The 72,089-nt window shown below is 40.1% G+C and overlaps 2 protein-coding genes across 4 annotated transcripts; one reads left to right on the forward strand and one right to left on the reverse strand.

The window, feature by feature from the left end:
* Nucleotides 1–10,165: 10,165 nt before the first annotated feature.
* NCEH1 (neutral cholesterol ester hydrolase 1) lies at nt 10,166–18,941 on the reverse strand. Its single transcript, XM_089485361.1, has 5 exons — nt 18,804–18,941; nt 14,573–14,801; nt 13,868–13,937; nt 12,076–12,247; nt 10,166–10,783 (listed from the first exon to the last, which is right to left on the reverse strand). The coding sequence occupies exons 1-5, from the start codon at nt 18,939–18,941 to the stop codon at nt 10,166–10,168; spliced, it is 1,227 nt and encodes a 408-aa protein (XP_089341487.1).
* A 3,278-nt stretch (nt 18,942–22,219) lies between these two features.
* On the forward strand, nt 22,220–40,716 carry LOC149300411 (protein ECT2-like). Of its 3 annotated transcripts, XM_089485357.1 has the most exons (24): nt 22,220–22,346; nt 22,822–22,901; nt 22,989–23,081; nt 23,556–23,738; nt 24,790–24,879; nt 25,301–25,408; nt 25,868–25,941; nt 26,409–26,539; nt 26,694–26,809; nt 26,892–26,954; nt 27,037–27,259; nt 28,645–28,778; nt 29,260–29,379; nt 29,862–29,930; nt 30,414–30,524; nt 31,738–31,834; nt 31,919–32,000; nt 32,343–32,421; nt 32,557–32,676; nt 32,947–33,085; nt 35,359–35,513; nt 36,156–36,263; nt 36,459–36,605; nt 40,627–40,716. In XM_089485357.1, exons 1-24 carry the CDS (start codon nt 22,220–22,222, stop codon nt 40,714–40,716), a joined length of 2,739 nt encoding a protein of 912 aa, XP_089341483.1. The 3 variants fall into 3 exon arrangements, with proteins under 3 accessions (XP_089341483.1, XP_089341485.1, XP_089341486.1); XM_089485359.1 differs by lacking the exon at nt 22,989–23,081; XM_089485360.1 differs by lacking the exon at nt 22,989–23,081 and having other exon boundaries at nt 27,037–27,178.
* The last annotated feature ends 31,373 nt before the right edge of the window (nt 40,717–72,089 follow it).

Consider the following 72,089-nt stretch of genomic DNA (forward strand, 5'->3'; position numbering starts at 1 on the left):
TAGTTGTCTGCCAGTAGTTGGTTTGGGTTTGTCGGAGTCCTGTTTTCCAGGTCAGTTTGATAGGGTCTCTGGCGACCGCTTGTGAGTTGTCCCCAGTAGGTATGCATGTCTCTGATGAAGTATGTGAGCACATATGGAAAGGTGATTATGTTGATGTTCTGTCTTTGGTACAAGCGGACAGAATCAGTGGAGAGGACACGTAGGGTGGAGGTGCAGGAGGGCGACAAGGCTCGCCAGTTGCCGCATACTTTTGGAAATTGGCTGCAGGGTTTTGCTGCTTTTGCGGGAATTATGTGCGAGAAATTCCCCGAAAAGAGTACGTCTTTATTTGCATATTTGGTTTTAATATGGGGTGCATATAAGGTTTATGGCGGGGAATGCTGGTTTTTGACATGCAAGGCGGTAATCTCTGGCTTTTATTGATGACACCATCGCACCCCTTTTATGGGGGAGCCGCCGCTGCTACAGCTGGGGCGGTGGTTGGTAGTTGAAGAGGTGTCTGCTGGCTCTTTAATGAGAGCAACTGCAGATGGTGTTCTTCATGCAGCATGAATGTTTCCACTGTGGCGGGGCTCACCACGTAGTGTAATGTTTAAAAAAATGTAGAGCGGCAGAAGTTAAATTGGCTCACAGGGACGACTCAGGTAGGAGTGAGGACCCTAGTGAGAGCGTCCATAAGATGCTACCATGGCTCACACAGTATAATTTGTTAGGTTTTCAATTTAAAGGTGAATTTTGCTATGATATGTGTTTGCCTATGGGTTGTTCGATTTCTTCTTATTATTTTGAGGTGTTTGCCACTTTTCTGGAATGGGTTGCGGTTCACAGGTCATCTTTAAGTTTGGATTTGCATTACTTAGACAATTTTCTCTTGTGGGAGTCTGTGGGACCAGTCTGTGGGAGCTCCTGAGACTGGTAATTGTCGGTGTTTGATGGATAATTTTCAGCTGTTATCTTTAGAATTCGGTATACCTTTAGCACGGGACAAAACAGAAGGTCCGGAATGATAATATCCTTTCTAGAAATTGAAATAGATACGAATGATATGGTCATTTGTCTACCGAAAGAGAGAACATTTGGGAGCTTAAGCTTTTGCTGGATAGGATATATAGTTCTTGTAAGGGTACCTTAAAAATGTTGCAAGATCTCTTGGGTCACTTGACATTTGCCTGCAGGGTTATGTCATTGGTCATACTTGTTGGCAGAAGGGAGAATGTTCCAATTCCGAGTTAGAACTATTCACTGATGCCTCAGGCATAGTTGGGATGGGGGCATATTTTAAGGGGGAGTGGTGCGCTGAGAGGTGGCCACAAGAATGGCTTGATTTGATTTGTTGGAATATGGCATCCTGTATTGGCCCTGTTGTATCATCTGGTGCTTCGATGTCTGCAGCATAACATTTGGGTTTGAGCACATCATGTCCCAGGTGTTCAGAATGGAACTGTGGATGCATTATCTCGCTTTCAGTTTGAGAGATTCAGGGATGCTGCTCCGGATGCGGCAGAGGCCAGTCTGCCTTGTCCTTAGTATTTATGGAACATCGCTTTTCCAGCCTCTTAGAGTTGCTTCAGCGTGCATTGTCGAAACAGTCAGCATGAGCATATGGTAAGATATGGAGGTACTGGCTTCAAATAGCCGAGTCCGAAGCGGATATTCGTGAATCTAAGGATAGGTGGCAGGAGTGTCTGGGGCCACAGCAGAACGCAATCTGGTGGTGCTCTCATACTGGTTTCGCCTAGTGGGCTGGGAAGATGTTACTAGTGATTTTGTCGTTCACAAAAATAATAAGAGGTTGGAAAAAAGGCCGCAGGCCTGATAACCCCCCCCCCCCAATGTCATCTAGTTTGTTACAGCATATTTGCTATCAGGTTGCTTTGGTAGGACAGTTACAATTTGAGGTTGTCTTGTTTGAAGTTGTGTTTTCTTTAGCGTTCTTTGGGGCCCTTTGGATTGGGGAATTAGTTTCTCCAAGTAACTTTAAGGTAGGAGGTTTGAAGGAGCCTGATGTTGTCTGGAAGCATAATGAGGTGGTTCTTATTATTAGGAGATCCAAGACTGATCAAAAGAGTTTTGGGTCTAAGGTTCCAATTAAGAAGGTCGGAGCTTTTTTTCTCCTTACTCATTCAGGATCGGTACAGCTCCTGAGGCTTTCAGATCTGGCCTTTCAGTGAGCGTATCAGGCAATTGGGCTTCTAATCATTTTAAAATGTTTGTTTTAGCTGGTCCTTCCAGGTTGGCGTGGATTCTGGGCCACTCTCACATTTTTTGGAAAGCACGGCGAACAGAAGGCAGGGTTTATGAAACAATTTTTTTTCCGCCGGATCCTCCCTGGACAGGTTACTGATATATTGTATAATTTGTTGTTGTTGCTTTTTTTTCTCGATTATAAGACGACCCTGATTATAAGACGACCCCCCAAAATCTGAATATTAACTTATGAAAAAAAGAAAAAGCCTGAATATAAGACGACCTTATAGGAAAAAAGTTTTACCAGTAAATGTTAATTCATGTAAACTATGTGAACAATTGTTTGTTAATAAAAGCTATGATTGAGAAAAATATTTTGTTTTTATTTCCTTTTTATTCAACCTGCCCCCCCAGTTATGCACCTCTGCCCCCAGGCTTGCCACTCTGCACCAGAAATGCCACTGTGCCCCATGATACACCTTTTAACCCTCTATATGCCACTGTGCCCCATGATATGCCTTTTGACCCCCTATGTGTCACTCTGCCTCCAGAATTGTCTTATACCCCTATATGCCACTCTGGCATTTATGGGGTTAAAAGGCATATTATGGGGCAGAGTGGCATATAGGGAGGTATAAGGTATTTCAGGAGGCAGAGTGGCATATAAAGGGTTAAAAGGCATTTCTGGAGGTAGAGTGGCAATAAGGGGGTTAAAAGGCATTTCACAGAGCAGTCTGCCTCCAGAAATGCCTTATGCCCCCCCATTTAACACTCCCTCCCTCCTCCAAACTTACTGGTGCTTCTAAATCCCCGGTGCTTAGTCCGGGCAGAGTGTAGAGCTCTACGCGATTCTCGTAGACAACTTCCGCTTGACCATAACACAGGAGGATCCAGGTCCCCTGCATTGCTGCGGAGGATCTGGATCTTAGTCTCATAGTCAGACCTAGTTGAGGTCTGATTATAAGACGACCCCGATTATAAGACGAGGAGTATTTTACAGAGCATTTGCTCTGGAAACAGGAAGTTCTACTTACCGAGAGCTTCTTTTCCCTGTCAATCCCTGGTGACACTAAGGATAGACTCCTCCTCAGTACCTGATAGGGCAGGACTCAAACTTTAAAAGGGCCCTCCCCTCCTACTAACACCAGTAAATACCAAAGACCACACAGGCAAAGCAATGTGATGCAACAAAATTTATTGAAAGGAAGGGAGGGAACAAAAAACGTGTCACCAGGGATTGACAGGGAAAAGAAGCTCTCGGTAAGTAGAACTTCCTGTTTCCCTGCCATCCCAGGTGACACTAAGGATAGATTTACCAAAGCAGAAGGGTGGGCAAACTAAGGAGACAAAACAGCCTCAAGGACCTTCCGACCGAAAAGAGAGTCCTCCTGAGCCATCTGGTCGAGACGGTAATGCTGCACAAAAGCGTGGAGAGTCCGCCAAGTAGCCGCCTTGCAGATCTGGTCGGGCGAAAGACAACATCTTTCGGCCCAGGAAGTGGAGACTGCCCTAGTAGAGTGGGCACAGATCCCCACAGGAGCAGGTTGGCCGGCTGCAGAATATGCCAAGTTGATGGCCGCAACAATCCACTTAGCGATGGAAGACTTGGAGATGCTGACACCCCTGTTGGGGCCTGAAGAGGCCACGAACAAACTAGAGGACTTACGCAGGGGTAGAGTCCGTTCCAAATAGATGGTGAGGCATCTATTCAGATCCAGAGTGTGAAGAACTTCTTCTTCAGCTGAGCCAGGAACAGGAAAAAAGGTAGGCAACACGATCTCCTGGTTCTTCTGGAAAGCCGACTGAACCTTGGGTGCGAACTCTGGCGGTAGAGAGAGAACCACCTTATCCGGGAAAAAATAGAGAAACGGTTCCTTCATAGACAAAGCCTGGAGTTCACAAATCCGGCGAGCGGAAGTAATGGCTACTAAGAAGGCCGTCTTCAGCGATAATAAATACAGAGAAACCTACTGAAGAGGCTCAAAAGGAGGTAATGTGAGTCTACGAAGGACGAGATTCAGGTCCCACGGAACCATCCTGGTGACAGAACGAGGACGCATCCTGACGATGGCCTTGGCAAAACGCCTAATCACAGGCAGAGATTTAAGCTCGAACCCGAGGAGAGCACTGATGGCAGAAATATGCACCCGGATCGTAGAAGGCTGAAGTCCACAGTCGAATCCTTCCTGGAAGAAGTCCAGAATAGAGGCAGAGGAACAGGAAGTCGGCAAAATCCCCCTGGAACAACACCAACTGTGAAATCTCTTCCAGATCTTAATGTATCGTAGAGAGGTAACCTTCTTTCTACTCTGAAGAAGAGTCTCAGCCACAGGGAAAGAAAAACCTTGCACTCTCAGCAGTTCGCGTTCAATCTCCATGCCGTCAGGTGGAACACGGCAGGGTTTGGGTGTAGGAACGGACCCTGATGCAGAAAGTCTTTCCAAGCTGGGAGCCTCAGAGGGGGAGAGAGACCTAGAGGGATCAAGTCGGAATACCAGACTCGCTTAGGCCAGACTGGTGCTATCAGGATCAGGGAGGCGTGGCCCTTCTTGATCTTCTGTAGGACCCTGGAGATTAGAGCAAACGGAGGGAAAACGTATGCGAGACGGAAATTCCATTCCTGTGAGAAGGCATCTATTGCCAAGGGATGATCCTGAGGCCTGAGGGAAACGAAGACAGGAATCTGAGCATTGTCTCTGGATGCCATCAGGTCGATCTCGGGCAAGCCCCACCGTTGGACGATTAGATTGAAGGCTACCGGATGCAGAGCCCATTCGCCGCTCAGCACAGGAGTTCTGCTCAGGAAATCTGCTTGAGAATTCCAAGTTCCTCTGAGGTGGACGGCAGACAGAGTCATGTGATGGGACTCTGCCCAAAAGGAAATCCTGAGCGATATACGGAGAAGTCGAGGACTTCTTGGGCCCCCTGTCTGTTGACATAGGCTACCACTGCCTGATTGTCGGAACGAAGCAAAATGTCCTTGCCGGTGAGCAGATGGTCCCAGTGATGCAGAGCTTTTTCTACTGCAAGTAACTCCAGACAGTTCGAGGGAAGAAGTTTTGTAGCTGGGGACCAGAGACCTTGCACAAACAGGTCTTGATACGTAGCTCCCCATCCCTTGATGCTGGCGTCAGTGGTGAGAAGTACCTTGGAGACAAGAGACCATCTTCTCCCTGCGGCAAGGACGTTCTATTGGAGCCACCAGGAGAGGGAAGCTCTGACCTGCGGAGGAAGACAGACACGCCTGTCCAGAGCCAATGGGTTGTCTTCCAGATGGTTGAGGACAAATTCTTGAAGTACTCTCATGTGGGCCAGAGCCCAGGGCACTGCATACTTTGCGGAGACCATCTTGCCCAGCAGGGACATACATAACCGTAAGGAGCGGCGGTGCGCAGAGCGAATCCTGCGTATTAGGAATCGAATCCCCTCGATCCTGGCAGTCGGAAGGAAAGTTTTCCCGGAACAGGAATCCAGGCGAAGACCCAGGAACAGTAGTTGTTGAGAGGGAACGGTGCAGGATTTGTCCCAGTTCAGAATCCAGCCAAGATCTTGTAATGTGTCGACCACCGTGGAAAGGTGAACCCGAAGAATCTGCGCCGACTGGGCATGGAGAAGCCAATCGTCCAAATAAGGAATCACTGAGATTCCCTGAACTCGGAGATGGGCTGCCACGACTGCCAAAAGTTTCGTGAAGACTCTTGGGGCCGCCGACAATCCGAATGGAAGGGCTTGAAACTGAAAATGCTGGACAGTTGAACCCCGAGGAATCGCCACTCTCAGGAAACGATGAGATGGATGGATGGGAACGTGGAAATAAGCATCCTTTAGATCTAATGACGCCACGAAGTCGTTGAGGCATAAGGTGTCGAGGGTGGAGCTTACGGTTTCCATCTTGAACCTGATGAACTGGAGGTGACTGTTCAAAAAACGCAAGTCTATGATTAGGCGAAGACCACCCGGTCTCTTGCGACCAGAAAAACCGGAGAATAAACCCCTTGGCCCAGTTCTGGCCAAGGGACAGGAACCAGGACTCTGAGGTCTGACAAGTGTTGAATGGTCTGGAGGAAGGTGGGAGATGAAAAAACGGCCTGAAGGTCTGGTCCGGAATTGAAGTCGATAGCTGTGCGATACAACGGCTCTCACCCAAGGGTCTCGGGTGAGTGAGAACCAACTGTCGGTGAAAAAACGGAGCCTTCCTTCCACCGGAATGGAGGAGGCATCATGCAGCGTTCTTGGGGTCTTGAAACGCTTTGGGGAAGGCGATCCTGTCAAATCTCCCCCTTCCACGAGGTAATCTGCCTCGGAAGTTTTGTTCTCTGGACGAGGGGTTGAATCTAGAACTATGGCCTCTAGATTGTCCCGGGAAGAAAGGCTGAAAGGACTGCCGTCTTTTCGAAGGAGGCTTTCGCTGAGGCATCCAATGCTTGTCCCCTGTGGTTTTCTCCAAAAGGGACTCCAGCTCTTCCCCAAATAAAGTCTTACCCTTAAAAGGGATATTAAGAAGCCTGTTCTTAGATTTATTATCCGCCTGAGAACAAAGGCTGACACCCCAGGAGAGCGGGGTCTTGTACCGCTGGAAGGTGATGATAGGCAGGAACAGGAACAGGAACAGCCTGACGGAAGGCAGAGAAGGTAGACTGCATCTCCTCTTTAAGCCAGGTCAAAAACTCCCTACTCCCAGACGGCTCAGAATCCGCTACAGATCTCAGGCAAGCGGAGCAGAGCTTCTTCCTTGAATCCTGCAAAGCCTTGTGACACCCGGAGCATTGGGCATGATTTGACTTCATAACAGCTTTCTTAGGCTTGTCCTCAACAGAGGGCGGCTCAGAATTATCAGGGGCCGACATAATGAAAGATGCAACAGCACCTGACCCAAAGAAAACAGCAGGAACACACACAGCAGCCAAACCACTTACCTTCTATATATACAGTGAAAAGGAGCCGCTGAATTCTCAGACCGGCAGGCGTCCCCGGCCATAGGAGGTGCCGGCATACAAGCTGGCAACTCCATAAACACGGCCGGCAGAAATGCTGCGCTAACTGCCAGGACGAGGGCGGTGCACGGGACGACGGCAGTGCAGCCGCGATCACCGCTGGGACGACGGCGCCACCACGGCCGCGATCACCGGCAGGACGACGGCGCCACCGCGGCCGCGATCACCGCCAGGACGACGGCACCGCAGCAGCGTCCAGGACCGGGACAAGCGCTGGGCAACGCAGCACCAGCCATCCGGCTAAGGTGCAAGGTATCCCCCAGGAATGGGGGCTTAGCCTGGGGAAAACAGCTCAACCTAGAGCCGAAGAAAATAATAAAAGGTAGACGAGTCCCCCTACCTGGTAGGGCAGGAAAAAAACTGGTGTTAGTAGGAGGGGAGGGCCCTTTTAAAGTTTGAGTCCTTCACTATCCTTAGTGTCACCTGGGATGGCAAATATGGTATTATTTTGTGCAGCTCTTAAAATACAGTGCAACAAATTATAAGAGTTAGCTTATTTTCCTTTCTTATTTTAAGCCAGTAATGCAAAAGTCAAAACCTTGTGTGTGTGTGTGAGGAACTGCCCATCCTGTGCCATGATTGTAAGCTTCAGTCTAATTTCCCTTTATTTATGTCTTTTGGTGTATTGTTGGGCTGCTTGGTCACAGGTGTGGCTTCTACAGAGTGAACATTTAACACTTTTAATGTTAAAAATACTGGCTAGCGGGGAGTGATGTTTAAGCATATGCCAACTAATGCCACATTTGTTTTCCTCCACCGTGATGGCAGACAATATTTCTAGGAAATACATGGTGAAGTATAAGGTTGCTGGCAAGTCTCTCAGTTAGTAAAATCCCAACATACAGTACCTCACAAAAGTGAGTACACCCCTCACATTTTTATAAATATTTTATTATCTATTTTCATGGGACAACACCGCTACAATGTAATCTTCCAGGGCTTCAGAGTATGAATAGAGCACTGGGATATAAAAATCCATATATTGCACACATATGTATGTATAATGCTTCGTTAGTGTATGTTTACTTGTATTTTATTCTGTAATGAATGCATATAAGGAAGGCCAGACTCTAATGCTTAACATCGGTGTGAGCCATTGGGTTTGGCACATGCTACATCTACCCAGGTAAAGGGCACCACATACTAAGTGGTGGCGTCATATTAAAGCGCCTTCTAAAGCTTTGAGGTGTTAGGAGAAACATTTATGTTTACTATTATAAGTTCGGCATGACTGGTAAAAGAGCGATCATTGGGATGACAGCAATAATATAATATGCGACGGCAATATAATCCCCCAAGGCCCCCTCCACAGCCCAGTAATATCTGCCACAGCGCTGCGTTGGTTTGTTTGGCAGCAGACACGGTCCGATCCACAATTTACTGACTGTGCATCACCTGATGGCAGGACGTGAAAGCGATTTCCAGCAGAGAGGACCATGCCAGCTGTCGTATATACATTCCCCCTGTATAACAACCACAGCACTGTCCTAGTGCATGTTGAGGAAACCCAAGGGACAGCTCCTGTGGTAAGCCTAGGCCTAAGAAAGCTTCAACTTCTGCCACACATTAGAGACGGCCATAGCTATAAGTACCGGTCCATGCACAGCTTGGAGTGGTTTAAGCCACAAAGAAGATTTGGGATGGCTCCAGACACTAACTAAATTGCTTAAAGCTTGTAATTCTCTTTATTCTTATAATGGTTTGTTTTTTTTTAAACATTCATATCTCCACTAAAAGAAAACAAAAAAGTACAACCCAGTTCCAACTTACAATATTTAACAGACATACAACGTCGCCCATGCACACACACTGTTTGCTATATAGGCTTTCAAGTAAAGCATGACCATAGGTTTCTCCTGGAAGCAGCAAATGGTAACAACCATTGCTTGAAAAGCATCATGTGAACTTCCAAACATCTGTTCCCAAGTAAAAAAAAAGATCAACCTGCATACAGGATTTTTTTTCTAAAGCAGCCAAAACCAAGCATTAGGGGATAGTGAAAACTGCGTAGTGGATTAAAGCAAACGTCTGCTATCTTTCTGCTGGAGGTATGTTTTTGGTTTTTTTTTAAACAAAAAACCCCAAAATAATCTGATAACGTCCCCATCGTCTTGTTAGAAAAAGCTACTGTACCTAGGGACTTAGGGCTGCAGTCCGGAAAATGGATGAGCAATGTTTTTTTTCCAAATATATACACCTGTGTATAGCATCGCATACTCAGCAGTACAAACCCTTCCCATACATCAGCATCTCTGAACTCAGAAGTGGGGTTGGTGATAAACTCAGCATGGCATTTCTACACTCAAAACACAGTTTTACTTTAGCTTATATTTCTTTTCTTACGAAACATTATTTGAAGGACAGTCAAAACATTTCCCAGAACATTTTCTAGTATGGAGTGGGATATTTTCTTTGTTCTCTTTACTTCTGTTTGTGAGTTTGAAGAACACGGAGTTGATATTCTGCTAGATTCTGGAGTGTTGTTATTGCTGGACCCTACCCAATAATCCTGAAGCTTTGCTTCCTTCCCCTTCTAAAACTATAAGGGTCAATGTATGAAAGTGCAAAGATATTTCAGTGTTAAACAACATAAAAAGACCTTTACCCCAACTATACCCAGTACTAATATTAAAAATAACATGTTTTTAGGTGCCATTCTGCATGTTTCAGGTTCTAAGCATTTGACACCCCATACTTTTAAAGAAAAAAGATTTGCCTTTTTCTATGTCACACATATATTCCAGTTACTTTAGCATTAGGAAGCGTTATGTGTTTTCTAATACTACTGTGTCTAGGGCCTACTTAAATAAAATCTTGGTTTTCTCACAATGTGGTTGACAAGAGGGCATTGTGTTTCTAGTCCTGCTTTAAAGGACACCCATGTATGTATATACAACATTATTGTAAAGTGGCAATCATGCAGTGATGCTTCTTCCCATTTAGCTCTGATAGACTAGCTGACAACGGTCCTGCTTTGTTGTTCTCTACAGATTCTCATTAAGCCATTTGATATAAGCATCTCTTGTCCGTGCACCAACTGAGAAGTAGGTTGGCCAAGTGGCAAAGATCATGCAGCCATGGAACCCGTCTTCGTAGTGATCATGAGTAACATCAATCCCTGCCTCTTGCAATCGCCTGGCGTACATACTTCCATCGTCCCTCAACACGTCATGCTCGCAGGTCAGGATATAAGTCTTTGGAAGAAGCTGAAGGGTCTCCTTCTGTGCTATTAAAGGAGAGGCCCGTATATCAAGTAATGCAGGTATCGCTTGGATTATATTAGGGGTCCCAGTGCTTTGAAACACAGGCTTGTAGTCCTTCTTGAAAGCCAAGGGAAGTAGTGAATTCCAGTTTAAACGTTCCCGTAGGGAACCAGCCTCCCTTACGTCAAGAGATGTATGATTGTTAACCAGCAATGAATGGGCGTATGCATGGCTCCCATTTAGGTAGTCCAACCAGAACTTAATCATAACAAATCGAGAGAGGATGGGCATGTCTGTGTTTTGCTGATAAGAAGGTGTATTGAAGTCTAATATTTGAAGTACTGGGTAAATTAAAGCTTGAAGTTTTACTTTGGTTGTTACATTGGGATCTTCAACAAGCTGCAAGGAAGAAAAGTTTATTAGTTGCATGAAATGACAGAAATAACATAGAAACATAGAATTTGACAGCAGATAATCATGTTTCCTGATGTACAGACCAAAACCATTGTCATTGGTCTTATTCTGGTGCTAATTAATATGGGTCCTGAACACAGAGAATGATCTATGATTTATATGAATATATATGATGTTAAAAATATGATTATGGCAAAGTGTTATATTTCCATTAATAGGCATAAATTAGTTTTATGATAATTGCTCTAGATTTGACAATTTACCTTCATTTCAGCAATAAACAGGAGATTTGCCTTATATCAAGTTTTTTTAATGGGCCATCATTTCATATTAATGACTTTAGGCTGTCCTGATGATCAGTTTCCCTTTATCAAGTCAAAACTAACCTGAAGACATAAGTAAGACATGGGCAGCCATACATTGGTTAATGAGAATGAAAGCTCGGGATGCGTGTGCATGTTTATCTTCCAATCCTTGAAGAAGCTTTTGCACGGTCCACCCACCCGACCCATTACATTGTGTTGTATATTAGGGTCTATAATATTCTATCATCAAATTACTGGAGAGGAGGTTTACTTAGTACACATGCCGGTTTTCTTTTTTAATTTCACCTTCACTAGCCATTTCACCGGCCTGCATAGAAACAGAATTTGATGGCAGATAAGAACCACACGGTCCATCTAGTCCCCTGATATAAAGACTCAGATCTTAATAAATTATTGTTCCTGTCTTAGATTGAGAATAGCCTTATACCTATCCTATGCATATTTAAAATTCCCTCGTTGTATTATCACTTCTGATGGGAGGCTGTTCAATTTGTCTATCACCCACTCAAGACTATGACATTTTGTCCTAACATGTCTCCTTGTTTGAGGTCAGAAAAAAAATATAAGCGTTAAAATAAAAAGGAAGACGAGAAGAAAAGAAGTACATTTCACGGACATCTTACCTAATCCGAATTTGCTGAGAATAGTTAATTAACAAATGACAATGTCAAATAAGTTTTGAATTCAGGCTGCTTGAAGTTAGTAATGTTGGTAAGGTAACTAAAAACTGCTTATATTAAGATGGAAATGTGTACCCAGATATGTGACAATATGCAAAGACAGAAAGAATATGTGTATATATATATATATATATATTTGGATTTAAGTTTTAAATTAGACTTGTAACTAATGTAACAGGAGAAGAAAAAAAGTCCTGCAAATATGTAGTTGGTTCTCACGCATGCACACGTTTACACGCCAACACAGAAGGCCTAGATGCACAGTTGTTACCTGCTGACACACAGCAGCAGCCAGATTCCCTCCTGCACTATCTCCAGAAATGGCAATCCTGTCCGGGTCAACAGAGTACTTCTCGAGAACTTCTGGACGCATGAAGTACTTTGAAGCAGACAATACATCGTACAGTGGTGTGGGGAAATAAACATCTGGCACTAACCTGTATCTAAAAAAAAATAAAAATACTTCTATAAAACCAACTGGGATGGAAATTCTCTAATATAAAATAAGATTTAGACTGGTTTAACTGAATAAACAGTTGCTATAACCACCCATTTAACCTGGCAATGGTTATGGAAACTGGCGAAACAGACAAGACCTATTATCAAAGAGATACGCCAGCTATCATTTCCAATCTGGTCTATACGGCTGGGGCTCTTTTGCAACCCTAAACATTAAATAAGTAAAACTTGGTGGTTTACGGCAAAAATATCTTGTAGTTGGATTGAATTCCACACAATGTAAATACTAATCTGATCACACTCAATCCCGTGGTTATTCGTGATTTAGTAGGGATTTGTGACTGGCTAAAAAAAGGGATTAAGAAAATACATGAGTGGTTTAATCTCCAGTTTGCGAGTAATTCATTCTGAACTATGCTGCAGAATCGGCAAACCTATGAGAAATGAAAGCGTTAGTTTTAACGGGTAAGTAGAGTATTGCCTTTAAATGTGGAGTCTAACGATGTCATCAGTTTCTCTTACTGCCAACACAATGAATAATGCCGGTCTGACACTATTTTAATACAGGCTTTACTGCAGTGCTTAATATATGAGCCAATGTAAAGATCTTACAAGTAACTAATTAAAAAAAGCTTCAGAAAATGTGGAAAGGCCTAAGGGTTAAATCGGTATAATCCGAAAATTGGGTTTCAACACTCTTTAATAAAGAATTATGCTAGACAAATTGTTTTGCTCGTTAATAAAAAAAAAAAGACAAATTGTCTATTCGTTATTTGAAGACAATAAAACCCATTGAGCATAAATATAAATCATTACAATCGGGTGGGAAAAAGGAGCGATCAGTTTCACATATTCTTGAATGAAAATATTGCACAGAAACATAATGGTGGAGGAAGGAAAGGTGACAATCACTCAGGTGTCCCAGGGAGCCCCCTATACAAACTATGAAATCAAGTGTTTTATAAGTACTTTCATATGGATTCTTTAGTGTTAGGGAAGAAAAATATACTTACCTTAGTGAGATGGACACAATGGGGGCGCTTTCCGAGCATGCACACCGAGGTCTCAATAACCCCCGTCCCCAGCATTCACTGGGCCAGCACTGTAGTTGAATGACGGTAAGTATATCAGGTGTAGTGAAAATAGCTGGGGGGACGGGGAGGGAAAAACGCATATGGGAAGATTCTAGAAAATCTCCCATGCATTTGCGGGGGATGACAACGACATCTCTTAGCAATCACATGCATTAAAGTGTAATACCATCTATTATTAGTAACAACATGTAATTTTGTATTATATATTATATTTTGTTTTATTTTTTTACTTGGGGGGTAATTAAAGGTGCTTGATGAATCTGAACAAATGGTTAAATATTTTTTCTCTTCGGCTTGGTCTGTTTGATTACTCTGGGTGTATTAAGCTTTCAGATTTTAGCTGATTTACACACACACACACACACATATATATATATATCTAGTGACCAACCATAAATAACCAGATTATGGAGCTGATAACGCAGCAAATTGCTGCAAAGAACAAAGATCTTTATATTAACCTCACACATTCCATGCATAGTTAGCACGTGTTCCATTGTTTAGACTTACTCAATTGAAACAACCACTGCGTTCACATCCTCAGATACTTTCCGACACAAGCTGTCGTAAGATCTCATTCCTAAAAGCAAGAGAGAAAAATGAGATATCATGTACAAAAAAACCCCAAAAAAACCCCACATTCTGAATGGTACGGTCATACCTTCATATGGAAATGTAAATATTGTGTACTCACTGACAGTATTAAAAGGGACATTGGAGCAATATACGGTATTTCGGGTGTTTCTTCCCCAAAGAGGTTTTGTTATTGAAAAGGATTTAGACTTAATCTTAAAATTCTTGAGTTCTTGCAAATTGGATCATAGGACCCTTTGAAAATATGTCATCAATCTTGGAGATCTAGTATTTTCTGATAAAGCTTAAGATTGCATGCATTTCCAGAAACACTTGGAAATAGCCATACTGAAACTTATACATTAAGGTTCACAACCCAATCCTCGTGACACACCAGCAAGGTTTTATGAATAAGCCCTATTGGAATAGAATGTGGGAATTATTAAATCCTGCCCTGTTAGTGCCTTCAGGGCTGGGTTGGGAAACCACTGCTTTATGCAAATATATGCATTAATGCTAAGTGGTGGTTTGGCCTTGGAATCTTCATCATTGTGAAACTGCTCACAACAATAATAAATTCTACAAGAAATAAATATATAGGTATTACCAGAATCAATACCAGAGACTAACAGAAACACATACTTGCACCTCCGAGAGCCCATCCTCCTCCATGGATATAAATAATGCTGCGCTTTAAAGTTTCATAAGGCTCCTTCTTGGGCTCAAAGATTCTGACCTCCACTCCATCAAAGACAGTGTCTGTAACTTTTAGCTGGCCAGATGACAACGGATCAAGCTTGTCAAAGTAACTAGAGATGAAATTCAGGACCCTCAAGTGATGGCTAAAGCCAAAATAATGGGCCAGATTGCTCTAAAAAACAAACAAACAATCAAACATTAATGAAAACTATAGCAGTATAACTGCACATATTTACTTGCACAAATTCTCAACATGATTAGCAGTATAGTGTGACACTCAGCTGCTACCATCACGCCAGATTACAAGCAGGCAAATAAGTTAGGTCAACATCTTCTGCAATAATGGGCTTTGAGATCATATTCGTTTCAATGCAAGTGTTGAGCTGGCATGCAATAAAGGCCATATGCAGGAAGCATACTTACTTTAGAAGACAGAGAGGGGGGGATATGACTGATTTCATTAGCATGCACTCCTGTTCACATTAAAAGAAAATGACGTCAAGACTGTCCCTTTAACACCACAAGATCAGTTGGGGCGTACGGCATTACCAGTATATTACACAGGGTCAGCTTTAAAGTTTTGGCAACACAAAAACTGTAGTGGTTGGACCTCCATAAAGGACAGTTACGTTCCTGAGATGATATATTTTATTGGCCCCTGAATGAGATTTACCGAATAAACCCAATCACTCTGATCTTCACGATCTGTATTGGTCCATTTTCTTTCTCTATGTTTTGGGGAACCTTTGAGGTGCCACAATCACTGCAATGCAACAAGCTTCTGTCCATCCTTCTGAAACTGTGAGGTAAAGTGTGATGTACTACATTCGACTACATCGCTTGACACAAAGCCGGGTATATTTCTTGGTGACACCCAATCTATTGCTTTTTGAGTCAGTTTTGAGCCAACAATAATTACACCCCTTACACTATAATTTGAAACTGGACTCAGTATTACAGAGAGGAGTTGAACTTAAGTTTTTTAAAAAATCGTGCAAGACAGGCTTGGGCGTAGATGCACTGAAGAATAAGGATTGACTTGATAACCGCAAAAGTGGCTACAGTTTACCCATAGAAATCAGCAAATTTCCCATTCCTTAAAGTTTATAACCTCTATCACGCACCACCATGGTGGTCTCATTATCAGTGTATGCCTACTATTCTCTCAGGCTCTTCTCGGAAACTGCATACTGCAGGCATGTAGCTATCTGGCCGCCCTACATGGGTAGCAATACAGGCACCAAAGAGTTTTATCTCTAAACTTTGCATATGAATAAATAATAATAATATAAAAAAAAAAAAATCAGAGCCATCTAACTATTCATTTTTATTTATTTAATTTTTTTACTAAAATTCAATTTTTTATGCCAACGGTGATAAAATGTCATAGGAATATTATGTTCTTCGTGACAAGTGAAAAGCTGGAGGGCTCCTTGCTCACTTTATGTTATTTTTAGCTCTCTGGCTCTTGGTGCTTTGTCAGGGTGTGCTGTTTCTCCTGGCCACTTATATTGTCTTTCAAATGATCTTTGGGAAGAAAAAAAATAATAATTTGGAAATATAACAAAATGGTAGTAAATGGCGTAAATCATTTTCTTTTGCCTTTGTCTTTTCAAAAGCCATATCATGTGACCTTCTAGGACTGAGCCTACCACAGATGGCCACCTTCCACATTTCTAGGTTTCTGTGTCAGATAGTTTCAGCATCAGCAAAATTCCTGTTCTGTGTTCAAACGGCTAAGAGTGAAAAAAGTAGGGGAAAGGTCAGTCAAAGGGCCAGTGAAAGCTCCTCCCGGCATCATTTCCATGGCTAACAATCTCAAACGCGGACATGGAGCCACCTGCTAGACTTAAGAGATCTTTGATGAGGAGGAATTACAATCCATCAAAGGTTACTAATGTATCAGTTGTTCCAGAACACAATACCGTATTGGCTCGAATATAGGCCGCACTTTTTTCCCCCACTTTAAGTCTTTAAAGTGGGGGTGCGGCCTATATTCGGGGTCTAGCGCCGGGCAGGGTTAGGATACAGATCCCCCGCAGCGGTGCAGGGGACCTGCATCCTACTCCCCGATACGCTTAGACAGCCTCCCCTGCCAGCACTTTCCACGGGGGGGGGGGGGGGGCTTGCCAGCACGGGAGGTTGTCTAAGCGCATCGTGCGGATGGTCACCGGCTGCGGAGGTTGTTTACCCCGCATCGCCGCAGCCGGTGACTGTCTGCACGATGCGTTTTACCTCTGCCCCCAAGACTTACCAGAGGAGATATTGCTATTAATTGTTTTGAATTAAGCATTTTGGTCTCCAACTGTGCTAATAAGTAAAACAGTGTCTTTTCACCCAATGTTCCAACATGTATAAACTCGTAAAGCACCCAACCGGGTGTGTCTGCCTATAATGAAGCACTAGGAAGCAATAAATAAACCAATGATTATAAGAAATGTTGTCTCAGTCTGTATATGTATATATATATATATATAAACACATGCTCATATACATACATACATACATACACATACACGCAAAAGAGGAAGCTGTACTTATTGGAAAAAGACCCAGAGTTCTGGTAACTATCCATAGACTGTGTATATTACTTTGCCTTGTTACCTAGCACCAGGCTACTACAGAATTGGTTTGGAGTGCAATAGTATATATATCTCCATACAGATGATTTAATGGATAGTGCTAAATTTAAAACCACAAAAAAAAAAAAATGTAGTTGCTTGAATGGGAACATCAGCATTCGCAGGCTGGACTGCTTAGAGTTTACTTAAACTTGTTTTTTTCTTCCTTCAATAAATCTGCCTGACGCTGGAACCCTTGAGTGCCTGGAGCCTTTATTTTTCTTCTAGAGTTTACTTAAAGTCAGACTCCATGTGGGTGAACAGTCACAAACATGTCTTTATTATCCCCCCCCTTTTACAATAGGGCAATGACCTTTTGTGGCAGATGGAGCAGAAGCATTTTATCCCCAGGACTGAATCCAGGGACCATTTTCACCAAACCCAGGGGAATTATGAAATGACTAGGAATTTATCAGGAATGCAGAATGCAACAGAACACCAATTGGTAATCTTGACTGTATTCCCTTACTAAAAACCCCCAACTCCTGTCTTAGTCTAGATTATCAGCCAATACCAGGATGAGCTCTTCAGGGAGCGGCAAACCGGTTACTAAGGGGTTACCACGGAGTGTAAACCTGCTTTCAGAAATATAATGAACCTTAGGTAGGAAAGGTTTAGAACTAAAATGTATTATTTGTCCAACATTAATATGTTCGGTGCAAGCCAACTACCTGGGATCAGCTGTTCCGGCTTTAAACTCCTATCTCAATTTACCTGATACGTCTTATTATTAGTTTAAAGTAACAGTTTGAAAATACGCACATAATAAAAGGTAAATAAAGCCTACATACACACAACAGCCATTATTGGTATAAGTTAAATGTAAATAACAAACATTGTTATATATCATGATATCATATTGCAGATGGTTCTTTTCACCTTATGTTAGATAACCCCAGGCAAAATGCAGGAGGCTTGGGTGTCCCACGCAATTGTTTTACCAATGTATATTTTGTATCACTGTGTATCATCTAGAACCTTTAGTTACTTTAAATCGGGACACAATAAATTATGTTAAAAAACACACAGTATCCGACTCGCAGTGTAATAGAGAAAAAAAAATGGATTCAATGGATATTAAAGGGATTCCTATAAGTTAGGAATGTATAGGTATAACATACACGCTAACACCCCAAACCTGACCGGGTAATGCGATATATAATTTCTATATGTAATAAACACTTGGAATTTTTTCATTCTAGATTTATTTTTATCAACAGATACAGTCTGCCCCCTCAATGCTATAGACTACATGGTGTATATTGTGACTGCTTATTGTGCCTGTTGCTAAACAGCATCTGACCTACACATAGCGTATATAGTAAAAGGCAACGCAAAATAATATCAGGCAGATCTGTTATGTTTCTAAAACACATAAGAGAACGTGACCTAGATTCAGCAAACTGGTTTGAAACAGCAGTTGATTAGATAAGGGATCTTTTCGGGGGAAGCCACTGCTGGCTTCCCTTTACGCGAGATGATGGCCACAGCTGTTTTTTTTCTTTTTATACAATATGTCATTTAAAATGTAATGAAACAAGAAAGCCGCTCACCATATCCTGCACACATCTGAAGGTGGCGTCTAGCAGCATGAGCTTCCAAGGCTCGGACACTGTGCTGGGCAGAGGAGTGTAAACATAATAGGCTGAGAAGGCGGTCAGTGCAGTAAGCAGAGCAGACGCTAATCTCATGTTGAACACTGGCTCTCCACAGCTCCGTAGAAAGTCTTCACAGCAAAAGTTTCACGACGGTTGTTGATAGTTGAAGGGCTCAGACCTGCCCTATCCAATCAGACAAAGGCAAGAAAGGCAGTCCATGCAGGATGGTGTCATGTCCTTGCAGAGCCTGCAATACATTCAGTAGTATGTAACATTGTAGAAGGACACAAAGAGCAGCGACCCCTAGTGGCAGCATGTAAATGCACACCCACAAACCAAGGGCCTTGTGCAACCTGGGTTAACTCCTACAATAGTTTGTCCCCCCCCCCATTTACTATTAACACCAGACACCACATTTTAAAAATCTGTGTTTTTGTTATTCAAAATGAGGACTGTTACACAATGAAGTGTTTTGGGATATGTATAGTTTCTCCATACATGCATTCTAAGTATACCCCTAGCCCAATCTACTATAAACACCAAGTTTTATCATACCGTCTTTTGGCAAATAATAGAATGGCTCAGTTTTAATCACCCAGGAAGCCCGTCTGACTAATGAAAGTCTAAGGACGAAATTTAGTAAGCACGACAACATTAGCGTTACCAAAAAAAATTCACGGACTGGAGATATATTTATTCTTATTTATCCAAAACCCAAAAATGTAAATATTGATATAAAATTATTCAAACGTATAATTAAAAAGTAGGATTTGCAGAAAATCACGCATGGCGATCAACATATTTCCAGCTCCCGTAGTTCTGAAGAAAGAAAGCCAACGTGTATGTATTTAATTAAGCCGTAATATTTAATACTGGTCCTTGCCAAATGCAAACATGGCAGGAATCCAAGATATTCTGTCCAATATACTGTAGTAGAAAGAGTCACTAAACTTCAATAAAATAATTTTTTTTTTGGTACACACCGTTATTTTCTTGTTATCCTCGGAATTATACTGATGTACAGATAGTTTTCTCTAAAGGCCATCTGCTAAAACAGAAGGAGCCATTGTTTCCACTGCCAAACAATAAAGGGGGCTGCTTCTCTTCCTACCTGTGCATTCGGATGCCACTATTTATCTGGGATTAACTGGGGCAATCCTGGTACCGTTGCCCTAAATGTCAATAGCTGTTCCAGCGTTAGCTTTATACTAACCAGCAATCCTGATTTTGCTGGACAGTCCTGTAGCAATGGTACTGTTTAATGTCCAGGGAAGCTATTCCAAAGAATAATGCTTTTTAACGTACTGAATAGGTACATGGATATACATTATTGAAAAAAAGATCTGAAGCAGCAGCTACAGAGCTGCAGATCCCCACCTACTCCATGGTGACACAATTCTCACCGCTGCTTGTCTCAGAAATCTGCAGAATCCCCCCCCATGCAGGTCAAAGGCGGACATTAGGAACATTTAAAGGGACCCCTTAGCTGTTATATGCATTAAAGTACACATGATGGCTGGAATGTAGTGTCCCTTTAAGGAAATAGGTTATGATTTTCGGCGGAAAAAAAAACACTTCTAAAACAATCCCCATAGCAACTACTGGAATATTGCTGCATAGTGCTTCACTTTCACTGTTTCTGGACCAGAATTGCTTGGTATATACATTTTTTTGCATGCGCAGCAAATCGTATAATGTCACATGACTTATGGTTTTGTACAGACACACATGACCTCACTTTCTGAGCTCCAATAGAAAAAAAACATGAACACTTATTGCTGACTGAGGATGATGTGAGTTGCTCTCTACACCAGAAGCCGGAAGCAGCTTGCTTCCCAGTCATGGACATTCTACTCACCTGCTGTTAAAAGAGCTGCTTCGATTCGTCATACCTAGGAGGAGACGGTAAATAAATCTAATCCAATCAAACAAGCATGTTTGCGTGACGTCACGCCAGCGCTCTGCAGTTTTCCTTGGTCCGTTATCACCCAATCGTTCAAACTCGCAGGCGTCCAATAAGATTGCATATGCCGGTTACTGTGAAGGTATGAGGAAACAAGACGACCAATCACAAAAAGGCTCAGATGCGCTTTTGCCGTATCTGAACCAATGGTAATCACAGTTACAGCTTTCCACGTTGCTCGGCCAATCAGCAGCGTCCTTATGTTTTGGCTCGAGATTTTGAATGCGGTTGATGGCCGCTGCTGAGGAAGAATGAGCTCTGTGTAGAAGAGCGGTCTCTGTTTAAGCCGCCACTCGTAGGAAGTCTTCTGACTCTTAATTAAGGGAAAAGCGTGTGTTCGTACCAGCCGTGCCACGGGGAGCAGGACCGGTAATCCTCGGTAAACTATTGCGGGCTCGGCAAGTTACCTGGCGTTCAACAGCAGTGCGTGTGAGACAGGCCTGGGGGGAGGGGCGCAGACTTGCTCCTTTGGGCCTCGGGCTTTGAACAGGTGGTCTTTGAAGTTAGTTCGTGTATTTGAGGCAATGTCGCTTAAGTAACATTTCCGGTTGGCTACACGGTTGGCGTTTCCCCCCCACAGGTCTTAATGCAGTGTGTGCTATTATATGCCCTATCCCCACCAGCTGTATAATAAATGGGTTCCTTATATAATAAACTCTTTACATTCAATGATGTCATTTTACAGCTCTGTATTGACAGCTGGTTGAGAAGGGAGTTTGTGTTGGGGGACTGGCAAATCGTGAACTGCTTTTAGGGGAAATTACTTTGAATTTATATAGCGGCAGCCGTTTACACATCTCTTCCTACAGTTCATACATTCCAAGGTTATGGCAACATAGATAACATTGAATCTGATGGCAGATGAGTACAGTTGACCCGACTAGTCTGCGCATTTTTACAGATGTAAAGACTTGGAACTTATTCGTGTTTCAGATTGAGGATAGCTTTATGACTCCCATTCGTGTTTAAATTCCCTTGCTGCATAAGCCTCTACCGGTTCGGATGGGAATTTATCTACCACCCTCTCAGCAAAATAAAAACTATGGAGTACTAGAAGGGAAGGCTTCTTGTCCTTCTGTACCAATAATTCTCTATATGTGTCAATGTAATGCAAATTTTGTATTTTTTTTTTAATTATTTTTTTGTCCCATATTGCGACACCTTTAACAGAAACTGCCAACGCTCTCTGTATAAATGTAACTGCACGTGCCAAGGTGGATTTGCGACTGCAGTGTTAATGTATGAATCAATGTCAGGCCTGGCCATTGCAACTGATGCTGAGTAAAGATGCTATTTAGTGACCTAAAGTGGTTTTTGTCACTAAATCTCTATGTACACTGGTTTTTTTTCTGTAAATTATCAGAATCACATGCTCTTACTTTATTCCACAGCTGATCAAAATTCAATCATGAGTGACAACAGTATGTTGGTACCTACCACGAGCAGAAGTATTCTGGCAGATTCCTCTGCGTTTGACTCTAAAATTACAGAGACCTCGAAAGAAAACCTGTTTGGGGGTTCTGGAGATAATGATGGTAAGCCGCTTGCAATGTGTATCCCATACCTGCCTTTATACATCTCCGTCAAGATAATTCACAGAATCCTTTTTATGTAGCACTTATTGCAACCACGTTTTAAAAGTCGCAAATATTAAAATGATTTTATAAGATACTCTTGTGTAAGTTATTTTGGTTTATAACTATAGCATATGTATCCAGAAATCCACATATTTCTTTGTCGCCAACTGGAATAGCTTAGTTCCAAATCTGTGTGTGAACATGTTATCTCCTCCCCTGAAAATAGCCATGGTACCTGTCCCTAAGGGGGGTTAATATCCCTTCTTAGTAATTCTTTAAAGAACTTGTGGGGTAAATTTCTGATCTTCTGCTTCCTGTGTATTAAACGGTGTATTTCGTTGCATATTTTAACCTGCATTTAAATATCTATTTTAATCAGTTCCCTTTATCATATTTTTTTTTTATTTGCCAATGATTATATTTTTCATAACAGAAGAAATGCCTCAGATTGAAACAAGAGTGGTGCTGGTAGAAGATGCTGGCAGTGACGAGGCACTGATAAAAGCTCTGGAGGTATAGCTGTTTAGCAGTTTTCTCCCTTCTGCTTCCTAAGTTTTCGCCCGCTATTGTATTACTATATCTGAGTCTTCCTCTCCACAGACAGTTAAAGTAATGGAGGTTCCTGTTATAAAGATAAATGAAAATTGTCCTGAAAAATCCAGAGAATCATTTATTAAAACCATTGTAAACATGGTATGGTAAATAGTTCATACCTGCTTTGCATGCAGCACATCACATCCAATTATTTAAGTTGCACAACTAACACGGCTGTTTGTTTTGACACAGCTTCATATTTGTTATTTTAAACAAAGAGAACACCTAATGAGTGGCACTCAAACACTTCAATGGTGACAAATATTTATTCTTGCATTCTCCTGTGGTGTATTGGTAATACTCTTGTGGTTAAATTACATCGCTTCTGTGTCTTTTGGGTGGCTGGATCTCACTATGTGCTAAAAACGTACAGTAACAAAACACTTGGTTTTCTAGTACACTTGATTATGTACTTCTGTTGAAATTTAGTTAAGAAATAATTAGCTATTTTTCGGTTTAATATTGAAGTGGTGTCCCCAAGTGTGTTTTGTGTTGTACTTTTTTTTAAGCCTGATTTGTCATGTCAACAAAATCCTGTTGATTTAACTGAATTATTTTTCCCTGCAACCAAAGGAAATCAAAGTTCCCTGTCTGAAAACGAACTCTGTGAAAGAGTATGTCGATGCTGATAGTCCAGAATTTGAGAACGTGTTTGTCCTGTCAGACTTTCAAAATCCTTCCTTTCAATATCTATATAAAGCAGACTGCAGAGTACTTGGCCCTCCGATAATCCTTTATTGTGCTCAGAAAGGAGAGGTACGTTCCAAATTAGCCTTTGTCTCTTTTATTATTTATTATTATTATCTTTTATATATATAGCGCCAACAATTTACGCAGTGCTTAATACAATACATATATTCAAGGGGTCTGACAAGACGAGAATTGACAGACTAAGACAAACCGTTGCATTAGGTAGAGAGAGCCCTGCTCGCAAGCTTACAATCTTGAGGGAATGGGGTGACAAACATAAGGCACAGAGAAAGGGTGAGAGGTAGTGTGGTGGTTGTCTCAATGACAAGGAAGTTCTAGCAGCTAAGGTGGAATGCTTCTCTGAAGAAGTGGGTTTTGGGATTTTTGTTGAATGTTGGGAGGGTGAAAGCTGAAGGTTTGGTGGGAGTAGATTCCAGAGATATGGGGCAGCTTGAGTGAAATCTTGTAGATGGGAAAAGGAAGAGGTGATAAGTGAGGAGGAGAGCCTTTGTTAGGGCACAGTTAATGACTGGAGGGCGTTTATGGTTGGAGATGGTAGGAATAAAATTGGCTAGGTTGAGCATGTTGGTTAGTGTTTGGTGGTTGAGAGTGATGGGAATAGGGAAGAATATGTGGGGGACAGAAGTAGCAGAGCAAACACAGGTAGGTTTCACATATAAAGGTTAGTGTAGAGGCACTGGGATAGCTGTGATGGCAGCGAGATGGAGAGGGATGCGATTTGGAATGGTTTAATGGGGAGGAGTGGGTACTAAAGCGATCCAAAGAGTTGGTGCCCTCTACTGGCATGTTTAAATAAATCTGGTAATTAACTGTCTATATATTAGGACAACACTGGGGCAGGTAAAAAGTCAGTTGTTGTGGGGAAGATGGAGGAGTGTATTGCAGGCTTTGATGGCTGTAATAGATTTTTAAATACTGTTAAAGTGGACGGGGGCAGTAAGAGGGCAGATATAAGAGATAAGGGGTTAGTGGAGCAGAAAGATAGAAAATAAGTAGTGACCAATCAGTGAAAAAATGCTGCAATTCCCAGTATGGGCATTCCTTTAAAAAATGTTGAATTGACTGTCATGTTTTATCTGCTCTATTTCTTTTCTAGCCGTTGCCTTTTACATCCCGACCCCTCTATTGTGCAAGCATGTTGAATCTAGTCCTGTGCTTTACAGGCTTCAGAAGAAAAGAGGAATTGGTAACTTCATGTTTTAGTGTGTGTGTGTGGTATATACATGTGAAATGAATGCCACAGAGAAATGGCTTAATATAAATATATGCTTGTGGTGAGATGTTAGGACGGTAGGGTCAGCTGTTCTTGGCACCTGTGAAGCCTTTTCTGATATATCATGAAAGAAATCGTCTACATTGCTAGTATTTTCCATATCCTCAACTGAAAAAAATCTGATTTTTGACAGCAGGGCATTAAAAACCCTGGCTGCAGTTTGGTAAAACTAGTATCTTATCAATCTGTTTTCTCCCCTCTGCTCCCAAATATCCCTCTTCTGTGCATGTTTCATTTTTTTGATCAATATAATATCAATAGTATTCTTCCTTATCGGTATTCTTTACTGATTTAGTTTGACCCTCTTGTAATTTTGAATGTTGTGCATCTCTAGGTGAGGCTTGTAACCTTGGTCCATCACATGGGTGGAACAATAAGAAAAGACTTCAGTTCCAAAGTCACACATCTCATTGCTAACTCAACTCATGGCGATAAATTCAGGGTAAGTGTACCAATAACTGAACACTAAGACCGTGTGTCCTTTCTGTCCAAATAAATAACTCTTTACAATTAAAATGTCTGCTTAACAAATACGGTATATCCCGCAAGCTTGACAGGACCCACCAATCTATTTAGTGCTGTTATTGCTTAAGCTTTCTAGTCTGTTATGCATATAAATAAACCCTATATCGTGCATTCTGTTCTTTCCTCTGTACATTACATAACATATTTTTATGAAGCTGCTGTCAATTTATATTGCAATGCTGCTTTTTTTTGTCACATGATACTTGTGTCCTGAATATTATGAATTGCTACCATGTTAAATACATATAACTTGTGTGAAGGACTAAAATTCATAAATCATTTCCTTGTGGCAATGTAGTGCTAAATTCAAAAAGAGGTCCACAAATTATTTTGCAAAATTTACATCCATGTATTTAAAATATCTTATTTTTTCTAGGTTGCAGTTAGCTTGGGGACCCCCATCATGAAAGCTGACTGGATTTTAAAGGCTTGGGAGAGAAGAAATGAACTGTAAATTTGCTGTTTTAATAATTATGTGCATTTATAAACTGTAAATGCATCAGCATAGTGGTTTTATATAGATGCATTGTCCGGGCAATTGTCTGTAATCCGGCTTTCCAGGAAGGTTAGATTTACAACTGTTGGGGAACAATAGAGATTTATGCAGGACCCTACAAATCAGTTGTCCAAAAACACTTCTTGAAACCCCTATTCTCTAGTTACATATGGATAACTCGTGGAGGGCTCATTTAATATTGTTTTGAATGCTACTAATGCATTAAACAATACTGCCAGTAGGAGGGGGTTATGATTAGTACCCTCTGATTCTAAGGGCATGCTGAATCTGCTGTATGGCAATTTATTTGTTTACACGTTTATTGCTTGAGCATTAATGACAATAAATGTATCCAGTCGATTTGTAATGTTAGCAGCACATGGACATAATATAAAGCTTGATTATTTTTTTCCTCTTTCAGTGAATTTAGTGCTACAGATGAGACGTTTAAAAATGAATTTAAAGTTCCTCCATTCCAAGACTGCATATTAAGTTTTATTGGGTTTTCTGAAGAAGAGCGAGTCAGCATGGAAGAAATGACTGAAATGCAAGGTATTGGCAAAAAGAAGAGGGCAGGCAAGGCTTATTTGCCTAATAAGTGTTCAATTGTTGGCAAATTTGACTTAAGATTGAACAGCTGTATAATGTCAAATATTTTTGCTGAATTCGCTGGTTCTTGTCACTAACTTTTCCTTTTCTATATCAGGAGGGCAATATTTACCTGTCGGCAATGAAAAATGCACCCATCTAGTTGTAGAAGAAAACTCTGTCAAAGAGTTACCTTTTGAACCTTCCAAAAAACTCTATGTGGTCAAGCAAGAGGTAAGCAATCCCATCTGCCTTTCCCAGCGCATTGTCTGATCTGTTTCCAGGAGCTAACAATTTCCATTTTCTTTGCTTTAAGTGGTTTTGGGGAAGTATACAGATGGATGCCAGAGCTGGAGAAACAATGTACCTCTTTGAAAAGGTATTTCTTATTGTGATTGTTGATATTGTTGTGAATACTGAAAAGAGAACATCCTGATTTATATTTTTTCCTTTCCTTACAGCAGGATAGCCCTGCGCTGAAAAAGTCTGTCTCCCTTCTCTCCTTGAACACACCGAGCAGCAATCGCAAAAAACGCCGGTTAAAAGATACTCTTGCCCAACTTACTAGGGACACTGATATTTCGCCATTTCCACCTCGAAAACGCCAATCAGCTGAACATTCGTTGTCTATTGGCTCGCTGCTAGATATCTCCAACACACCAGAGTCCGGAAAGTCCTTTTCAGGTAAAATAGCTTCGTGTCCCTTAGAGGGCAGGCAAAACCGATGTCTTAGTACAAAAGGTTTATCGTACCTTACCAGCCCGACCTGCTCAGATTCTGGTCACTTGATCTCTAGGGAAATATCTTGGCGCTGCTGTCACTCAGTTTTACACTCTTCTGTTTGTGGCATCGTGTTAAGGGCACTTCATTATTGTAACCCAAATTCCCAGTCTTTTACACAGACTTTTGCATCCACTATTGCGATAAATGAGGTGGTGTAAAAGCATTTCTTTTCAAACAAGATGAATACAATGACTTTTTAGTCTCTCTGGTCACCCAGACTTGACATTCTTACTCAATATGTATTTTTTGGCTGTTAACCCAAATGTTGCCCTGTGTTAGATTATGCATATCTGAAGCAAATAGCTAATCCATTTTTCCATCTCTTTTCTTGTGCAGTAGTGTGTTTGTAAGTTTATGAACTTTAGTCTACAAATACTAGTAACTGCAGGTAGTAAGATCCTTAACCGTTCCAAGGGAATTACAAGCTAAGTTTTAGAATGTTTGCCCTGTTCTGTTGGGACCATTGGGCTGTATCGTCTTGAACTCCTAAAAGAAGCACATAAGAATTTATAAAGCAGAACACTCTTTCAAGGCACTGTGGGTGATTGATCTTTAGACCACAGTTTCTTAACAAGTCCTCAAGGAGCATTAACCATACAGGTTTTAAAGATATGCCTACAATATCCCAGGTAAGGAGGCAGTTTAAGTGAATGAGCTACTAATTAATCCAGCTGTGTCGAGCCCGGGATATCCTAAAATGACCTGTTAGTGGTCCTTAAGGACTGAAGTTGAGGAACAGATTTAGACTCTTTGCAGGCAAGGCATACTTTTCGCTCTTTTAAGGAGGCATTACACGGCAGTAATAGTATTTCAAACGGTAGACCTTGTGTACATAAACAGTACCTGACTCCTAAGACACTGCTTTCAGAATGAGTGTTTTGATCTAAAAAAAAAAAAAAAGCTTGGTGACAAAAAATATCCATGTTCTTGCTTTGCTTTTTATCCCACTGTCTTATGTTAAATCCAGAACCCAAGCAAGTGTCTATAATATATATAATATAGTAAGGAATGCTGTTTGGGGCTACGTTACCTTGTTAATCTTTCTTAAACGTGTAAAGAACGCAGCATGGTGGTAAAAGTGTGATGCAATCCATTGCTGTTACTATATAGTAAAAATGTCAAGACTTGGTTGACTTGAGAAAACTAAGTCAGAATGCAAGGAAAAGGCCTGCAATCCATCGGTACTTCGTTCTGGTATCTAAATACAACTTATTTCGTGACAAATTTCCTCAAATGAAATGCTCTCTCAAACTCGTAACACATTTATGCCTCTTGCTTTTTGCCAGATACACCAAAGCCCAGTGCGAAATCTAGGATTGCCACACCAGCGCCTCAGAAACAGTCTGCGAGATGGCAGGTTGCTATGGAACTGTATCAGACGGAGAGCAATTATGTTGACATTCTCACTACTATTGTACAGGTAAAAGTGCAAAGCTTTTGAAAAATGCTCATTTTGCAATTTGATGTTTTCACGTGTTAAGCCAGCAATTGTTGCTGTTAATGGTAAATTAAATTCTTAAATATTTAAAGGTGCTGATACACATCAATTGTCGTGCTAAAGTTTACATGCTAGACAAATCTGTCATTCTTAACTATAATGGTTTAATCACCTAGAAACATTGAAACTTTTAAGATGCTTCCAGTTTCCATAGCAACAGCCTAGCAGCGCCTGCTTTTGTCCCATGACAATCAAATGGTCTCTGCAAAATCTGAAGTGAAGGAATAATTTCTGGCAAGGCTTTGGGAAATAAATGGTTTCAGACAAATTGAAATTTATGTAGTTATAAAGGTTATTCAGTAGAACAGGTGGGACAAGAATAATCTGCTGCCAAGAACTGTTGGATTTGTAAGTACGCGCTTAAATGTTTGTGAACCAAATTAACTTTACGACACGCTTTCAGCTTTTCCAAGTTCCGTTAGAAAAAGAAGGGCAGGTTGGTGGCCCAATCCTTGCTCAAGAGGAGATAAAGACTATTTTTGGCAGTATTCCAGATATTCTTGATGTACACATTAAAATTAAGGTAAAGTATTTGTACGTTTCCACTGGTATGCTGTTTAACTTAGGAACTTTTTGTTAGCAACGTGACCATTGATATTTTGTCTTAACAGTAGGTATCCTTTGGTCCGTTTTCGCTTTTAGCAGATGACTACTACTGCCTCTCTTTCACAACATTTTGCCCTAATTACCCATTGAATTCATTGTAGACTGTAGGCTCATAAGTGGAGTCCTCGGTAGCCTGCTGTGCTTGCCATGAACTGTATAAAAGTGCGATATAACAGAACTCCTGTTGTATCTTTATGTGTAAATGTATTTACCCACCCCATATTTGAATTGTACAGCTCTGTGGAGTATGGCAGGTCTTTATACTTTTCCCTCTGATTTGTGTTGGGCTCTTATTTTGGGAGCCTAAACATAACGAACAGTCCAAGACATGTCATTGATATATGCATTAAAGTAAGATGTTATATGTATATTTTGCATTTCATGTTGCTCCTCTTCCAGGGTGATCTGGAAAAAATGATGATGGAATGGGCAGAGACCAGAAGTATTGGTGAAGTTTTTCTGGCTTGTGTGAGTTTTTGATGGAAAGCCTATTCACAAACTAATTTCCCTTTTTGATAAGTTCAGCAATCTTATACAAACACAAGGCTTGTTAATTAGGCTTGACTGTAATTGTAGGAAAAAAGTAATATCAGGAAATATTACTTTACTGAGAGGTTAGTGCATGCAATAGCCTTCCAGCGGAAGTGGTAGCGGTTAATACAGTGGAGTAGTTTATGCCTATGCCATGCTTGCTTAAAGCTAATCTAGATGAGATGGGGAGCCAGATTCGGCAGACTAGATGGGCTGAATGGTTCTTATTTGTCATCTCTTTATAACTTTTTTTTTTTTTTTTTTTTTTTTTTTTTTTACATTGTGGAAATGCTATATGGCTGCAAATAATATCACTTTACAAGTATATGCAAAAGCATAATGCATCTTACTGCGTGACCTAGTTCAAATTTTGATTTCTAAGCCGTTCTATTTAAAATTAACAAGCTCTGCATTTTTCAGTCTAAGGATTTGGTGAAGACATACCCGCCTTTTGTAAACTTCTTTGAAATGAGTAAGGAGACCATTATAAAATGTGAAAAAACGAAGCCAAGGTTTCATGCGTTCCTGAAGGTATGTATTCCGTTTTCATGGGTAGGTTGAAGAATTTCTTTTGCTATCAATTCTGTTCTTGCGATAAACTATTGTTATCCTGTGTATCTCGTCTGCATGCTACTTTATCTCTGCTTGATTCCTTAATTGGGGCTTTTTTCATTGACTGGTTTCTGTTATGGTGGATATCTGTCTCTTTTTAAGTAAAAAAAAAAAAAAAAAAAGTGTACTGTGCAGACCAAGTAGGGGAGAGCATTTTGCTTGGACTGTACACCTTGAATACTGTGTGGTTGATCTCAAACTTGTATAACGCAAATGATTCATGAAGTACATTTGTTATAAAATAGTGATAGGTGCTATTTAAACTATATAATTTATAAAAATAGATATATATATCTATCTCACACAGCATCTCCCTTACGGATAAAAAAGATAAACCAAATAAAGAAAAGATGGAGCACCTCACACCAGAAGATATTACAGTCCAAATTTCTTCAATACAGTGTCTTCTGTGTTTTCCTCAGCTGCCTTTTAGGTAAAGCTAGACTCTGGACAGCTTTTACTGCTCCAGTAAATACACTGTATTGAAGAAATTTTATATGGACTGATTTTTGGCATTTAGAATATCTTCTGGTGAGGGCTGCTCCATCTTTTTTTTTTCTTTTTTCTATTTGGTTTACATTTGTTATGCTTACACTTTGCCTTTTCTAAGGAAGGCCATTTATATTTCGGCTGGAGTGTTTTGTAGTTAAAACAAAAAAAATCTGGGCCTAATTGGCAGTAGCTCTAGAGGAACAACATTAACTTGCAAACATAAGACATAACACGTTTATGCTGATGCAGTAGTGCAAGACCATACAGAAAGCAGAAACTGGTACGGTTACAGATGGGAAGGAGAAAGTTACTATAAAAAATAACTGCAACCCTTAATTATTCTGAGGAATAGGGTGTATTCAATTAAATGAGTTGCCAGAGCATTGATGTGATGAGACCCAGGGTTGCAAGTTTTAAACTCTAGCTAGTTCTTGCCCTCTAGTTCTAGTCATTCAGGGGATGCCACGGCTGAAATACAATACTATAGCTTTGTGAAGCTGTGTATCCTACCAAAAATCAGCCAGAACATGGTTAGACGCTTCAGTGTCCCAGGCAGGTTCTTTTGCAATTCAAGATGCATATTAAAGTACTTATTGGCGAATGTCAGACGGCTAAATTGTGACTTGTGACTGTTTTCCAGATTAATCAAGCTAAGCAAGAATGTGGGCGTCAGACTTTAGTGGAACTACTAATTCGACCTGTTCAGAGGTTGCCTAGTGTTGCTCTTCTTTTAAATGGTAATGTAGCCACCTACTCTTAACGTTGTAATTGAGCTTTGCGGAAATAACGGGAAGCTTAATTCTGTTCTTACGTTATTGTAGATCTCAAGAAGCATACAGCGGATGATAACCCCGACAAAGTTATGTTGGAGAAAGCTATTGAGTCATTAAGAGAAGTTATGACGTAAGAACTCACAAGCAATGTGCATGACCAGGAATTATTAATCCTTGGGGACACATACCAGGAGATATTATATATATAATATAATACATTTTTTATTGGGGGTGGGTTGAGGGTTCTTGGTTGTCCTGTCCAACAAAAAAACAAAACAAATTAAAGCCTGCTCTAATGGAATATAAGCTTACTTTACATAAGGTGTTTTTGGAATATGTCTGGCTTGTACTTACCATTAAATACCTGCGAGAACCAATCTATTAAATGTGACCTTGGCAGACAATGCTTCAAAGGTATTACATGGACAAATTGTTAACACTTGGAAAACCTTATGCCATTTTTGACCCACAGTCACATTAACGAAGATAAAAGGAAAACTGAAGGACAGCGGCAGATCTTTGATGTTGTCTATGAAGTAGATGGATGTCCTGTAAGTATTTATTTAAGATGTAAATGTAGAAATCCAGCGATGAACAGGAGTGTGACACGGTGAGCCACAGTGGCTACGTATTTGTTTCTTGGACATGTTATCTGTATTGACCGCTAACTTTGTTGCCGTCCGTAGGCTAATCTGTTGTCTTCACATCGCATGCTGGTACAGCGAGTGGAGACAGTTGCTCTTGGTGATGATCTTTGTGACCGTGGCGAACAAGTTACTCTTTTTCTATTTAATGATTGCCTTGAGGTAAAGTTATAGCTTTTAATTATTCAGAAACATCTTTCAATTGTGGTTTACTAGACCTTGACTATAAAACTTATGCGGGGATAAACATGTATAAAGGCACTGTAATGCACGCCATGCTGCCATTTGCAGAAATACAAAGCTAAAAAAAACAAACTAGGACAGTATATCCGAAACCATGTGTGTATTGATTGGAATAATTGGGAACATGATCTACAGTATTGTCTTACTCTATCCTGTCTTCATTATGATTTCTTAATAAATATCTTACAGATTGCAAGGAAACGGCATAAGGTTATTGGTGCTTTCAAGAGTCCTCATGGCCACACTAGGCCCCCAGCATCACTGAAACACATTAGTCTAATGCCTCTTTCACAGATAAAGAAGGTTCTTGACATCCGGGAGACTGAAGGTCAGTGGTTAATAAAACTGAATAGTTGAATACTTAACTAATAGTTAAACTGAATAAAATTTTGCAGTCAGACTTTTAAATTTGATCAATAATTTGGTTCGAGAATGAGTTCAAATGATTGCATTGCGTGACGTTTAATTCTTAGAATGACACGTTTATTACCATCTAGTTCTGTGTCTTAATCAGCAGCCGTTTGATTGCTAAAATCTAAAAATAAGTGAATGAATGAATGGAAGATAATTCTCATGGTTAGGAGATAATGGCTCCTGTAAGTATGTGCCATATTTGTAACCGGTGTTTTAAAATAGTGTTATAATAAGAACAAACAATATGCTGGGTTTTGCATGCCATCATGCAGATAGGTACAGCAAATGGTGCAGATGTTTGCTTGGTCTAGTTCCTCTTCAGGACCCAGATAAAAGGGTCCTGAAGAGGAACAGACAGAAATTTTATTATTATTTATAGCGCCAACAATTTACGCAGTGCTTAATACAATACATATATTCAAGGGGTCTGACAAGACTAGAATTAACGGACTAAGACAAACCGTTGCATTAGGTAGAGAGAGCCCTGCTCGCAAGCTTACAATCCTGAGGGAATGGGGTGACAAACATAAGACACAGAGGGTGAGAGGTAGTGTGGTAGTTGTATCAATGACAAGGAGGTTCTAGCAGCTAAGATGGTGCGGCTTCTCTGAAGAAGTGAGTTTTGAGATGTTTCTTAAATGTTGGGAGGGAGGGTGAAAGCTGAAGGTTCGGTAGAAGTAGGTTCCAGAGATATGGGGCAGCCCGAGTGACATCTTGTAGACGGGAAAAGGAGATAAGCGAGTAGGGGGGTATTTGCTTATGAGGGCAGAAATATATGGAGGAACAGTATTATGAATGGCCTAAAATGTCAGTACCAGGATTTTAAGTTTAATTCTAAAGGTAATTGGGAGCCAGTGGAGGGTTTCACGGAGTGGGGAAGCAGAAGAGGAGCCTAGCAGCGGCATTTAGGACAGACTGAAGAGTGTTGCAGTAGTCAAGACCGGAAATAAGTGAATGAACCAGAGTTTTTATGGATTCTTGGGTGAGGAATGGGCAGATGACCAGAGCTGCATTGATAATGAAGTCGGGGGTGTGTGTGCGTGCGTGCATATATGTAACTCCTCTCAATCACTACTGAGGTGCTAGGCACCTCGCGGAACTTCATCCCATTAATGAAAATAGCCGTGCCTGGCACATCATGAGGTTGAACAGATTTAGAAAGCATACAAATATTGCTTTTTTTCTCCCAAACGAAAAATGCGTCAAGAGACCTAGTCTGATCACTCCCTGGAGCGACAATGTGTGCCAAATTAAATATGATGCCTGGCTGTGTCTTTAAAATAAGTTGATCATCCCCCAAAGCTCAAACGGTGTTGCTAAAATGCCTCTATCGCGGCATACAGAGACACTGAAAACCCACCCAGGACGCGCTAACTTCTCCAAAGAGCGTCCAAGTGCCGTAGCAAGAGACTTTGCCTCTAGCAAGATGGTACCCTCCACTACAAAAATGAGTTCCCAAGACGATATTTTCAGACCTCCTGCGGGTTGAATACAAATGTGATTAGTGAAATAAAAATTTAGTAACATGTAAAAATTCTCTATTCCCCCTGTAACTTGCAAGAAAAAACATAAGCATTGGGTATTTAGATTCTAATTTGTCCTATCAGATCTTTTCGTTAGCTTTTGTAGATGAGTTAATTAATTTTCAAATAAGTCTTTTTTTTTTTTTTGTTGACTTATTAGATATAATCGGAGTCCTGAAAATACCATAATATTTGTGTGGGTACACGAAATGAATACTGTAGCTTAAAATGAGCACTGCAGAAATGTTAAAACACGCGACACTCCTGTCCTAAATGTGCTTGTATATTTGTTTTCTTGCAAAAGGGATGCTAAAGCAGTGTTTTTTTTGTTTTAAATTAAAATAACTTTAGCACGTCATACAAACGCTTCCTTATCTCCATGTTACTCTTAGATTAGCTGTAACTGTGTTGCATTTCTATATATGTAAAAATTGCACAAAATGTATCAGTTTGTATGTAAAAGCTGTTTTAAATGTTTTAGCAGCATGCGACCCCTGCCTGGTAATGTCCGTGCGGCCTGCTGATTTGAAGTGTGCCTTTTAGCTGAATCTCTCCAGTATGCGAGTTTCTTGGTTAACTCCTCACAACTGGGTCATAGAACCTCTAAGATTGTTCCAGCCCAAACCATGTAGTTATGTTTTAATAACCTTTTGATCTCTTGCAGATTGCCATAACGCGTTTGCTTTGGTAGTGCGACCTCCAACGGAACAGGCGAACCAGCTGTTTAGCTTCCAGCTGACCTCGGAGGAACCTCCTAAAGCCGATTGGCTGAAGATGCTCTGCCGGCACATGGCCAACACCATTTGTAAAGCAGATGCTGTAAGTGTGCGTCTTTGTCTTGTTCCCGCTGGTGTGTCAACGTGATTAAAGTACTTTTACCATTCATCTAAATGCACAAAAGTTTATTTTGAGTATTGGTTATATTCGTTTTGGGTTTTTCCTTCTCCAATAGAGTTGACTCCTGCTATGTTTCAAGTGTGCCTAATAGACACACAATGGTGCTATATTGGGGACTGCCACAATTAATTAATTAATCGGAAGAAAACCGCAAAAACATTCACATTATTTATGCTCTTATGTGCACTATCCAAGTTAATTACAAGTAATTATAATTAAATCCTGAAGGGGTAAGGATGGGACCATAACCAAGGTTAAACTTTACAACTCTGGCATTTGAGGCTTTTTTGTAGGTAAGCATTGTATGTAATTACTTGTTTCCAATACTTTACCATTCCTGCGATGTGTACACATCTATGAAAGGCGTTTGAAAAGCCTCTTCATTTCAGTCGGATTTTCCCAGCTAGTCATAGTGTTTTTCTCCACTTGATGGCAGTAAAGGCTTAAAAAATAAAAACTATTTCCCCAGTACTCTGGTTCATTAATCCTACTTTTTAAGTGTCTTACAAATGTTACTTCCTTTTTTTCAATTTTTAAAGAGCAAACTTGTGTATGTGTTCATAGGAAAATCTGATTTATACAACTGATCCGGACTCATTAGAAGTGAACACTAAAGATGTGGACAGTACGCTGAGCAGAGCATCGAGAGCCATAAAGAAGACTTCCAAGAAAGTGAGCCCACTCCGTTTATTTTATACAGATTCCAAGATCTAAGGGGTATACAGTAATTGGTGCTATAGATGAAGGCAATCAACAGCTTCCAATAAAGAGTAAAATAAAAGCTCAATACTGTATCTGAGGTTTGTTTATGATTTTATCATTTTAACCTATTTTTTTAAGGCTAATTTAGTTAACTTTTGGTTACAGGTTACAAGGGCTTTTTCATTTTCAAAGACCCCCAAGAGAGCCCTGCAGAGAGCTCTGATGGTGCACAATACTCCAGAAGGACGGAGCCCTGGCTCAAGCGCTGAGAGCTTTGCCAGCAGCCGCATGTCAAGTACAACCTCTTTAGCAGTGAGTATATCTCTTTTGTAATCCGCTCGAGTGCAAAATGTTTTTAGTATGTCATATAAGGCGGTAGTTCTCGACACCAGGGGCTGAAAACAAAGTGTCTGTGACCGAGGAGTTAATGCTGTCTGTTAAAGGTGCTGCTGCATTATAGTTATAGCCCACTGTGGGGGCACAGTCCGCAATAGGTGTGTGTGTGTGTGTGTGTGTGTGCGCGTGCGTGCGCGCGCGCATTTACCAAGACACACACACACAATGAATCCACGTAATGTAATGCCCCTTGAAACTTTGTTAAAACGCCATTTACCATCAATTTAGGCATACCATTTGACGCTGATAAATCTTTTCAGTTAACAAACCTGTGAAATGTATTTCTTTAAGAAGGTGGATTTTTTAAATCATCTTGTAGAGGTTTGTGTCCAATATTTTGGTAAATGTTGTATTCATGTGTCTTGCCATTTAAATTAAATACTTCACCTAGGAAATTCTGAATGGAACGTTTTTTTTTTTGTTTGTTTTTTTTTTTTTTATAAACCTACACATTTTCATAGTATGCTTGAAGCAATATTTTTTTTTTGGTGGGGGACGGGGGACATTCATGGCCACATTCAGCTAAGCCTTAAAAGCTTATAAAGGCCTAAAAGCTCTCTTCTATTTACAGAAAACATTAACCACCTCTTGCACATTCATCAAATAAGCCTTATTAATTTTCTCATTTTTAATAAACATTTACCATGTAAAGCAACAAAATTTAAAGGAGTTTTTTTGAGTTTCTATGGCAACCTACCAGCGCCTGCTTTTATGTCACAAGACAATTAGGTGTTTACAGCACAAATTCTGAATCGGAGATCAGAGTTTATTTGCTGAATTGTGTTTTCTTCACTTGCTGGATAGTAGTGGTTTCAGCTCTTCAACATCTAGAAAGGCTGATCCCAGTGAGCTGCTTCCGCAGGAAGAGATTGCCTGCCCTTGATTGATTTAGTCTCCTCGCCCGTTTGTGCAGGGCCAGCCCTTCTTGCTGGAGAAACCTGTGTGTACTGGCCCTTCATACTGAATAGTGAAGTGAGGAAGTTAAAACTACATCTCTCTTTGGAGTGAGTAGAATAGACTCCCAACATTTTACATATTTATGGCATTCAACCGTACTAGTAAATCTATTAAATTCCGTAGATGTTGAAAAGAGCCTTTTTGCTTATGTTCTTGTGATATTTACATTGACTTTTCTTAAAACAAATATGTATTATGCTTTAACTGAACTTTTATTCCTGCTTATAGATTACTCGCTCTTCTTCTACCTTCAACATAAATGGACCAGCCAAACATGCTAGTGTGCAACGGTCAAATTCACTTGATGGGAGCTCCCAAAGTCCTAGATCCCATGTCACGCTATGCCCAGGGTCCCCTAGCAGTCCTATGGCCCATAGCTTAAGAGGGGAAGCTAGTAACCCTGGTTCCCCTTTAACTGCATACAGCGGCCAGTTGTGTAAAGCACAAACTGTACCCCGGATTATTACAGTAGACTGTGATGAACGGAGTGAACAGGGCAATGACGTTTCCTTCAGCAAGAAATCTGACCATGCGAAAGGAGCCATTATTATGAAACATTAAGTGAGCTCGATAGCCTAAATATTTCCACTTTCACTGTTAATCACTTCTGATTTGCTAGGTGTTAACACTGCGAAGTTTGCACAGTGGTGTGTCAAAACATTTTGTTATAACACAGTTTACTGAGCCTCTTCTGCCTGGTCTTTCTTTCCAAGGGCTTAAACCTGAAGAAGGATGACATGATACTCAATGACGAAAATTTAGGCACCAAAAAAAATTCATGCTCTGAAATTTTACATTATATATATTTTTTTTCTTTTCCTCTAATAGTTGACCACGCCAACTACATGTTGCCGGTTTTTCAGATGGCCTGTTCATTAGTGAGTCCGCATGAGATGTACATTATACCACTAATTGAACATTTTCAAAAGAGTCCCCAATGCCATTTTTGAAAGTAGGGTAGAGTGAAAGTTGATAATAAAATGAAATACACAAATATACATATCCACAAATGGCAATGACATGAAAATACTTGTGAAGATATGCTTAGAGAGGCCAGCTCAAGTGATCTTACAATCTGTTAGGCGGTTCAGAGGAAATGAGACATAATGGCCAGAGAAAGGTAGTGGGAAGAAAGAATAGTTGAGGGGAGAAGCAAGCTGTAGGTAAAGCAAAGATGGTTCAGTGCTTACGGATGGTACGTGACTCCATTGGGAGGATTGGCACGGCAGCACAACAGAAAAATACTCAGATGAATGTCCATAATAGGTTGGATTGATGAAAGGAGGGAAAAGGGGTAGGTCAGTTATTAAGGAGTTGAAATCTAGATCTGAAATTACTAGCGAATGACTTGATACTGGCAGTGTCATGTATGAGATGAATATCAAAAGGCTTTGATTTGACTAGGTGTGATGGGTAAGGGAGAGAGCAGTGGAGTATAGCTTTAGGAAGTGGGACAGGCACATAGGATTCGAGCCAGGACAGAGCAGTCATGGATGTAATAAAAAAAAAAAAAAGGGGTTTGCAGGAGAATTGGTGATCTACAGTGACAAAGGCGCCAGAGACTTTAGTAAGGAGAAGTGTTCTTTTGTTTTAGCAGCAAGATCCTTAGTAATTTTGGTGAGGGCTGTGTCAGGATGCTGATGAAAATTAGATTGGAAAGCATTAAGCAGAGAGCCAGAGGAAAAGGGAGCTTTGGCTCACTGTAGATCCAGTGTTCCAGGGAGTAAAGGGAAACCGGCTGTGGGCTAATGGAAGAAAGTATGGTAGTTGGTAACGTAGGATGTTGACACATCAGACTCTATAAAGCATTTACAATATCAGAAGGGAATACCTGATAGCTCTATCGAGTATTCATTATGTTCTGGTGCTCACAGCGAGCACTGTTGGACACCACGGGTCAGCAGTCAAGGCTGTCGTCTGTCAGGGCGTGCAGTTACATCCTAAGGGGCGTTAATAGGTTAAAGCAGGAAAAATTTAGACTAAATGTGCTGTCTTGTTCTGTTTCTATAGCGTATCTTAGTTGCACATACCAATGTAATGATGCTTTTGCTTATGTAATTCTGCATCCAAAATTGGTTTAATTAACAAGGACTAATAACGCATCGCAATAATGCAGTGATCCACAACCCCATTCCTCGGGGCTTGCCAACTTTTAAAATGTGCTTGCTATTAGAGCTATGTTTACTAGTAGTAACTACTGAACAATGGGACACAAGCCCAAATAATGTTCAATGAGGCTACAGCAAATGTTGCTCAACCCTTTCTCGGCTGTGTTGCACATATGCCCATGTATAGGTTTGACAAATACGATAAAGATGTTTATACGCTAAAGGTTAGACTTCGTTACAAAGGCCAACCCTGGTAATTTTCTGTGAAAAATCGGAAGTAGCTGACTTTATAAGGCTTTTCACCATGTGGGGAGAGCCATCTTAGTCTGCCTTGCAAGAGAAGCTCACTGGGGTGATCCTTTATTATGCATATACAAATTAAGGACATGTTATGCTCCACCATCCACTAGAAAACCTTTTATCTGCCATTTTTTTACATATTTAAAACCAGAGGACTTTTGAAAATTGTGTATAAAGACACAGCTGCAGAGGGAAATCTAGGAATATCCTCCCACTGCATCAGAATTGACTCTCTCCCTATGTAAATAGTTTGCTATTTGCATGTATTTCTTGAGTTTTTGATCAATTACTACAAAATAACTTTTTTGAAAATGTTTTGATCCGACATCCTAAAAGCTGGAAAAGCAGGGCACATGAAAACCTGGAAAGAAAGATTATACTGGTCACTAAAGCATGTGGTGCACAATAAAATGGTGTGGCGTTGGGTACTTCTTTATAAAGTGCACTACACTTCCAATATTTGTCTCCTGTACTTGTTTTTGTTGAGCTATTTTTGCTTTTGGGTATGGGAAGGCAATGCTTTATTTTACTCTTTACCATTTTTTTTTAATGCATTTATTTTTCTTTTCCAGACCATCCAGTCTCCTTCCTTGGTAAGCCTTCCATCCTTGTTTGAAAGGAAATACCATACATTCAGCCGATCAACGGCAAACCTCATATAAGATTATTAGATTTTCATGCGGTAACTGACAAAAGCAGCTGGCTGATCTAACAGACGTGATATTTCCAATTTTGGTACTTATTGGTAGCACTTCACAGCAGCTTGCTAAATAAAATGAAGTTTGGAGAAAACAGTTGGATAAACTACCTTGGATGAACTGCAAAGGACAGTTGTATGTTTACCTGTTTGCTGTGTGTTTTGTATATTTTATATGTTTGTCATGTCATTATGCATGCATATGTATTTGTTTCTTAGCCCATGACTAACAGGTAGCTCTGTAGAACGCCTGCGGTTCTTGCTCAGCCTTTGGATTGTTATGCCTTACCAAGAATCATGGCGAGTTCTAGTGCAGCAACAGTTTCGGGGGTACATGTTTGGATACACATGGTATTTTTGTGTTTTTTTTTGTTTGTGTGTTACAACAAGATCAGTCACAGTACCTTTCAGACCATTTGAAGCTTTACTGTAACATGTTGAATAGTACATCATGAAAGTGGAAAATATTCTCTACTCTTAAATATATTAAAGTTAATCTGTTGCAGCAGAGGGATTCATAATACTATTAAAATGTATTTATTTGCTAAAGAAAAAAAAATGCCCGCTTCACCACATCTATGTATGATGACTGCCGAAGAAAGTGATCTACTGACTCGATCGTAGGAGGAAAATCCTTTCGGGTTTAACTTAATTGTACCATTACTTTCGCTACTTGTTAGTGGATCCCTTTTTGAGTAATGCCATCGCATGGGAACTGGAAAAGGGGTGATCATTAAGTATATCTAATTTAAAATAAATAAATCTGTCTTGTCCACGTAGGATTGTATATATGTCTGAACTTCTATGATAAGTTTCCTTTGCAGACGATTGTTCCTCTAGCTAGAGAATTTAGTGTCACGTGTTGTGGCAGGTATAACTGGATTATCTCCCAATACCGGTAAGAAAAAGCGAAGGCTGGAGACCTTTTTATGCAATTTTTTATTATTCCAGCATGATTTGTGTAAACACACCTATTGATGCAATCTTTCCTGAAAAGGGGGGGGGGGGGAATCTGCACCCTTTAAAGTCCTGTATTGGTTTATACAAGTACTTCAAATTATCAAGGCAATTATTTTAGGTGTTCTCTTTGATTTTAAGCAATATTTCCATATTTATTTAAAGACAAATTTGGGTTTTAATGTAAGAAAATTGTGGCTGTAATCTCTGAACACTAACTTTTTTTCGTTTTTGTAGTATAATTTTGTTTAGTGAGTAAAACCTGACATTTATTGAATAGTGCAGGCATTTAATCAGCCTCTAAATACAGAATGCTCCGAGGCTATATTTTAAACGGTTTGCATTCATAAAAACTAACTTGTATGTAAATAAACTTGTAAAACATTTCCTTGGTCTATCTTTCTGTGGGAGAAGCTTTCATATTATGTTTGCTATGATTATTTTGTAAATGTATATAGTTTAGCTTTTAGGCATCATAACTTTTGTAATCATAGGGAGCATAAAGTGACTGTTAAGTAAAAAGTTGATTTGATTACAGTAAATGTGCTTTAATACGAGAGGACACGATAATTTGGTCTTGTCTTGCTGAAGTAGCGAGTCCCCCCAACAACTAATTTTTACCTTTTTAGCTAAATTTTACCCTATGGAGACTATAAAGTGCAGTGGTTATCATGCATCTGTACACTGGTACCACGACACACAATCTCCCCATTCTTTCTCCATATATGTCAACTCAAGTGTTAAAATTGACGCAGTATATTTCCTATGCATCACTAACAGGAGAGCATACCAGTAGGGACTTCTCCTCCTTCCAAGTTATAGCACCCCAGGTGGTATGTGAAGGCTTTATGCGCCCCCCCCCCATGCTCCTCAGACCTCTGAAGTCAGTTTCTGCAGCTTCTCCTGAACAAGCCTGTGTTGGGTCTCTTTTAATTATGCAGGTTACCAAGAGTAAGGAGTCCTTTTTTAAAGGTTTGTGTTCTTTCTATATAGAAGAAAACAAAATGGTATATACAAAAAAAAATAGACCAAAATATTCTCCTTAAAGTGGATATCTGAAAGGACTCCTGAAATCCCAGTAAACAGAGTATCTTGGCAAAAATAGCTCTCAGTAAGGCCGGACTGGATGACCCCCTGAGGAAGTGAAGTTTTAACGAAACGTGTAGGGTGGAAACTACACCACTGCGTACATTGAATATTAGTTTATTATTTAATGCTGACTGAGTTACCAGGAGGAGAGTCTCAAAAATAGTTGACTTACCACACCTTTTTACCGTACTCTGGAGCAGAGGGGAATGCCTGAGCACTGCACAGAAAGCACCTGATTCTGCACTTCTTCACAGAAGAGCACTTTATCTTATGGAGGTGTCCGGTAACCCTAATTTTCAGTGCACATTTTGCACTTGAGCTGGCCTTCAGTGCATGTTCGTGAGTTTAAAAAAAAAATCTCTGTATATAATTTATTATAAAGACAGTATTATACTATTTTTGTCCTTGCATATTTTCACTCGTGTCCCTGAGGGGGTCATCCAGTCCGACTTTACTAAGAGAGCTATTTTTGCTGAGATTTTGTTCTGGTTGTGTTCTTCATGCCCTACCTTTTTGTGGATGAAGTCTTTCTCTCCCCTGATAGTGTTGTCTAAGGATGCGCTAGGAGAAGGAATTCCCTGGCAGTGATTATATGCTCTTGGGATCTGATTATACCACTATGTATAGTGTATGTTAATGGAGCTAATAGGTTTAGTTATGCAAAGAAGGAAAGAAAACCCTTTACCGTGGTACAGGGGTTGTGTAGACCGGCCTAGCCATTTATTATAGGACACATGCATTTCTGTCCTGCAGTATGTGACATGGATAAACTCGCAGATGGGAATGCCTTGGTTATGTATCAAACCGGGTGTCACTTTACTGGTGCTGGGGAAATGTATACACAACCTCGAAAAACTTGGCCAATGTGGTCACTATATCTCAGTTATATTTCAGTCTTAAGCCCAAGTTGGTGTATCCCTCCTCCTACGTAAATAAACGCTCTTTAGAATGCCTGTGTCATAACAGAAATTACCTTTACTGCAAGAATCTGGACAAATTCAAGCTCCTTATCCTGACAATAAATTGCAGCTGATAAATTGGAATTGTACCTAATCCTCTTGGGTGGTGTTTTCTGTATTTTCCATTTAAATGGTTAAATCACAAAATAAAACCCATTCAATAGCTCTCTCTCCCCCTCCATGTTTCTTCATTGCCGTCTGAATGTTTTTAACTCGTTAATTTTAAAATGTGTTGTAAGTTATGAACACATGAATATGGCTGAAGGTTCTTGTTGTGCTGCAAGACCTCGTCCGTATTAAATACCCCAGCCTAATTGGTCAGCCGTTCAGTAGTAACGCTTGCTATGGCCATGTGCTCTGACAGATTTTGTCACAGTGTGTTACGGTTATCGGCAAGTGAATGTAAATACAAGGGTAATTGATTCTCAAAATGTCTGTTTTCAGAGCTTCTGTGTTACAGTTGCTATGTCGGTGAAATCAGCAGTGATTGCTAATTAGAAATTGGAATATGTTAGAGAAATTCGCACGTATCGTTTTTTCCACTTAAGTCACTTTTCTGAAGTTCTTACTAACAAGAAACCGTATAATTAACTGCCATTTTACTTTTTTTTTTTCTTAAACGTTTCCTGACTCGTTCTTGTACTGACTGACAGTTCTGTATTAAGTGCTAATTAATTACAGTGGCTGGCTATTCTATTTATGCCTTAAACCATGTATGAAACTGTAATATGTACATGCCATGAATGCGTGTTCCTCCTCCATTTTTAAGGTGCTGTTCCACTTTTATTCTTGAAATGTTAACACTCTTATATCCGGTGCCCCCCTTCCTTTGCGTGTCCCACCGACGTTGCGTGGGAAGCACTATTTTTCATGGGGGAGCGGATGTACTGCAATGCCGCTCCTGCGACTTGGAGTTAGATCAAGTTACCAAAATTATTTTTATCATGCTGCCCCCTCAAATTTTTTTCTCATCTCCATTTTGGTTCTCTGGCCACATACATAGGAAAGGGTGCAATAAGGCGTAAAAGGGGTCTCTAGTGCTATATGTATTAAAATATTTAAAGCAAACTCAAACTAACCACTGCGCCAAGTCATTTTTTTTTCTCCCTGTAACAATAGATTTATAAAGCAATGACAACATACAAAGATTATAAGATCATTTTATCCTACTGTGTCTCTTCCCTAGAAAAAAACAATATTGTAGACATATTAGATATGCAGCTAAGGGTCGAGGGGGTTCCTAACAGTGTGTTTATATATCAAGGGCAAAAGAAAACCAAATTCTCTTCTTTGTGCAGCCTGAGCCTGTGCCTCTTATCTGTTCCATTCCCTCTCTTTGCAAGCGAATGCCCTAATTTCCAGCTGTGACCTCGGACCACTACTGAGGTCAGATGACTGCTGCGTGAGAGAGCACTGGGTGTACATAGTCTAATGGTAGCCAGTAGTGTGTGCAGCATGAGTTGCATCTCTAGGAATGGAAAGAGGCATTGCGTTAAACCCAATAGGAATTAGCAACATCCCATCAGTGCCTCTCCGATTCAGGCACTCTAAGCAGCTGCCTGGGTCGTCTGATAAAAATGGCCCAAACTGGCATGTTAGTGAATAAACCCACTTAGTGATTATGAATTCAGTTCAGACATGAACAAACAATGCCAAACCACTTATGGTGAATTAGTGCTGGCATGTTCCAATATGGTTTGGGGGCAGGAAAAACCAAGTGGACGCATCTGCCCCCTCCCCAACGATCTCTCTCATCTCTCTCCTCCTTTTTCTCTCTTCCACACACAGACATACATATCCATGCTCTCACACCTTCACGCAAACACATACATACTACCTGCTATACCCTCTCTCAATCACTAGCTTGCTGCCTCACTCACCCTCTTACCTCACCGGCTGCTTTATCTGGCTACTTGCACACAGTTACCACAGGGTCACCTAAAATTACGTTATGTCACCTGCTGCATTCCTGCTTCCCTGGGCCGGTACAAAATTGTTCACAAATAGCTGGTCCGACCTACATTGCAGTGTAAGGATGTTGCGATAATTGAGTGACAGGAGACAGAAGTTATATTAAAAAGGTCTTATGAAGGGACCGCTCAAAAATCTGCAAAAGGGATATACGTTCCAGGTGGAATAAGCCAAAGGGCTAGTGATTTCGGTAAATTAGAATACTGGCTGAGTGTGGCAGCTGCAGTTTTTAATGTTGATAATGTAAAAAAATTCTCTAGGGAACTAAATGTTCGAAAGTTGAAATGTTTTGTCAGCGAAACAGAAGAGATGTAGGAGTAATTCTTTCTGAGGACATCAATGCAAGGGTGTTGTAAAAAGCAAGCTGGGTTGCATGATAAGAGGTATTAGCAGCAGGTAGATGGAGATGGTTCTACCACTTTACAGATCTCTGCTCAGACCTCACCTTGAGTTTTGTGTACAGTTCTGGATACCTCATCTCCAGAAACAGATTGATATTTTAGAGAGAGTTCAGAGAAGGGCTACTAAAATAATTGAAATGCTGTCAAATGCTCTCGCGATAGGAAAATGCACTTATTTGTGATCCTGTTTTCATGTACATTGCTCCTGACATTATCTCAGGCTTCTATCGCCCCTTAGTTTCTATAGTCTGGCTAGGAAAGGTGACACTCAACTATCGCAAACATAATCTACCGCAGTTAAATCACACTGGGAAAACAAGAACTAAGGAACAATGCAAAACTTCATAAAAATGTTCCTGCTCTTCTGTTTCAACTAACAATTACCCTTCGCATTTCTGCGTACCCTACTGACTACAAATATGACGTTTGCAGAAAAACCAAAAGTGTGAGTTCTCCTTTAAAAGCACTCAAACCCTGATCCTCAGCTGCTCACCTGTCTAGTTTAACAATATACTTAATGTGATGAAGGAAAACTAGTTTTGACACTAACAAATAAAATAGAATTGCAAATACATAGGAAGCCCTCAAACTAGAAATAATGTGTACTATTAATCTTTAATAGTGAAATCCCGTATTGGGAACAACCACCTTTAATGCTGCCCGTATGGCCCGTTTCTGACTTATAGTGACGCTGGTCTGAATAAGGAAGGAGAGGTTATAAAGAATTGGAAATCCGCGCTACGGCCAAAAACACCAAGCCTGATGATTTAACAAATAACGGTTTTCATTCATCTTTGTCACTACTTAAAGCTTTCAGTTACCGATCAGGAAAAGAGAGATATTAGAGGAGACAAACTTGTGGAAGCCAAGAATGGCTTGACTCCAGGGACACACCTCTTTAGCAGAAGAATATTTTATCCAGATAGACACCTGGTATGTCTTCCTCCTGCCTCTGTAAAGGGCTTAATTGCAATTGTTAGGACTAGGTGTGAGACATCTTAAAGGTACTAGGTCTCACTTGGAAACAAGCTTGCTAATTGCAGTGACCTCATCCCAAGTTACATTGGTGGAAACTAAAATAAACTGCCATACCATCTGTGCCCTCTGAACTGCACGCCCGCTGCCATTTATGACTTTTTCATTTCTAACTACTTCAGGCTCCTTACACTTACTGAAACATGGATAACATCCTTCGATACCACCTCTACTGCTGCTCTTTCTTACAGTGGCTTACACACACCAAGACCTGAAGACAGACAGAGAGTGGGTGTTGGGATCCCTTTTCTCTCTGTGCTGCATCTTTTAGTGTTTGTCACCAATTCCTTTCTCATTTTTTGATGTACACTCTATCTGTCCCTTCTCTCCACTTGCCATGTGCTTTGCTGCGTTACTCCTCCAAAACCTCTGTGACTTCACCCTCCACAGCTAACAAACACTCTGCCTCTACACTGAAATATCTCTTCCCCCTACTGCCCTGATGTTGCCACAGCACTGTAAAACAATACACTAGCCTCAGTCCTAGATGTGGTCACTCCTCATTACATTCCACACAAACCTGAAGACTTTACAAATTAATTGTCCAACTCATGCTCCATTCCAAGACCACTGCTCTTCATCTCCCCAAACAAACCTACTTTGTTTCATTAACACTCTTCCTCACACAAGAAGCAATCAAAATATCAATCCACTCACTTGTGATATCCTGCCAGAATTATGACAACTCCCTACTAATTGGTCTCCCCTCTCCTGCTTTTCACCACTCCAATACACCCTGAACACTGTGGCTAGAGAAATTTTCCTTTGACATCATTCCTCATCTGCTGCTCCAATGTGCCAGTCACTCCACTGGCTCCCCATACTCCCCAGAATAAAATTCAAACTCTTAACCCTGACTCACAGAACATTAACTCTGCATCCCCCAACATCTCTACCCTCGTATTGAAATACACCCCTAAATGCCCTTTTCGTTACTCTCATGACTTGCATCTCTCTCGTGCTCTCATAACCTCTTCTCACTCCCTCCTCAATCAGGATTTACTAGTGCTGTACTACTTCTTTAGAAATCCCTTCCCTGTTCTGTCAATCAACTCATCCTCATCCAAGCAGTCCTCTCCTAATGTCTCACTTTCCTCATCCAAGCAGTCCTCTCCTAATATCTCACTTCCCTCCTGTGATGTTTGGTGCCTCTGTGTGGTACTGCAGCCTCCAGCCAGCATTTGCAGAGAGTCTACTCCTCTCAGGTGACCCACCTAATGCTCTCTCTTTTTAAATCTCCAACCACGTGCTTCCATTGAATGGTAGATTAACCCTATGTATACCTGATAGCCTGTTTTAACCTGTTACTGACACAGTAGTTCTGTACAACTTCTCATTTACAATGTGTCACCCCCCTGTTTCTATTGAATACAGGTAATGTTTTGCTACTCACATTGTAATTCGATCCAAACCCTCTTGGAAAATTGAAATTTTTTTTTTACTCTTTTCATTTTCTGGGCTACTCAAAGGGTAAAATGTATGCAGGGGATCCATTGCTATCCATACAAAGCGTTGCCAAGTGGCTGATATATGACCATCTTGAGTGTTCTTTTTCTATGTTCAAGCCAGTTGCTTGCTCTGATTGGCTTTATGGAGAGCAGGCTTTTGCAGGGAGAAAGCTGTGTTCTGACAACCTGGTCTCCCCTCTGACCGTAGAAGCCACATTGAATTCTCCTCAATGACAGGCACAATGTAACAGTACTCACATAGATACAGTGAGCCGTTTGAAGGACCGACTCTAGTGAACAATGCTGCAAGAAAGGCTGATCTAGCTCACTTCAACGCCTGCTTAAATAAATGAGATATCTTTCAAGAACTCTCAATGTCAGAACCAAGTACCGTAGTAAGCATGGTCAACTCAACTATTCTTGCAGGGGATGCTCACTTAGACTGACTTTAAATATTTTATTGCAAGCTCAGTGCAAGACCTTTAAACCCAGATTATTCTGGTTTTGATTTAAAAGGAAAACAAAACCCCCAAAACTTCTATATGGTATCTAAAAATATTAAGTAGATAATAAATATAATGCATGCATAAAAAGATGTACCGAGTGTACCGTAATGTACTTACAACGCATCTTAACAAAAGCCTCGCTGGGAAATTTAATGCCAGTTCACAAAATGTATGCAGTCGTTTTCTATTGCACATGCGAAGCTTTAAATTGACGTTTTGTTGTTATATTGCAATGCACAGGCTCAGTCAAAGTAACGGTCAGGTTTTCTACTATTTATTTAAATAAACAGTTACAAATCATACTTAGCTTCTAAGACACATTTGTTTCTGCCAACTAAGACTAATGACGTGCAGGAACTCCTTGCTAGAGGAGAGTTGTTGTGTGAGGACACCTCATTAATTTCAAGACAGGCTTTTGTTTTCCTGTCACATTTCCATGGTGTTAATGTCCTTGCTATCTTCTTCTGAGGGTCTCGTGGATGCTGTAGCTGTCCCTACAGACTGACTGAGATCTGCTCTTTGAAGCTTCTTCATTTTCATCCTTTGCCTTCTAGCGGTCCGAAGTTTTTTTGCTTTTAAAAATCTTTCTTCTAACTGATGCAAAAAATCTTCAATCATCTCAACCTACAAACAACGGCAGAACACAGCTCCAATTTATAAAGAGATATTTAAGATCTAGTCTAGTAAGGAAACACATCCTGTTTACAGAATGAAGAAAGAAAAGCAAATATATTGCAGAAATAAGTGTGTTTCTCTATAAAGGAATTCTGAAAAAGCGAAGAAAATATATATAAATATATATACATACAGTATATCGCCTTAGCACATTCCTTTGGGATTCAATTACTTTGCATATCTGAAACAGAGAAACTTCAGCTCTTTGAGTCTTACAAACTGGGAATTAGAATTTATCGCACCACTGTCCGTAAATGGCAGTGAAGAACAGCCACTTTAAAAGGAATGTATGATGAGAAATTAATCTCTGGCAGGTTTTTGATAAGAAAAGAATACCGGGTGGATAGAAGCTGTGGGATTTTAACATTAGGCAGGGATATTATAATAATGTATGTTCTTTTTATTCATTAAAAATATAGTTGTGCTCTTGACTGAAAGTACTAAGACAACACAGGTTGTGAAGTTACAACCCGGTGCTCTCTGGGTGTGTAGACAAAAAGGGAGAAGGAGAAGAGAAAACTGAGTGTCTGTATGTGTAAATGATTTAAGGATTTGTATGAGAGTATATGTGTGAAAGTAAATAGGTGCATGCTTCTGATGTTCCCCTTGTTCGGCTACGCAAACTCTCTTTGGTCCAAGTCACCCTGCCTCCATTTCCTACTGTATATATTAGTATCAGTGCTCCACAGCAATACGGCACACAATTATACATGTTTAGACAGCGGGGAGATGTGTTTGTAAACCGCCCCTAGGATGGTGCGAAGTAAATTCTCAAGTGAATGAAATAGAGGAGGACATTAGCATGCAAGGAGAATGGCAAGGTTTTATGTATCAACACTAGGGATGCATGGATCAGGGTAGGGCTGGCAGGGGGGGGTTGAAATATGTTTCTTCTTGGTATGGGAAAGGGAAAAATACAAAATAAAGCACTACTATAATGTAGAATGTTTTTATACCATGGGAATCCTGCAATCATTATATTAACAGGAACATTGAGTGTTAAACATTAAGGTTAACCAATAAACACAATAAATAGCAAAAACCAGGATCTCTTGCCAGATTCACCAGCATACAAATACATCGTATCTGCTGACATTAAAAACTTGTATAGTCCACTAATCTGGTATAAGCAATTACTGCTTGTAGTCTTGCTTTAAAAAACAAAAACAAATGCTACACTACTTTATTTTGTGTTTTCCCCTTTCCCTCGCTAAGAAGATTACAAAAGCCTGTGGTTTAACTGTATTATTATATAGGCCATGCACACCTCACATTTTATATAATATTTGACGTTTGCATGGTGGTATTTAAAGGGATATACACCATGAGTGTCTTTTTTGCTGCATCCAACCAGTTGTTTGTAATTTGAGAGAGCGCCCAAACACTAATTCACATTCATTTCACTGCCAAAAGATACACAGTCCTCACATCTAGTTTATTAGATACATTATTTCCTTTATCAACACCCCTTGCAGGTTATAGTCTCTCTCCCATTGCCTGTTTTCTCTTTCCACCAGAGAACACTTTGAACTGCGCTCTCAATGACTTATCAAGGATGTCATCTTCAAAGGGGCTACATAGAGGTATAACTTACCTACTATGGAGCAGTAGGTGTGTGCACTGGCTAGTACAGATTTTTCAGGCCCAGATATCTTTTCGTGTTTTTTAGATTTTATACACAGGAGGTGTTGGTTTAGGATACATTATTGTCCATCACAGAGCTGCACCATGCAAGGGAGCAGAACTATGCAACTTTTCGTCAAGCACAGTCAGTGGTTGTGTTGTATTAGCACCAGGGGCGTACCTAGAGTATTTGGCACCTGGGGCGGATCCTGTATGTGGCACCCCCCTCCCACACACTTTAAAACTGCATAGCTTCTACCGTTATATACCGGCGCAGACACTGAAGGTGGTACAGCATAACACTTACTGTTATCATTATATACTGAGGCAGACATTGACGGTGGTACAGCATAACACCTATCACTATATACTGAGGCAGACATTGATGGTTGTACAGCATAACACCTACCACTATATACTGAGGCAGACAATGACGGTGGTACAACATAACACCTATCACTATATACTGAGGCACACATTGACGGTGGTACAGCGTAATCCCTATCACTATACATTGAGCCAGACATTGACAATAGTGCAGCATAACTCCTATCACTATATACTAAGCCAAACATTGATGTGGTGTAGGCCTACCACTTCATTAGTAGTACGGATGCACCGAAACGAATTCTGGACTGAAACTGAAAATGCAGCATTTACCTGGCCGAAACCGAATATGAACCCCCCCACACCATAAAAAAAAATCTAACACTTTTATTTCAAGTAAGTAACACACCAAAATAGGACAAAACAATTAAATAACAATATTAATATATATATATATATATATATGATTGTTATCAGCAATCACATTTCTATCATGCCCAGGCATACCCAGATTCCAGGATATACTCGCACACTTGGCATGATAGGAGTATGATTGCCCTATCTACCCCTTCTCACTCCCTTTTGTCCTACCTACCCCTTCTCACTCTCTTCTCCCTATCTACCCCCTATCCCCCCGTCTCACTCCCTTCTCCCTATCTACCCCCTCCTAACTATCTACCCTCTCCCACTTTGAAGTTCACTTACCTTTCAGGAGTTCTGCGGTGGGGGTGCAAGGCCTCTGTCTCCCAGCTCTGCCACTGTATGGGACAGTATAGAGTGATGGGAGTTATGATGTACTAGAGCATAATTATATAATGAAAAATACATTGGAAATGGTACAGCATAACACCCATCACTCTCACACACTTACCAATCCACACATACTAATCCACACATACTAATCCACACAAATACCAATCCACACACACTAATCCACACATATACTAATCCACACACATACCAATCCACACATATACCAATCCACTCTCACTCACTGAATGCTTTCCTACCTTTCCTCTTTTCTCCTTACAGCTTCTTTTCCTCCTCTTCTCTCCTCTTCTTCAGTTCTTCTGTCTTCTTCCGGGTCAGAGGGCACGGACGGCAGTGGGCGCGGCTTCAGTGTTGTGCGCCGGGATCTGACAACAAATCCCGGCGCACAGCAGCTGTTGCCGCGCGGATCGCAAGGGAGCGATATCGGAGGTCTTTAACAGACCTCCGGCTCCCTTGAGTGATTTTAAGCCGGGTTCAAGGGTTGAACCCGGCTTAAAATCACTCAAGGGAGCCAGAGGTCTGCTAAAGACCTCCGATACCGCTCCCTTGCTAGCCTGCTTCTCCAGCGGCGGACATTACTGTCCGTCTCTGGAGGGGTGCCGGGTGCCGGCAAATTGGCACCCCCCTGATGAGCGGTACCCGGTGCGGACCGCCCCCCTGCCCCCGCTAAGTACGCTACTGATTAGCACATTATGCTTGTCTATACTTGAATGCTATATTAAGTATGTTAGCGTGTGTAAGTTGAGGTTAGGGCTCTGTGTGGGTCAGTCAAGTTCTTCCACACCAAACTCATCCAACCATGTCTTTATGGACCTTGCTTTGTGCACCAGGGCCCAGTTATGTCGGAATAGAAAAGGGTCTTTCCCAAACTGTTCTCTCAAAGTTGAAGCATAACTTTGTCCAAAATGTCTTGCTATGCGGATGCATTAGACTTAAACAAATCACTTAAACATTCATGATAGACACAAACACTTACTGACTCATTCACACAAATCATTAACACATATTCATTAATGCAGTCTCACAAATCATTCAAGAAATTCATCCACACATGAATTCATTAATTCTCATACACATTCACACAATTCATCCACACATTTATCCATTCATTCTTGTACGCATTCACACTACCCCCTCTCCCCTTCTTATCTGCCCCTTCTAACTATGTTCCCCCTTATCACTATGTACCCCCTCTCACTATCTATCCTCTCTACCCCTTTCTATCTAACCCCTCTCCCCCCTCTGCCCCTTCTCACTGCACCCCCTCCCTTACCCTACTTACCTTGTTGCCGGAGTAAGCAGCAACTGCGACCGGGTCCGCCACTCAAGGGGGCCGGGCAGACCCCACCAGGGCCAGCCTTAGGGGTGAGCGGCCACACAGGGCTTAAATTAAAACATCGGGGTTTTTTTTGTTTTTTGACTTTATTTAACATCCTCCATGTTAAATAAAGTTAAAAAAAAAACCTTTTTTTTTCTTTCCCCCCCTTCTTTCTCCTCCCTCTTTTCCCTTCCCCCCTCCTTCTGAGATACCACGCACCTCCTTGCCATGCCCCACTTTTGCAACCGTATGTCATACTTTTTGTACTTTATATGCTGTACTCTTCCATGTGACCTGCTGCTGTGCCATGCCATCTATGTACAGGTTTCATGGTGACATCTTCTCGTCATGTTCCCTGTAAGTTTTCACTAGTGTGATCTTATGCCTTGTCTTTCTGCCGTCACACGTTATCTGCTGGGATTTCTCCCATAATGTACTGATGTTGCCTGCCTCCCGTGTGGGTCGTGATCACATGACTATGCTTGCTTGTGTACTTCACATACTTGTTGGTTCCTCAGGTTATTGTGCCAATGTATGCCACCTGCTGTAACCTCTTACAGACTGTATTTGTGCCTGTGTTCCCTAATTTCCCTTTCCCGATTTTTCCTTTCTGTATCCCTGAAAAATTTGAAAATTTCAATAAATATTGATTTACCCTAAATGCCAGTAGCCACAGATCTGACCATTTTTCTACTGTACCTAAATCATTTGCCATTTGGCTTTTCCCTCCAGGAGCATCAACCCTGTTGCAAATCTTTGTGTCATCAATGAAAACCGTTCCATCAAGACCTTCTGCAATATCACTAATTTAAAATGCTAAAGAGAATGGGTCCAAGTACAGATCCCTGAGGTACCCCACTGGTAACAAGACCTTGCTCTGAATATACGCCATTGACTATAACCCTCTGTTGTCTGTCACTCAGCCGCTCCCTAATCCATTAAACAACATTGGGATCTAAACTCAGAGATCGCAGTTTATTGATAACTCTTCTATGTGGGACAGTGTCAAAAGCCTTACTGAAATCTGACGCAATGTCTACTTGATTTATATACTGAAGTCACCCCATCATAAAAAACCATAAAAATCAATAAGATCAGTTTGGCGTGATCTCCCTCAAATTAACCCATATTGTTCCTGATCTTGATGTCCATGTGAGATTAGATGTTTAACAATCCTATTATTTAACACTTTCCATTAATTTTCCCATTACTAATGTAAGATTTACCAGCCTATAGTTCCCTGACTCCTCCCTACTGCCTTTCTTGTGAATGGGCCCAACTTTTAACAATTTCCAATCTCTTAGGACTACTGCTTTTAACAATGATTGGTAAAATAAATCAGTTAACGGTTTTTCTAGTACACCACACGGCTCATTTGTTAACTAGGGGTGTATCCCATCAGACCCCATTGACTTAATTCTCTTTACTTTAGATAGTTGAAGCAGAACCACTTCCTCTATTAACACTTATAGTATCAAATGACTCATTTGTCTTTTTCCTGAGGTCCCTTTCCTTTACTTCCATCTGTACAAATTGAACCAAAGTATTCATTGAGGCAGTCATCTAGACCTTTATCCTCTTCTATATACCTTTCTTCTTTTTTAATCTAATTAATCCATGTTTTACTTTCCTTTTCTTATTCAGAAACTTAAAACATTTTATTTTATTACCTTTGACCTCTTAGCCTGGACTTTGACGCCCATCTCGGATTATCCTTTAGTACCACTCTAATATTCCCCAGTCTGCTCGTTCTACAGATGACCTTTGCTGTCCACTTTTGCTACAGACTCCATTGTGTTTTGCCTGTACCTGGGACATCAGACCCAGTTGCTTTAAGCCTGTTCTTAGACTCCCTGTGTTTTCCAGTTGTGTCTACAGATGGTGCCAAAGAGAAAGCCTAAGTCTACCGTAGACAGCTGCCTGCCTCCAGCCAAGTTTCATCCAACAGGGACTCCAACCTGACCCAGTACCCTGACAGTAACCAAATATAATATTAAATTAGTATTTTGCAAAAAAGCCTAGTGCGCCCTCATTTTTCCTGTATATTCTCTGTAGTTAGGGGTAGCACCCAGGTTATACATATATATATATATATATATATATATATATATATATATATATAAAAACACACACAGATTTTTTTTAATTTGTTACACTTATCTCCATGCAATACCATTTAGTATGGCTTTTAATCAGTGCTTCGATGAAAATGTTCTGGGAAAACTTTATAGTCATCAACTGATTGGGACTTTATAGGGAAACTTGTGATTGATTTAGTGTGGTCTTTCCTGGAAATGATCTCTTAGCAGTACTCTTAGGTTAATATGCAATATCTACATTCCCTATTTCCTTTATTTTGTTATTCTACCTAAGACACATTAATACTTGTTATAAACATTGTAGATCACCCTATTCATACATAAGAAGTGAGCTGTATAACATAAGTGTATATAGCAACATCTTGCCTCCTTCATATTGCCTCCTCCTACAGTATCATACAATGTAAATATAACAACAAGGTTGTCTATGACCGTTAACAGCCCACCAGCTCAAAATAGCCCACAAAGTATATATTTTTGGAGAGAAGACAAGCCATTGTATTTCACTAGGAGCATTTGGACATTTTGGGAATGTAACAAAAGTTTTGTTGCTTTTTTTTCACAAAACTTTCCATGTTTCCTAGGATTGTTATATGCAACTACAGGGAAACCAACCAAAAGCTGCATCTCCATATTACAGAAATACCCCACATTCTTGTATATATTTTTAAGGACCCATTACTTTATACATGCTCATTTCCCTGTGCAATAGCACACAGAATAGGGCAAGAAAATAAAGAATTAAATCATAATACACTGTACAAACACAGTTTAAATATAAAATATATACATCTTAACAAGTATGCCAGACTTTAGCTTTTTGCATACACCTGCTTTCGTGGGCCACAACTCCCATCAGCCTTATCATTGGCTTGGCTGAGGGTGATGGGCGTTGTAATCTACAGAGCGTCATCAGCCCATTTCTAAAAAAAATAATAATAATCATTTGTGATTTATTTAATTGATTTTATTTGCATGTGTGGGGGTGGCTGATCCCCTACATGACAGGGTTTTTTCAGTGTATAGATCAGCTGGCAACTTGTTTTCACACATTTTTGTGTTTTATTTTTTTACATTTTGAAAGGTTTTTTTTTTACTTTTCTGAGGCTCTTGGCCAGTTCCTGACCAATCAGCAGTACTGTCTACACATAAATGGAGCATCATGTTCTTTGAGGACGCATGGCAACCATTCATAAATGAAGGTTCACTTGAATGACGGTTCCCGAGGACTGCCACAGGAGCGAGGTAGTCCCCTGAGCCAGGAACCATCGTTCACAGCTATCCAGCCTGCTCATGGAAAATGGACAGCCTGGGATGTCATGAAGGTTTTAACAGGTTAAAAGCTGTGTCTTGGCTTGCAGGATAATATTGATCAGGAAAGACTAAGGGATCTTAATATGTACACTCACTGGCCACTTTATTAGGTACACCTGTTCAATTGCTCAAACCTTGAAGCAGATAAACTACAGCAGCAGATTACCAAGTGGGCAGTGAGTGTATACTGTAGCTTGACAAACGCCTAAAAACGTAAAGAGGTCTAACAAGGTATGGGAGGGATGTTTATTTCAAAGTAGGAAAAAAGTTAGAACAAGAGGACATAACCTAAAATTAGAGGGTAAGAGGTTTATATATAATCTAGGGAAGTTTTACTTTACTGAGAGGTTGGCAGATAAAGGGAATAGCCTCTCATCAGGAGTGAGATATGCTTGAATATCTACCGTATGCTAGGGCTAGCCTGTGGTTGGCTTGTTCTGTGGTAACTTCACGGTGAGATGATACTGAAAAAGGATAGGCAGAAATATTTCGATTGCCTAAAAAATTGGGACATCAGGGGAAGAAAGAGGGGCAGACAGGTTTGGTACCCAAAACAGGCCTGCCCTACCTGGGAGGTATATGTTTATTCATGACACCCCTAGATAATTAACAGGCAAGCACGTCATAGCTTGTTTTAAACACGTATTGTTGTATGATGGTTGTAATTTGTATTTTTGTTGTCATGTGAAATGACCGACCCACTGCCCATAATAAATAATTTCTGTAAGAGACACAGCGTAAAATATTTAGCATTTGCTAGCACTGGTGCTACACTAAAACTGCACACTGGATAAAACATTCAATTCAAAGCCAGAAAAAATATTGAACATATCTTTATTTATGAAGAGCTAGAAGAAAATGTTCCTGTTAGTTGCTAGGATACCGGCAATAAATATCTCCTTCCATATTTTAGGACTGAGGTATACCACCATCCAATGTATTTGTAACAATGTGTGTGTTTCTAGGTCCTGCAAGGTCAGATGCTTTACTGCCATTCCTTTAAGCATGAAATTGTGTGCTATAACTATCTGAATATATTGGCTGGTTAAACTGATTATTTATTTTGATGTATCTGGTCTCTTTTGCAAGGTCACCATTTGCCCAGGTCAGAAAGCCTATTTATAAAGCCATAATGCCTTGTGGGACATTAGGACAGTCTCACAAATTATATCATCTGAATAATGCATTGAAACTTTTCCTATTCCCTAAAAAGCCCCACATTAGTAGAACAAGCTGATTCAAACAGACAGGTGATGAAAGGCCCAAGTCAGAGTAGAAAACAAGGTCAACATTTTAAAAATGGCATTATATTTCACTTATTATTGATTGAAGGCTTCCGGGCATTAATATAATGTAAGTAGAGCAACAAGGGAGGCTTTTCTTTTACATACACTAACAAATGTTTTTCAGCCTTTCTAGACATGCTATTTTAAAAAAAAAAATTTTTAAAAAAAGAAGCTCAAAAATCTATGTTGTCTACGTTATATTATTGCCATAAATCCCTGTGATAGACTCAAAACCAACAAACATTCTGAGCACCTCAAATAGAGGTGGTGTAAGAGAAACAGACAAAGAGATTTGGGTTCCAAGTAGAGACTATCGCTCTCAAAGGGGGGCATTTAGAACTTTTACATATACAGAAAACTATAGCAGTACTAATAACCTAAATAGCTGCTTCTCTGGGTCACAGGGTCACTGGCCACCCAATGCCCCCTCCACCCAGGGCCGGCCCGACAATGGAGCCGAGTGGGGCAACCGATCCAGGCGGCACCTTTGAAGGGGCGGCACTTTGCTGCCCCAAGCCCTTTTTTTTTTTAAAGCGAAAGAGAGAGAAAGGGCTCGGCGCCCCTCTCTCTCTCTCTCTCTCCTCTGCGGCGAGTCTCCCTGTTCGGTCTCGGTGCCGGCTTGTAATGCTGAGTGCCGGAAGATTACCTAATTTCCGGCGCTCAGCATTACAAGCCGGCACCGAGACCGAACAGGGAGACTCGCCGCAGGACTGCTGAAAGGTAAGTACAAGGGGGGGGTACATAATGGGGGGGGGCATTTTAAAATTCGCCCCAGGCGGCATTTTGTCTTGGGCCGGCCCTGCCTCCACCACTGCTGATCCGTTTAATATCTGGGGCTAGCCCTGCCCTTGTCTGCATCTACTAGCTTTACATTTAATACACACTATTGGTGTATCCTATACCGTATTTAATGCTCAACATTCTTCATTTGGATATCCTTTGAACCTGTTCAGGACATTAAGATATACTATATTACATCCTAAGTGAAATGCCCCAAACGTCCTCTAGGATGTAATAGAACGTACTAGTTATTTTGTACTAGGGTGACAGGGCTCCCAGGAGCCAGTATTTCTGAACTTGCCCTAAAGCAAACTTGCTTATCAAAGTGAGAAGACTTAGAAACATAATACGATGTCACCATGATGTCATGAGGGTACTGAGTCATTTCAGAGAGAGAAACCATAGGTCCATGAAGGCCCTAACCGCATCTCCAGTCAAAAAAGTGCCCAAAATCTATGTGCCATTTTACAAATATATACTAAAAAATCCCGGGTAGTATGTAAGTGAGAATTCTTTATGTATGTAGGGTAGTTTTGTACACAGGAGAATTTGCAGAACAATGCTTTTTATATTGTTCAATATATTCTTTATTATAAAGACAGTTAAGACAGTTTCTACACTTAACAAATAACAAAAAAAAAGCCCTACCTGCCTTTGAAAAAACAATATATAACGTGGATGGGTACATTAAAAATTAAAAGGGAAAATTATGGTTAATTATACCATATCCTTGTCATGAAGTGGTTAAACAAATAAGATTATTTTAAAATGCTGATAAGTCAAGTGACAGAAAATACACCATAGCATGACTTTGCCTTTGTTTTGATTTTCATTTTTTATTATTATTTTAGGAAATGAAAAGCTATAAGAAGGATGTTATTCAACCTAATTACCTCTTGCTAAACATGGCGTGCAGGGATTAAATGTCTAATGCTTGCATCAGTAAGCCTCCGGCTGTGTATGGCTTCTATGGTCAGTACGTTTTGCTCATAGAACGAACAGAAAACTATTTCCAGCGGTATAGCTCAAGGTAGTTTGTTAAGCCTTTTTTGTTAGGCTTATCGTTCAGTAAATCCTCCTTCTCTTGAGTTACAGATGAACAGTTCTGTTGTTATAAAAGCTGGCTAATACTCTATTCATATAGCTAGTTTTTTTTTTTCTTTGCAATGTTCGGCCAATCAAGAAATCCAATTAGCTGAACACCCCGGAATGCTTTATAATTAACAATCACTTCTCTGCATATCTTTTCTGATGGACACATTGCTTTAATCTAATCCTTTTACATCTTTTTCTCCTCAAGATTAAATAACACAAACCCCCCTAAATTGATAATTGTTGCCGAACAGCGGTGTAAATGGGTTGTATTCATTCTGTTCATATTGTTATTGGAATAATTTCCAATAAAAAGAACAATAAAAGAAATTCAACCTCCAGAAAGATGTCCTTTAAAGTGTTTTTGTCTTACAACCTTATCTTCTTTTGTGTCCCTATAAATAGAATGATGGAAAGCCGTTCCCTCAACCCCCCAGTCACCACTGTTACATAAAGACACATTACGGAGAAATGGAAAGTGGTATTAACAAAAAGCAGCTGGTTGAAGAGACACAAAATGAATCATTTGTGTCCTGGTTTTAATACAGAAGCTAATACGTTCAGCTGCAAAGATGTCACAGTTACCATCTTTTAGTTTGCACGTCTGTTTATAAATGCATGCATTTATTCTTTTTTTTGCAATATCTGAGATATAAAATATATATATTTTAAACCAAGCCTCTGCTTTATGCAATGACCTCTGGCAATCAAGGCCACAAATATCATGGAAGATTGAAGACAGCAGAATTAGAAAGTGCTTCCCTAAGTAGAAGGAAACTCAAAATGTCACATATGACGACTAGTCATTTTAAGTCCCGCTTACATACTTGAAAAGCAATTTTCTCTGATAATAGACAGAATTTGCCTTACTAATATAATGGCAGCTGTTATGCTGCACTTTCATAGTTATAGAGACACTGGTCATTACTAGTTCACTTTTCATTTTCAATCTTAGGCATTCAAAATGTTTTACTGAAAAAAAGATAAAGACAAAAGGGAAATACGTAATTCAAATTTGTTTTCTACCCAAGTAGATCTAGCTTATAAAATATATATTTTTTTAGAAAAGCAATATTCCCATGCAGGTATTCAGGACGGCGTAACAACTCAGACTGAAATGTTCTTCCTGTGCTCTCCTACTAAAGACTTTAAAGGGCAGCATTCTTTCAGTGTCTGCTTTCAAGGATAAATCAGGGATACCTTCACCTTGCAATTATCCTGAAAATGAGGATTCTCCATAGTGGCACAGCAGGGTAGGAATGGGACCTGTGTCTCTTTTCTAGTGTCTGCACAGTACAGATTATAACATCATTTGGCCCCCTGGCTATTACTTTTTCCTCTTTCTCTAGCGTTTGCAGTATCTCAATTTATGCACCAAGTAATAGAAACCTGGATGTTATATCACATATCTCCAGTCTTGTGTGGACATTTTCATGTACTGTAAGCATAGTGGTATTTAGGGAGTAGTCAGGACTGATTCTTCATATACTGGCCAATGAGAATGACATTTTAGTTCTAGAAAAGATATACACCATTCTGAATTGATTAAACTATATACTCATGGTGATGAACAAGGTCTGTTCCCTCTGGTCTCCAGCTCAGTTTCCTCTTTCTCTAGGCAAGGGGATGGCATGTGGTTATGTTCACTCATGTCCATGTCCCTCATACTCCTTACCTACATCCCTTTCAACTCCTTAATCATCCTCTAAACTCTCTCTAGAATATCAATATCCTACTGGAGATGGGGTCCAGAGCTACAAACAATACTCTAGGTGTGGTATGACCAGAGAGCTGACTACCTTGCTCATTCTGCCACTAATGCCTCTAGCTATAAAACCCAAGCACCCTGCTTGCTTTTTGCAATGCTTTATTGCATTGCTTGCTTATTTTTAAGTCTTCAGAAATAACTGCTACTAAATATTCCTCTCTTCTGTTGCTGACAGTATCCCAATGCTCTAGTTTGCCTTTAGATTTTTACATCCCAAGTTTATTGATTTACATTTATCAACATTAAACTACAGCTGACACAATCTTAAAATTTAAGTAATTTGGTTTATTCCAACAGGAATGTCTACCTTGTTGCAGACCAAAAATAAAACATATGGGCTCCAGTATTGACCCCTGAAGTACCCCACTATAGTAAGAATGCCCTTTAAAAATAAACCATTAACTACAACCTTCTGTCTCCTATGAGTCAGCTACTGCCTTATCCATTCAACTATTTTTTTAAGTTTTATTATTATCTTTTATTTATATAGCGCCAACAATTTACGCAGCGCTTAATACAATACATATATTCAAGGGGTATGACAAGACGAGAATTGACAGACTAAGACAAACCGATACATTAGGTGGAGAGAGCCCTGCTCACAAACTTACAATCATGGGGAAGTAGTATTGTATTGATATATAATATGATTTCCAAGCATATATTGACAACATGTATATCATAGCTGATGAAGCATATACGACTCGACAGATAACCCTGTATGAGTATACAACGATAACATGAAATACCGTATTTGCTCGATTATAAGACGACCCTGATTATAAGACGACCCCCCAAAATCTGAATATTAACTTAGGAAAAAAGAAAAAGCCTGAATATAAGACGACCCTAAAGGAAAAAAGTTTTACCAGTAAATGTTAATTCATGTAAACTATTTTTTTTAATAAAAGCTATGATTGAGAAAAATATTTTTTTTGTTTTTATTTCTTGTATTTTCCAGCCTGTCCCCCAGTTACGCACATCTGCCCCCAGGCTTGCCACACCAATATGGCACTGTGGCCCATGATATGCCTTTTAACCCTCTATATGCCACTGTGCCCCATGGTATGCCTTTTGACCCCCTATATGCCACTCTGCCTCCAGAAATGCCTTATACCCCTATATCCCATTCTGGCATTTAGGGGGTTAAAATGCATATTATGGGGCAGAGTGGCATATAGGGAGGTATAAGGCATTTCAGGAGGCAGAGTGGCATTAAGGGAGTTAAAAGGCATTGTATAGAGCACTCTGCCTCCAGAAATGCCTTATACCCCTATATGCCACTCTGGCATTTAGGGGGTTAAAAGGCATATTATGGGGCAGAGTGGCATATAGGGAGGTATAAGGCATTTCAGGAGGCAGAGTGCTCTATTAAATGCCCCCTTAACGCCACTCCAGAAATGCCCTATGCCCCCATTTAACTAACACACACACACACACACTCTCTCCCCCCCCTCCCCTCCCCTCTCCTCTCTCCCCTCTCTCCCCTCTCAGCCCTCTCTTACCGGTGCTTCCAGCCGGGGCAGCGGGTTGACGTCGCCTTCTGCTGCAGCCGGAAGGAGGTGGAGTTGGCAGCGGGGGTTTGTATGCGTCCGTCGCGTATACTTTCCCCGGCTGTCAGAGATCAGAGATCTCTGACAGTCGGGGAAGGTCTACGCGACGGACGCAGACAACCCCCGCTGCTAGCCACACCTCCTTCCGGCTGCAGCGGACGTTGTCTACGCGGATCGCGTAGACGTCAACCCGCTGCCCCGGCAATACAGCAGGAAGCACCGGTAAGTGTGTATGATGGGGGGGGGGTGCGACAGGAGGATCCAGGTCCCCTGCAGCGGTGCGGGGGATCTGGATCTTAGTCTCCTAATCAGACTCTATTTGAGGTCTGATTAGAAGACGACCCCGATTAGAAGACGAGGGGTATTTTTCAGAGCATTTGCTCTGAAAAAAACCTCGTCTTATAATCGAGCAAATACGGTACATTTAGATTATATAATGAAATCCATGCAGGCGCTCTGTGCAGGTGGTAATACAGACACAATCAAGTCACAAGTTGTCCTCTAACAATCGGAAAAAAAAATAAAAAATCAAAAAATTGGCTGTGGCCTTTTCTTATCCATATTCAATGGTGTGTGGTGTCATTATTGGGGTTAATGGGGGGTTAAGGCTAGCCTGGAAAATCGAGGCTACAACAGTCATGCAATGTTGCAGTAGTTCGTTCGTTATTTGGACAAATGGAGGAAATGGTAAAATTTGGCAGAATATATTTGTATGAAAACAAATGCGCAAGTCTAATAGCTATAGCTATAAGCATCTTAACTATTATCTTATATCTTGGATTGGCAAATTTGATTCAGATTCAATTAGGATTGAAATACTTCAAGATTCGATTCAGCTAAAATATGAGATTCACAGGGGCCTAATGTATGGTGTTAGAGTGAGTTTGAAAGCTAGTATGTGCTTTAGTTATGAGGAAGGCGCAACAAAATACTGCGTCAGAGGCTCCACTAACCCTAGGCTCACCCCTGAATGTCCTAATCAAACCTTTATCCCTAAAAATAGATTTTGAGGCTCTGCTCTTGTCCCTCTTACTGTTAACGTTTTAAGCTGTTCTATATTTGTAACAATAAAACTGCTCAATATAAATCTATTTTAAAAGCCAACATGGGAAATCACACTGAACCAGAACCATGTAGCTTTATTGTTTCCATTTTTGACAAGTACGTTTCTTGTGTGTAAAATCTTTCTTGATGGTGGTGTTTTCTTTCCTTTGCAAGGTAAGATGAGACTGAAAGTATAATATCAGAGGTGCTCATGGTCCACTTTTGCTGAAACATAATTGTGATACCACTTCGAAAGACAGGTTCTTCACACAATTTCCCATTGCAAAACAGAAGACAAGCACATGAACCAGAACGAGAGAGAAAAAATGCAAAAAAGGAGGCACACATAAAAACCATCCTAAAATCAGTTTTAATCGAGTTTATGATATATTCCCCCCCTCCAGAAGGCTGTCAAAATATTATAGTTATATTTAGGTGACCACCACATAAATAGGTTATTCTATACATGGTGAAAACTATATATATATATATATATATATATATATATATATATATATATATATCTTTCCAAGTTTAATCTAATTTAAGAAAAAACGTGTATCCTATCATATCATTGTAAAATACATAAAAAAATATATTTTTTGCCCATTAAAAATGTAGCAAAACAAAAATATTTTTGTACAATGCCCACATATATGTTTTTAACTTTCTAAGCAGATTTATTTGACCAAAACTGGTCATTAAACCTACTCTGGATATGCTAACTCCTGCTAAGGCGGGACAATCTGCCTTTAACAATGGCATAACCTGACAGGGTGTCCCTGTGGCAGGAAATCAAACATGTCCAAATAAAGTTTGTTTCATTTTAATCTACATTATTTGCTTACATTTTGGATGTTTTCTCCCAAATCTCCCACATTTCAGTTTCTAGCATCAGATAGGAGGCTAAGACCATTACATTTTTTAAAACACAAAAACTTACTCCAGGGGCTGGGTTCAATCCCATAGTGTTTTCTTTATGTCGCATTATCTGCAGTGAACGTAATAAGCATGGTATTCTAAGCAAGATTTTCCAGCGCTCTATGGCACAGCCTACTCAAGCATCCCCCTCATGTCAGATGCCATTGAATAGAAGTAAAATTACTCCCATGCCATGATTAGTGGGATGAGGGGGTTAAAATAATATTCACCCTTTGTGGAGCATGGTTTCAAATCATGTTTTCAACTTTACTTGGGATGGATGATGTGTAAAAGTCATCAACACTCTGCATAAAGACATGGTTGGATGACTTTGGTGTGGAAGAACTTGACTGGCCACACAGAGCCCTGACATTAATCCCATCGAATACCTTTGCGATGGACTGTAATGGTAATTGTGAGCCAGGCCTTCTATTCCAACATCAGTGCCTGATCTACTGGATGAAACGGGGTAAATTACCATAGAAACACTTCAAAATCTTGTAAAAAGGCTTCACAGAAGAGTCAAAGCTGTTATAAGCTGCAAAGGGAGGACCAACTACATATTAATGTATATGTATTTACAATGCAATGTTATAAAAGCCCCTGTTGGTATAATGATTGGGTGTTCCAATACTTATAGTATACATATGGTATATAATTATAGTATACAGTATATACACACTTTTCATTCAGTGTACTGATGGATTCTGCTAATAGGTGGTGGAGGAGCGTGCAAAGGTATTAAGTCTGTGCATCTGCTGAAAGAAACTTATCTTGAAGCAAACAATCTATGCTTCACTGATGGGGAAAAGAAAATTGACAATTCTGTTTTTTTAATACCAAAAGGCACACATTTGGTTCCATGTTATTGTAGGTTTGTTTCGTGGGAGAGACATTTACCAACTTCATAAACTATTGATGACTGCATATTTAATTGGCAATAATTTACAATACTTTTTTATATGGCTAAAATACACACCAAAAAACAGGGTAGTGTGTAGCAATTCTGGTGCAAAGTCGTACGTACTGTGGTGCTGACTGATCTACTTTTACCACTTCTCCCCAATTGCTCTATATACATTCTACCCTTTATGCAATAATGTAAGCTAGAGTATCTATGAACATGAATTGGATATAAATAGCTTTGCTATCATTTTAATGATTTCAGGTGTTCGAACGTGTGTTATTTTAGATTCAATGGAGAAGAAAAAAGAAAGATCTTGATTGCAATGTTCAGATATACAGTTATCTTTCATAAGCTCCCATTAAGCCAATTGTTTGTATGATTAAGATACTATTTGTGTCATCATCTTACATTTAGTTTTTTTCGTGAATGTGGATGAATAGGGTATTTTCTTCCATGAAAAGTCTGAAAGCAGTAACCAAAGAAAACATGCTGTAATATGATCTGGGTCTTAAGAGATGCAGTTTATGTTCATTTGGAAATTAACAGACAGCAGTTGAAGGCCAAATGAACTGTTTAAAAGCTAAAAACATTAATTACCATTGCTGAATCTATAATAATTTTAAGCACAAAAGGTGTGAGCAACCGTGCTATTAAAAGGACTATGTTTTGGAACTACTTCACGATATATAAGCGCAAATACATATTTTATATATATATATACACCGTATTTGCTCGATTATAAGATGACCCTGATTATAAGACGACTCCCCAAAATCTAAATATTAATTTAGGAAAAAAACAAAAAGCCTGAATATAAGACTACCCTATAGGAAAAAAGTTTTACTAGTAAATATTAATTCATGTAAACAATTTTTTCATATTTAATAAAAGCTATGATTGAGAAAAATATATATATATTTTTTTCCTTTTATTTGCCAACCTGCCCCCCCCCCAGTTATGCACATCTGCCCCCAAGGTTGCCACTCTGCCCCCAGAAATGCCTTATACCCCCTATTTTACACTCTGCCCCATGATGTGCCTTTTAACCCTCTATATGCCACTCTGCCTCCAGAAATGTCTTATACCCTCCTATATGCCACTCTGCCCCATGATATGTCTTTTAACCTCCTATATGCCAGAGTGGCATATAGGGGGTTAAAAGGCATTTCTGGAGGTATATATATATATATATATATAACTGCTAATAGCAATCACAATCCTATCAAGCCAAGGCAGCCTTGCCTGAACTGCAGATCTCTCACTCGAAGACTTCTGCAGGGGCCCAGCTGTGCGAGCAACTTCTCTGGCCCCGCCCCCAGAGGAAGGAGGGGGGGCAGAATTATGTGACACTTTGTTAGCTTCCTGTTCTCCTGCTGCTAGTAGAAGAGACGCTGCTCGCGACCAAAGCACCAGTAAGCAGCCTGGCCCCAGCGGACATTTTTTTGAGGTCTGATTAGAAGATGATCTCGATTATAAGACGAGGGGGTCTTATAATCGAGCAAATATGGTATATATATATATGAACTTTGTGTAACTTTGTGTTTGACATATGTGACTGACAGTGGTGTGTGTGGTTGAATGTGATTATTTTGTGGCTGACAGTGGTGTTTATATAGTAGAGTGTGGTCTGTATAGCCAAGAATAATGTAAGTTGTTGAGTGCTGATCTGTGGAGCTGCGAGTGGTATGTGTGTAGTAGAGTGTGATTTATGTGCGAAAGTGGTGATCTGTGTGTCTAAGAGTGATGTGCATTTTTTGACAGTTTCTTGTGGCATAATGTGATCTGTGTAGTTAATTGTGATTTTGTATGCACAGTATTACAAAGTATAAACATACCACGCTCAATCACAATGACCTGGACCGCTCTTGCCTGTCTGTGTATGTTGAGACACCAGAACTGTCTGTATTCAAGGCAGACAGGATAGACTAAACTATGGACTATCCTGTGAACATCAAAACAGGTGGCAACTCTACCCTAGGTACAAAAAATCTACTGGTGCCTTCATGAATAAAATAAAAGATGATTTTTACAATAGGCTTAAACATACAATTGACAGCGCTTGACGGAAATGGGTAGTGCTGGAAAGATCCTGGCTACTAGGCACAGAGCGAAGACAGTTATGATCTCCCATTTGCTGCCTATGGTGATCTAGACCCATGAGCACTGCATTGTAACATTATAAAACAAGTTTCTTAGATTTGACCCTTTGTCCCATATCTCTAGATTATCTCTCTTCCCCCTCACTTCTCAAGTACACAGAAAAAAAGCTAAACTTTTTTAAAAAAGCAATAAAGTTCCTTCCAAAAATTAATTTTAAAAAAAATCACAAAAAAAGACTGCTTCTACATTAACAAACTACCATAAAGTGTGTATACATTCTAATGATAAATATTTATTACTGCTTTCTTATCGCAATGTACTTTTAACTGGTTTTTGTAAATGCCCTCCAAGGCATACTTGAAAATGTAAGACATATTAATGTATTATTTCTGCTAAAACATGTTCCGAATAGTAGAAAATAAAACAAAGACAAGAAAGCCACGTTGTCTTCATAACAGCATGTGATTTCATGTGTTACAAAGGCTAAATTATTATTCATTACAACTTTTTAAATGATATGTTATACTAAAAACACAGTTGGGCCTTTACAAATGTTATAACAGCTTTGCAAATGTCCACAGTATTAACATTTGTGCACACTTATTATGCTGAGCTTACAAAAAACATTGATTTTCGCATTGTGATTTCTTAACACGCCAATAACCCAACAAAACACAAAAAGGCAAGCTTAGCATTTAATATTTAGGACAACCAATATCACTCTGGACTTTAAAGTAAAATCTTTATTCTATAGTGGAACAAAAGACTATGATATTCCAGGAGAAGGTCTACCAAGAGGAAATCTGGGGTATTTTGAAACATAAAAAGTATGTTAATCTCCTTATACCCAATGGGTACATTTCAAATATATTTGAAATTTTTATTTTCATTTTATTTTATTTTTTTATTTGTTTAGCATGATTATATCATTTTGCCTTTTTAATGGCATCTCTGGTCATAAATGGTAGGTAGCTTTGATTTCATTGAGTCCATTGATATGCAATAATTATTTTCTAGTTGTTTTTATGATTCAACAATGCTTTCTTTTTCAAAGAGGTATGTAAAATTCCCTAAAAAGAATGAATAAGTAAATGTGTACAAAGTAACACACAGTCTTTTTTAATACATTTTGAATGTTAATGTAGGTATAACTGCCTTGTGCATGTCCCCCATGCATTATGGAGGTTAGCGATGTCAGACATCAGACTGACTCTCACATTTTGGCTATTCAGGCCACACTGCAAGCTACCTATCTCCAAGACCTGCCCTAAACGATATTGCTCCTTGTGAGGTGTATATAGTACCCTATCCATATACCTTTCTGTTTAGGGTATGCACCCCTTCTCCAAACAACAATGTACAGATACGTTTTTTTCTGAGACATGCAATGGTCATTCATGATGACAGACTTAGTCTAGTCCACCTAAAACCCTACCAATCTCATGAGGTTTTTTTTCTTTCAAATTCTACATCAAAACAGTTCCTAGTGATGTATAATAAATAATGTTTGGCAGTTGAATAAAAAATATTAATAAATAATAGATCTGTTTAAAGTTGTTAAAGCTGTTGTCCCATGTGCTTATCCTGCTAAAGAAGATCACTTTCTATTTGCACTACAAACCTTCTGTTACTGCAAAGGGGGTTAATGGTTTTACAGGATAAAAGCAGCAGATTCATCAGCAATGAGACACTCAGCCTCCCTTGGCTTTCTCATAAATGCCCATTCATTAGACAGAAAAGGAACATAGCAACACTTGAGGACAATATTGTCGATAATATATTACAAAAAGTAACAAATCACAGCTACACTAAAATGATGAATAAGGGTTTGAAGAAAAAAAATATGAATTATTAAAATAGGATTCTGCTAAAATGTAGGTATGTTTTGCAATATTATTGATGCTAACAAAATGTTTTCCTATTTTAATATTTTGGTAGGTAAAATCCTTTTGTAAAGGAGACAATAATTTATCCAGGGAATTTTGAAATATTCTTAAACATTCATATTGAAATAAATTGTTACCAAGAAGCAACTATCATTTATAGAAAGTTTGCATCATATATAGCATCAAGTATAAACAAAACCAATTATTCTTTACTGGAATAACAGGTCATTGTAAATAGTGATGTAAACAATCAGTGACAATTAGTTTTAAGTTTATGCAGCACCTTACTAGCAAAGTGCTGACATTAAAAAAATATTTTTGAAGGGCAAGATGGCTGGTCAATTCTTAATTAGAGATTTCAGTGGTACATATATTGAATGATATCAAAAAGGGAAGCACACCCTAAAAAGCATATTAATTCAAATTTTGTGGTGCTGCTGAAATGGCCAACATATACGTACAGCAAAGCAAGGAATCAGTACAACCCCAGAAATACGATCTGTCATCTGAAGCATAAAGATGACACCATACAGCCAAATATATGTCTAAGCCCGCCATAACATCTATTTATTGCTTATGATGGAGCTGAATCAGTGGGACTGTTTTGCTTTTTAACCCACCTTAAACTGAAGCCCTCTCTGAAGCAGGGCCATTGTCATTTATTTAATTAATTACAGTGCGCCCAACTTCACTGCAGAGTGCCGGAATATGATGTTATATTGCGGCACTCAGCAGTGAGTTTGGGCAGCACCATGATCACTAGAGGCAGCATCACGAGGGAGATATGAAATGTAAAGCCTGACCATATTCTGGCGCTCTGCAGGTCAGACGCACCATCATTAAGGTCTACAAGAAGAAGGACTTCAGAAAGGAGAAAGGTAAGTGATGGGGATAGATAGTATAGAAAATAAAGTGTATAGAATGAATAAAGGGTGCATGTGAGCCAGACTGAGAGGAGACCTGACTGAGAGAAGACCTGAGAATCTGAAAGGAGGCTACTGTGGGGGCAATCTGGTAGCTGGGCAAGTCCTGTGTGTGTGTGTGTGCAATATGGGTGATGGGCAAGTCCTTTGAGTGCAATCTGGATGCCAGGGCTGGCTTCTGGGGTGTGCAATATGTGATCTATGCCACATATTATTTATTTGATCTATACCTTCAGTGATATTTCAGTTGATCTATACCTGCAATGTGGGTGTCCATACTTACTCTATACCTGAACTACATGGTGGGAGACGTGTACCACAGTGAAGGAAAGGACAAAGGGCGCTGTCAACACAAGGGAGGGGTGTCATGCATGTGATCTGTTCATATGACCCCCCCCCCAAGGGCAGGGTACAAAAGGGGGCATGGCACAAAGGAGTGGAGCCAAGGGGCGGCAGTTTTGCCTAAGGTGGCAACAATCCTTGCACTAGCCTGGTTAAAAAAGCACCTAGGTAGGGTGAATAAAATAAAAACAAGTAAAATGACAGGCTTGCTAAGGTTTATTTGCGTAACATGCTTGAGAATGC

The sequence above is a fragment of the Sceloporus occidentalis genome, unplaced genomic scaffold, assembly GCF_023333645.1.
Source record: "Sceloporus occidentalis isolate IW3139 unplaced genomic scaffold, rSceOcc1.0.p SCAF_25, whole genome shotgun sequence".
In the NCBI taxonomy this organism is placed as follows: domain Eukaryota; kingdom Metazoa; phylum Chordata; class Lepidosauria; order Squamata; family Phrynosomatidae; genus Sceloporus; species Sceloporus occidentalis.

Bases quoted from the DNA above. Each gene is read 5' to 3' on its own strand.
- NCEH1 (XM_089485361.1), bottom strand. From the start codon at position 18,941: ATGAGATTAGCGTCTGCTCTGCTTACTGCACTGACCGCCTTCTCAGCC. The intron at 12,248-13,867 runs GTAAGTCTAAAC...ATTTTTTTTTAG, and splicing joins GCAGTGGTTGTTTCAATTGA to ATACAGGTTAGTGCCAGATG. The intron at 10,784-12,075 runs GTAACAACTGTG...TCTTCCTTGCAG, and splicing joins CTGCTGCTGTGTGTCAGCAG to CTTGTTGAAGATCCCAATGT.
- LOC149300411 (XM_089485357.1), top strand. From the start codon at position 22,220: ATGAGTGACAACAGTATGTTGGTACCTACCACGAGCAGAAGTATTCTG. The intron at 25,409-25,867 runs GTAAGTGTACCA...TATTTTTTCTAG, and splicing joins CTCATGGCGATAAATTCAGG to GTTGCAGTTAGCTTGGGGAC. The intron at 28,779-29,259 runs GTAAAAGTGCAA...ACACGCTTTCAG, and splicing joins TTCTCACTACTATTGTACAG to CTTTTCCAAGTTCCGTTAGA.